General features: G+C 37.7%; 1 protein-coding gene and 2 long non-coding RNA genes across 4 annotated transcripts; 1 reads left to right on the forward strand and 2 right to left on the reverse strand.

Moving 5' to 3' along the window:
* Positions 1 to 16,222: 16,222 nt before the first annotated feature.
* Positions 16,223 to 20,494, forward strand: LOC136257460 (uncharacterized). Its single transcript, XR_010702013.1, has 4 exons — positions 16,223 to 16,395; positions 18,373 to 18,410; positions 19,294 to 19,484; positions 20,337 to 20,494. It is a non-coding gene; the product is annotated as an uncharacterized lncRNA (long non-coding RNA).
* Positions 20,495 to 27,242: 6,748 nt separating this feature from the next.
* LOC136257466 (uncharacterized) lies at positions 27,243 to 42,076 on the reverse strand. Of its 2 annotated transcripts, XM_066050688.1 has the most exons (14): positions 41,927 to 42,076; positions 41,587 to 41,751; positions 41,349 to 41,431; positions 38,730 to 38,777; positions 38,636 to 38,674; positions 38,538 to 38,579; positions 36,403 to 36,447; positions 35,587 to 35,670; positions 34,338 to 34,385; positions 33,503 to 33,589; positions 28,206 to 28,250; positions 27,998 to 28,157; positions 27,829 to 27,944; positions 27,243 to 27,781 (listed from the first exon to the last, which is right to left on the reverse strand). In XM_066050688.1, exons 1-14 carry the CDS (start codon positions 42,051 to 42,053, stop codon positions 27,425 to 27,427), a joined length of 1,446 nt encoding a protein of 481 aa, XP_065906760.1. In that variant the 5' UTR covers positions 42,054 to 42,076; the 3' UTR covers positions 27,243 to 27,424. The 2 variants fall into 2 exon arrangements, with proteins under 2 accessions (XP_065906760.1, XP_065906767.1); XM_066050695.1 differs by lacking the exon at positions 33,503 to 33,589.
* Positions 42,077 to 46,447: 4,371 nt separating this feature from the next.
* Positions 46,448 to 49,331, reverse strand: LOC136257536 (uncharacterized). The gene is made up of 2 exons (XR_010702060.1): positions 46,687 to 49,331; positions 46,448 to 46,618 (listed from the first exon to the last, which is right to left on the reverse strand). It is a non-coding gene; the product is annotated as an uncharacterized lncRNA (long non-coding RNA).
* Between the last annotated feature and the right edge of the window lie 22,758 nt (positions 49,332 to 72,089).

The following is a 72,089-nucleotide window of genomic DNA, read 5'->3' on the forward strand; positions in this document are numbered from 1 at the left end:
ATGCTTAAGTCAACTATAGTAAAGTTTAGATGACCAGCTACATAGTTAAATTTACAATACATTGGTCATTATAACATTTGTGTTACATCCCACAATCAAAAGTGAACATACATGGAGAACATAATTTATATATACAGTTTATAAGATCAGGTATGTTTAAAGTATTAAGATGCAGTATGTAACAATTGTTGTGAAATATATGTCATAGATAGATTAATGTATGTTAAAACTAATGATAATGATGACTGACTCGTTAATTAACGTAAACAAATAACCAAACAAACAAATATTTTGTGACATGAGTTTATTTCAACTCTTACTGTAGTTAAAAGTTGAAGAGATATAGAGCATCTGGGTAATATGACTATATCTTATAAAGTTAAAATAAACAAGTACATCTTTGGGTCGTTACTACCGTAAATTCAGTCGTTTGAATTGCAGATAAAGCAACCCAAAATTTTGGGTCATTTGCACCCATTTCAATTTACAGTGTAAATTCCATTAACTTGCAAATAAATAGAAGTTAAACTAACTGGTCAAATAGTTTAAAACACGATTCCATGCATCCTTTTTGTGAATAGATATTACTTGGGCAGACTAGCAGTATTGTGGTAAAGTGCCACAATTAAATTACTAAGAAATGGCAATGCCACCCATTGATTTTATTACTGCATAGCTATTAGGAGCGATGAAACTCTCACGGAACTGCATAAAATACGATTTTCATGTTTTTATTTCCTGAAAATCTAGAAAAAAGTTTTCATAAGGTAATAGCTACAGTATGTGTATAAACCCAGAATATTTCACTGATATATTTTCACGAAACTATCATTACTCGTGGAATTTGCAAAAGTTTCGTCCTGCCTTTATAAATTCATCACTGATTCTTAACAGACAGCAAAGTTCAAAATAACTACCATGAAACATGTCTTTAAAAGTGATCAGTGCCATGCATGGCACTAGTGTCAGTCATGTGTCATAGTCATAAGTCATCCGTGATAAGATAATACCTTGTTGAAGCATTGCAGTTACTTAACATGGTTCTTTATAGACAAACTCGACCAGCCAAGCCCAATAAAGCTACTGGGAAGAAGACCGCTGACTGCAAGGCAGCTTAAACACATGTACTGATATACGTATGGTATTTGTTGTTTCTTAGCTAGATGTATATCACCAATACTGTTGCTGCAGTGACATGTTGTGAACAGTACGTGCAGGCAGCTCAGAAGCTATATGCAGGCTTCCTGTGAAATCATTTCTCACCCGTACTTCTACTTAGGTATAGTGCTTGTTGAAGTGTTTTGCTAATATAACTATGTTTCCATAAACTCAATTACCGAGCCAGCAAACAACAAGATGAGTAGACCTTGTGGCCTGTGGCACTTCCCCATGAAGTAGCAAAGTAATGACAAGGTGATAGCTACTGTACTTATAATAGTATAATAATACAGTATAGAAGTTGTATCCATGTGAAGAGGAATACATAGTAAATTTATCTTCTGGAATTCCTTTCTTCAGAGGTGTGAAAGAACCTAGAGTAGAATAGGCATTTACATAGAATGTCTCCCACACTAATGTTATAAAATATTGTTTGTTCATGCTCTTAAACAAACAAGCCCAGCCAAAATATGTACCACATTATGTGAATACAATGAAACTCTTCAAAGGCTTCATTCAGGTCACTAAGTGATTTGTGAATATTGTTAACACCATGCAGTGTGGGAGACATTATGTGTAAATACCTACTCCATTCTATGTACTTTTACACCCCTGAATTCTAAACAAAGGAATTCCAGAAGATAATTTGTTATGTACACCTCCCTCTTCACAGGAAATTAAATGTAAGCATAGCCAATTTATTAGTCAACAAAAGAACATACTGCCATTCCATTTCACATTTTACAACATCCTGTAAATACCTACTCTACTATAATTATGTACTTTCACACCTCTGAACAAAGGAATTCCATGCATAAGATAAATTTGCTTTGTATACCTCTTCACACAGATCAACTAAATTAAATGTACACCAGTGTACATTGAGATGTATCCTGGGGAGTGGTTGCACTACAATAGAGCAAGTCACTTTCATCAATGCAAGCACACTTTTGATGTGGATGAGGTATAGTGGTACCACCCCTGTTTGTTTTACGAAGGCTGAGGTTGAAATCGAATATGGGAATTAATACTAATGCTCACGTTACTATACTTTCATCAAAGCAAGCATAGCCGGCCTTGACGTGGATGAGGCATAGTGGTACTTCCCTGCATAGGCGGCGGAAAGGGGGGGGAGGGGGCTAGGTGGCTGAAGCCCCCCTCAGAATGATATCACGCCGAAACTATCCTTCTTGGAGTGGGGCTGAAAACCGTGATAAAGATTGAGATACTCTAATAGAGCAGTCAAAGTATTAGAGCAGTGTGTAGCGAGCTATCTAAGGAGTTGTATATAGTTTATCAGCTATAAATGTGTAGCTGGTGAGGTGGGTAGCTATTGTCAGCTGGCTGTGACCTTATTTTTTGTATCACCTTACCAAACCAGAGCAAGGTCGGCCTTAGCATTTTGGAGGCCCTAGGGAAAGCTAAACTGGGAGCCCCCCCCCCCCCCCCCCCCCCCCAAAAAAAAACAAAGTAGCTACTGCCCATTTATAGGGTTTTCAATACACATTTATATGCTTGTTATGCAAATAGCATGGACTACACGGAGCTACGCTAGCTATACATATGTATGGCTAATGTTTTGCAGCTTAATGCTATTCCTGACACATGGTGCTATAGAACTAATGGGGTGTTGCAACACATCATTTTTGGATGTTATATACAATAGGCAGCACTCATGAGTGTGGCCGTAACCCTGTTTTGCTTTCACAGAGTGCAGTCACAACACCCTATTACTTTTCCAGTCAAACAGGGGTGTTACAGGTACACCTAAATTTTAACAGACCTAGATATTTTAGTTTAGTTACTTATACTACGCGCGCCATAGTCTAAATGAAGTTACATAAGTAATCCAAGAGTCCAAGAATAAATGATACAAGAAGCCATGCAAGTTCTATTTTCATAGTATAAAAGTTCATGCACCTATCATGATCATGCACAGATGCAATGATACTGTTTTGGACAATTGGAGCACTCATAGTGCAGTGCTGTTTGTGTCTACCATTGGAGAATTTTTATCCATTCGGTGTCAATGAAAGTGATTTAACTGTCTCACCAACAACTGGGTTTGCAAGCATTCTTTTATCGGAAGATTTCATATTTTACAATGAAGTTCGCCGACTACTTTATGTACGTACGTACGTATGTTTAGCAATAGCTATAATGAATGTATTATTAGCTATGTAGTAACTCTCTGCCGTGCGTGTGCCGAAAAACGAGGTCGAGAGGCTAATACAGAAGCAAAGTGCTGTAGTTTTCGTATACACAATCATGCATGCATAGCTTTTTCTGCTTAGCTACCACCCCCAGCACCAAAGGCATGTGTGCTGGACACAATTGATATAAAAATAAACGCCAGTGTGCATAATTTATTTAATATTATATATAATACGTAGGCGCTGCTTTAGGTGTTATTATCGTACTTCCTGCATATTGGCGAAACGCTTCGATTTTTGATGATCAGACTAGCTATTGGTAAAATAATGTAAAACCAACTGATAGGATTAATCTGCCTTGTTTTATCGCTTTACAATCAGGGGCGTAGCTACGTATATAGCCACTGGGTCTGGGATTTTTTTCTGCATTCTTCAGAGTTTTAGATACGTTTTCAGACACCCTGTATTTACAGGCTTAGCCTTGCAGGTCCCTAGTGGGATAGTACTTAATACTGTAGCTATATAGCCAGATTTGTAAAATGACCATTAAGGCGAATCATCATGTCGGTACTATAGCTATTCAATTCAATTCAATTATTAGCTTTATCATAGATAATAATATACTACGTAGTATATATTATCTATGGCTTTATAGTGCTGCGGCAATGTTACAGGTGTACATGGTTTGCACAACAATAAAAGTGAGTTCAGACATGTACAATTGCACTAAAGGTAATCCGCCAAGTACCAGACCTCATAACTTAAATTAAGTACTTAGTTATCATTACTTATATAATTACAATTAGCTGCTAAGTATAACAAAGTTGGGTGGCTTGGAATGTTTGGAGCAGATGCTATAGGAACATGTAAAATGGAAACTATGTTAGTTGTCTGGATCGAAGTTTCTCATAATATGTTGCCATAGGATTTTAGTTAGTTGAAATTTAATGGTAACAAAGGGTTGAGTTAAGTCAATTACTGGTAAGCTGGAGAAATCTGTTGAAGTAGAAGTTCTTTGTTGATTAGATGACGAAAAACATGTTCAAGTTTGTTACTGGAAGAATGCCTATGACAGAATTTACCAGATGTCAAAATGATCGGATGGATTTTGAATTGAATTTATGAAGAACAGAATGTTACGCTGGTCATAAATATACATTAATGGTGGTAGGTTGAGTCTGATAAGGCGAGTTTTATAATCAGGAACATAACCATTGAGAATGTATTTGGTAGCTCAGTGCTGTATTCTTTCAAGAGCAGAGATATCTTGGGATGCAACAATGGGGAACAATACAGTAGCTGGGACCTTACTAGTGCTATGTACAGAGTTCTTTTAATTGTAGGGTTAATAGAATAGCTGAATGTATGTCTAAGCAATCCAAGGATTTGGTAAGCTTTGGATGAAATGTGGTGATAGTGGTTTCTCCAGGACAGGTCGATGGATAGGATGATACCAAGGGTGTTGCTAGACATTATCGAGAAATCATCAATGTTGTAAGAAGTAGGTAACTTTGTAGTAAAGGAGAGGTGAATAAATTTCTTAGCATAAAAAGATAAGTTTGAAGATAAAGCATTGGAGTGATGAATGGATAGATACAAATTATTAATGTAATCTAAGAACAAAAAAGGGCCAAGGATGCTCAACTGGGGCACACCTGATAAAACTGGAAGTAGAGTTGAGTAGGAGCCATTGAGTCGTACACATTGGTATTTATTGTAGAGATATGATTTGAACCACCACCACAGGTTGCCTGCAATGCCAATTTACCACAATTTTAAAAGTATTCCATTGGGAGGAACTCAGTTGAAAGCTTTAGAAAAGTCTAAATAGATTGGGTTTTGTGCTCATAAATATCTTTGAGGAAGATAAGAAGTTGTTGCAAATGCTGAGCACCCTTTCATGAATCCAAATTGTGAGGGGGAGATACGACCAGAAATAGAATTTGTAACTTTTTCATAAATATTATGTTCAAGTACCTTGGACACAATGCAGTACTGAATTGAGACAAGAAAGTAGCTGTACTACAGTGTGCGAACTGTAAAGAATTTTGCCTTCTAAGGGAGTCTGCAGTCATAATTTTGAAATTTAGATTCAGATGCATTTTGCATCAAAAATTGCTATTATAATATTGTTATGTTTGCAGTTCTGCTGAAAAAGAGTTGCACTTAACTATGGTAGTATGGTAGATGGTAAGGTGTTCCAATCCTTAATTTATCTGGAGTAAAAACTCAATTGGTGTGAATAGGTGGTAGAATGAAATGATGTGAGTGATATAGTCTGGTGGATCTTGTCATTTAAGGAGGAATTGACAATGAATAATCTTGATGTATAATTTTGAAAAGTGTGTGTAATCTGGATATTTTCTGTCATAGCTAAAGGCTTGGCCAAGAAGGACACTGTATCATACCTCAGTATCATAGCTGTGACTGAGCTGAATCAACTGTATCATCATGGCTAAATAGCTACGTATGATATAACGTTTTGGAGTATTCTCCCACACAGAGTTATTGATCATTTAGATGAGACGTCATGGTGACATAAATGCAAAGTTGATACCCCATTTGAATTTAGTTCAGTGATGGCCAGTCTAACTTGCATTATAATTGTATTTGCATTATTTAACACACTACTTCCTGAGTGTATTTCAGTAGCATGCATGCAAGTGCATTGAACTAATGTCAGTTAAAGCTATTAAACCTTCAGCATCACTTTACTGGCCCACTGCATTAAAAGTGATTGAGATACTCTAATGGAGAACTGAGATAATAACTATTCCAATAGTCAAGAGCAATAAAAGTTGTATAGCTTAGTCATCACCTTTTCCCTACAGTTTTGCACCTATGCCCCACCCCACCCTTGGAAGTCCCCTATATCCTTATAAGAGATTAGACGTCCAACACATTGCCCCGCACTCTTGACTTCAGCAGTTCGTTGAACCAAAATTTATCTTCATTGGTAAATCAAACCCTATCTGTAAGGGTGGAGGAATAGTTGTGGGGACTTGACAAGATTATTTGCTTCATTTAGTAGTGGGGAATTAGACCCCTTCAAGAGTTAGAATATGCTGGCCTATAGTTTGGCAATCTATACTTTAACATAGGACTGTTTGATTTGACTGTATGTGGGTAGATTCAAGCTTGTGTATAGATAGTGGTGCATTGCATTGCAGCGTGATGGTACAAGTAATGAATAATGGTGGTGCTTAAGTTATTATTGTTATTCTTAATGGGCAAAAATTGCTTGGCAGCACAAGCACAAGATTGTCATGCTAGGCCACATCATGGGCCTTTGAAAGTGCCCACATCCTGTTGTTCACTATAAATCATCAAGATTCTTCTTAAATAATGCTACTGTTGGCGCAGACATAACATCTGCTTGAAGAGAATTCCACAAATTCACTACTCTGTTGGTGAAAAAATAATGCCTCACTAGCAGCCAAGATCAAAATTTAAAGAGTTTATGGTGGTGACCACTGGTGGTATCCATATTATTCAAAGTGAAAAATGAGGTAGGGTTGATGTCATAGAAACCATTCAATATCTTATAGGCCTCGATTAGATTTCCCCTTTGACGTCTACAGTACAGAGAACAGAAACCTCTCTGAACGAGTATCATACAGTAAATCAAATAAATTTGGTAATAACTTTTTCTGGCACGTCTCTGTACTTTCTCTAGGAGATCAACATCTTTCACTAAGTAAGGGCTCCAGACCTGGATGCAATGCTCCAAATGAAGTCTGATATACTGTAGCTACATTTCGTACAAAAGGCCACTCCAAGTCATACCTTAGTTTCTGGTCACTCCCAAGCCTACAAATGGATGCGGGCGGGCGGATGATCAGGACTTCAGGACTATAGACTCTACTGTGACAATATATTGTATGGTATTATTATTTGCTCAATTTAGCAAATTCATGTTGATTTTATACTTAACCAACAACATAAGTAGTTGTGCTTCGGCAAAAAATGCACTAGGAAAGTTGTTGATGGATCATGGCTAGCTATACACTGATGTATAGCATTTAAGTATATACTTATTTATTGATTTAGAATATACTATAGGAAATGTTTTGCTCATGTAGCTACTTATGCTTTCCAAGTGAAATAAATGTCTCATTAGCTATGTCAGGAAAGTATTACTATGACTTATAGCTAAGTTGTTCATATGATCATGATACACAATGAAATTTAACTTCTATTTTCACATCAGAAATTCTTCATTCAAATGTAAAGTCTTAGCCCACTAGCTATGTGTTTCCAGCCTTCTATTCAGTAACCTTGAGAAAAGTAACTGTCAAAGTTTTGAGTCATTGAGTGCTCCAGACTACTGTTTTTTAGTGATCATCTGGGAATGTTTAAACTATAAGGGTTTCTACTTGCCAATCTAATTTTAGTTATGGAAAAGTTTAAGCTTAAGCTCACCGAATGTTGCCGGCTTTCCATACCCCTGTAGTGTTCAGTGATAAGGAATTAGACTAATCATTAGAGGACTACATTTGAATTATAAAGTTAAAGCTATGGCCCATCTGCATGGACTAGTAGTTAATGCTACTGAAATTACTTTGGTTACAGAAGCATTAGTAACAGTTATAATCTGAACAGCTATATAATCAAGGACAAAACTAGCTATAGTTAGAAACATTTTATTAGTGTGGCATATATACCTAATATATACCTAATATTAGAGTTAAGAGTAGTGTGACTGCTCTATTGGAATCCCTGAATGCTCTATTAGAGTATATCGATCTTTTGCAGTAAAAAATAAGTGTCTTGCTGGGTCACGTGTACTTAAGCACCTGTAATATTAATAATAGTCCTCATAAACTAGGGTTTCAGGTTTACCATGCGGGCGGGTGACCAGAAACTAAGGTTTGACTTGGTGTGGCCAAAAGTTAACAAGTCAACAGAAAAAAAGTTTGAAAGGACCTTCTTAGTAAAAACCAAGAACTTGCATAGCTTTTGCTGCAGACTTCTGACAATGTAGAGATGGTTTCAAGTCTTTAGTGCACCAAATACCAAGATCTTTTTCTTCTTGCACTTTTGTGATTTCAAGTACACTGTACAAAGATAGTTTAAATCATTAACTTAATCACACAATACTATGAATAAGATGTAGCTGCGTAGGTAGCTGCGTAGGTAGCTGCGTAGGTAGCTACATAAGCAACATAAGTAACCTAATTACGAGCAGGTTAGACTAGCTTGACTTGCTAGGGCTTTATTATAGTCTCGCCCCAGACCGCAAAGTCCTGGTGTCACGCAATACTGTGAATTCCATTTCCGTTGAAAAATCCCATGGTAATGCCAGATAGCGGCTAATCCCGGACGCTTAGATCGTTCTCAAAAATGGTCCGCTGTTACTATCATTAAGTAAATAACAACAACAACAACAATTGTGGAATCCCTGAACCTAGTCTCGCAGATCCATTCTTCGCGCGGCGGTTATCGATTGATAATTATAAGCGCCTAGCCTCTTGAAGCTAGGCGCTTATAATTATCAATTGATAAGCGCCGCGCGGCTGGCCAAGCAAGACTATCCCTGAGCCTAGCTATAATTTGGTATGCTAATTAGTGCATGTACGAATGTCGATTTTACGCTTTGAGGATTTGAGTACAACATTCGAAGCTTTGGTGTAGCTACATTGTATGCAGCTATAGCTAGATAATTTTGATGTATTGTAGCTTAATCATTAAACAATAGTCCTCGTTCTGGTTCCCTTGGAGGTGAATAAATCCGTTCGTTCTGGCTCCCCTTACCCTACCAAGAAGGTCATTACACAGCATATTTCATACACAAAAAGTAAGGCTACTCCAAATAAATTTCCTGTTTCCCGTCCACCGCTAGCATCTGGTTACTTTCAGCTCTAAATATTCCATCTTTCCGTATTCTTCCTTTATTTTCCGGTTATTCTTTCATACTGACAGGCTTAGTAAAAGCCATCTTGAAACAGTGTCAGCTCACGTGTCAGCAGTGCTATCAAGTCGGAAAAAACTTTTTCACGTTTGTGTTATTTTTGCACCTTGAAAAGGAAGGAACATGCTTTTGTGCAGCTTTTTATAGCTGTGCCAGGCAAATAATGACTTGAAAAGCTGCCAATCTCATAATGAAATAATGAAAATGGACCATCTGCCCGCATGCAAATATGCCTGAGGTCAGGACGGGAAACAGGAAATTTATTTGGAGTGGCCTAATTCTGCACTGTTAAAAGTAAAGAGTAAGCACCACTCTGAGAGTTCCCAGTGTAGGGAGGATTTAACACCCCATGCAGAGTAACCAACACTCTGAAGAGAATAACGATTACTCTGAAGAGTAAGCGACACCACCTTTAGAGTATGTGTTACTCCCCAGTTACTCCTTTAGAGTAATGATTACTTTCCAGGGGTGTTAAATCCTCCCTACACTGGGAACTCCTTGAGAGTTGTAGTTACTCTTCATTTTAACAGTGTGACTGTATGTAATTTTATTCCGTGTATGCTTTGGGGGTGGGGTAAAACCGGGATGGGGATCAAGAGGGGATGGAACGGGGACGAAAACAGTGAAAGTGGATGCTAGGGACAGGGAAATGAAGGACTACAGTCAAGACTCATTACTAGCTACATGCAGAATGACAGTGGATGGATGAAACATGGTTTCTGAACAGTAAGTGTTCTGAGTGGTTTCCAGAAACTGGTAAAACAAGTTGAGATCTAAATACCCGAATAGAACAGTCACCGTAATAGAGCAGTCACCCTAACCCTTATGTGCAAAAATGATAATAGCTAATCTAATTTTAATGCATCCCAAGGATCATTCCCTAATAGTCCAAAAATTCTACCTTGGTTCAAACAAAAACAGACCACAGTCCCCAACAGCAGTGAATGACATTAGTCATTTATAGATTTAAGGTTCATTTTGTCTCGTGATAGGGAGTTTCTAAATACTGAATCAAGACGGGGTTATGTAGTACTGTATGGAATACTATTTTTGCTGTGTTAGGTAGCGTAAGCTGCCAATTATCGGCACTGACTTTTCTACATCGGTGTAACTTTTGAAGCGAATATGCTAAGAACTCCACATTTTCACCACTAAATGTCAAATTCACTAACGCAATGGAAAACCAAAGCTCAATAATCAACTAGCTTAGATCACCTCATTACAATCAATAGGCCAAGACCATGTAACTTGCCATTTATCGTCACTGTGTACACATTATCGACATCATCGCGTATATTTTCCGTAGACTAATTATCGGCACCCTCGCCACACTTGCTTCCCTATAGCCCTTGCAAAAACTTTGGCTGATGCAACAAGTTTACAGACACACTGCCTAAGCATCCAAGCAACTATGCCAATTGTTAATTTACCCTGAAGTGGCATGAGCCTTTCGTTAAAAATCATTAACCAAATATAAGAAACAAAGTGTTATACATAAAAAGTTGTCAAGTTATAAAACACAACTTGAACACATTCTGTGGCTGCCATCACTGTGTACAACAGTTTCACTAATACAGTCAACATGCATCCACCTACTACAGCCACAATGGATCCACTCTGCCTGATTTCCCATTGCAATGTCCCCTTCAAAAGTCATGTAGCATTCACAACACACATTGTCATTTTCCCTTGTTCAAATAGCCGCCACTATTGTATCTGTAGAATGAGTCTCGTTCACTACTACATCATTTGAGTTGCCAACAGATGATGACAAACTCACAGTTGTGATCAAGGAATGCGATGGTGTATCCTCTATTGCTCTTAAACTGCAGGTAGTTTCTCTAGCGGACCTCTTTGGCTTCCTTTGTGGCCTTACAGTTTTCTTTGACCTTTCTTCAGCTTTCCTTTTAGCTACTTCATCTTTTTCTTTCTTCTTTTCAAGTCTTTCTTTCTTTTTTTCCTTTTCTTTCTTCTTTTTTTCTTCTTTTATGTAAAATTTCATATCCTTCAGAACTTGTTAGTACCCTTGCCCCAGTTACCCTTGCACTTGTTGCAGCTCTCTTTTCAGGTAACGGTGCAACATACTGCACCAAATATTTTAATAGAGGCAATGTAAAAATTGTTCTAGAGGGTGTAGCACTTGTTGATGGTGGTGTTGATGCATTACTTACTATTGGCATATCATTGTCAGAGCTTTGAAAAGTATCTACTGGTCGTGCAGCAGTTGACATTGGATGGCCCCCAAACAGTAGGAGTCACAGGAGTGGCCTCAGTTACACTTGACTGCTCAGTTGATATTGAGTAATCAACAGAATGGTTAACAACATGAGCTGTCGTCAAATCTGGAGTGATGTCAGTTACAGTTGACTGCACATTGATATTCGGTAATCAACAGAATGGTTAACAACACGAGTTGGGGTTAAACCTGGAGTGACGTCATGATCAATTACAGTTGCTTGGAGATCAGTATTCTCATAGTCAGAGGAAGTTGAGTCTATGGCACTCATATTTATCGGCTCTAGAGATAAAACATCTGAAGAGCATTGACTCAATTCTTGACATGGTTCTGTCAGATGGTTTACTTCAAGCCATGCAGAGTATCTAGGATCAGTTAGATCATATTGTTTCCTACACCTTCTTGCAAAGTGAGACTCTTCCTCATCAGTAAATTCTCTATGACTACTGCTGCTGGCATTGGATGAATCACCATTCGATGTACTTGGCCCACTGGATTGCGAATCGCTGCAATTTGCATCACATGGATCGTGATCTAGTACAGCTTTGGGATTGAAGGGATATACGTACCCTACATGTTTTGAAGTCACTCACTATGTTTGCAGGAACAAGGCTATTTAACGAAGCTTCAGAAAATATTGTATTGAAAGTGTACTTGGTAATGATCCTTCCAGGATTTTTTTGGATGTAGCGATGACAAGTCTCTTGCCACCTGGTTTTAAAAGGTCCAAAAACAGCAGTATCCAATGGCTGCATTTTGTGTGTAGTGTGGGGCACCAGTGAAAAAACTAATGACATCATTGTCTCATGCCATGGTGATGACATACATATTATAGTGTGAGTTATGACCATCTAAAAGCAATAACAATGGTCGTGCTGATCCAGCATGCCTCAAAAAATGATGAAAGAACTATTCTTTAAATAATGTCATGTCTATCCAGCTGTTGTCGCTTAAGCCATATGTAGTACCAGGCACTTCATCTCTGGTCCAGTCTATATTTAAAATTTTTTGCATCAAAAGTGATAAATGGCAGCATACATTGACCAGTGGCCTTTATACAAACAACAACTGTAACTTGTGATCTATTTCCAAATGTGCAGTATCGTACTTTACGTTGTTCTCTTTTAGCTATCACTATGGGTGAACGATGCTCCAAGGGCACACCAGATTCATCAACATTGTAGATGCACTCAGGTTTATCCAATAAATTATCATCAACCAATACCCTTTTCAGGGTGATGAAATAATTATCCAATTCTTACTTTTTTTTCATTGCATCCATACAGAAAAATGCTGTACAGTCACCCTTTCTTAAGGCAAGCTGTGGTTGGCGTTCAATAACGCAACAAAACTACCCTTGACTGATTTTCTTTTTTCTCAGTAATCCTTTCTCTTGAGCAGTTGCTTCAACTGTTCTTTTCGGGTCTTACCATACCCAACAGAGGATGTGACCTCAAGAAATTCTGCTAACTCACTTTCTTCAGCCTTATTCAAGTAAGGCTTAGGTCCTGGCTTTATTCCGTGAATAACTCTTCCACTTATGTGGTCTTGAAATGTGGTTCTCGGTACATAATATTCTCTGGCAGCTTATTTTATCTTGCATCGTCCATCTTTCACTGCCTGGATAGCCGCCTCTATAGACTAATTGCTTCATTTCAAACGTTTTTTTAGTGACTGCATAACTGGAGGTGCAGACAACGATTGCTTCTTTCTGAAAGATACCTTCTTCTTGGATCTCCGACATGGCATCGCACTAAAATGAACACCACACGTTAATACGATTATAATAGTGGTGTAGTTGTGTAAATACATGACTTACAAGGATGGGGTAGTGCGGTGAATGAAGGTCAATGACTCTGTTTACACACTGTGTTGCGATAAAACTAAACACACACTTCTTGCTCAATAGCAAAACAGGATTTCTCTGTTAACTCACGTAAAACTTCAGTGCTGATAATAAGGCATGAAACTGCCAATAATAAGTACATGCCAATAATAGGTCGCTTACGCTATGGGATTCAAACAATAAAGGCAATGTATCCTGGATAAAACTCTCTGCAGTACACATGTAGTATGTTCATACCAAGTTAAATTCTCATCATAATAGAGCCACCCAAGATAGTTAAACTAGGACACACGAGATAGTGGCATGTCATCAATAGTGATATTTAAGTCATGATTTTGAAGTTTTTGATGTAAGCCAACCTTGGATTTCTTGATACTAAGGCTCAAAAGGTTTACGCAAAGCCAACAATATACAATATTAGATCCTCTTATACAGCCTGTAGGTTATGTCTACACAAGAGAGATTATTACTGCTACAATGCATCTCCATATCATCAGCATACAAATTTAGTTCACAGTTCTGTATAACATTTGGCAGGTCATTCATGTAAATGCTGAACATTAATGGGCCCCCTGAGGCACACCAACATGTGCTTTACCCCCGATAGATGATGATCCATGCATACTAACTTTTTGTTAATGACATGATAAGTAACTCGCAAACCAAGTAAGAGAGTGTCCAATACACCACAACATGCAAGCTTAGATTGTAATATATTATGGTTGAGACCATCAAACACTTTGGAAATGTCTAAGAAAGCTACTGCAGTAAACTTACTTTCATCAATAGCTCTTTGCCAAGAATCAGTAACGTGTAGGAGAACATACTGAGTTGAGTAATTTGAATGAAATACTGACTGACGATCTGAAAGTAAATAGTTTTTCAACAAATAATATGTTGCCAATTGACCATAAACCACTCATTTTTTAGATATAACTGGCAGAACAGGAATTGGATGAAAATTTGTCAACTCAGTACTAACTTTAGTATTTTTATTTTGAATTGGAGTAACTACTGCAAGCTTCCACAAAATTAATCAGGAAAGATTCCAGAAGTAATGCTAGAATTAAATTTATAAGTCTGGTAATAAGTTTTCAAATAGAATTAGGTTCAGCCTTGATAAATCTGACAGGAATGCCATCAACACCTGAAGCACTTTTGCTCTCAACATCACTTATAATAGAAATGATGTCAGATTCTGAAACATCAGACAGATGAAATGTAGATGAAGCCACTGAACAATATGATGAAGGAGAAACAGATTATGAGGAAGACTACTAACAAGTTTATCAATAACAGACAAAAAGTAATGATGCAAATCATCAGGAGTAAAATCCAGATTTGCAACATAGCCAGATGGTTGTGACCCTTGGCGTGATATGTAATCAAAATTGGAACAAAGCTTTCTGGTATAGAAGAAGCAATTTGTAACAAATAAGTGTGCTTAGCATTTCTTAACAGTTTATTAATTTTGTTATGCCATATCACAGATCACCAGTACTCAGAGCACAATGGTGAAGTCTATCTCTTACAAAATAACATCAGAGTTGGCAGCCCATGAGTTGTATGTTGTTTAATATGAATCTTATGAAGAGGTAATAGCAAGAAATTGTAACACTGCAGTAAAACGCTCCACAGCATCAGAGACATTGCCAAAACAAAATACATCATTCTGAGCCTCATCACATGTAACAAAGTAGAATCCAATTTATGATATATAAGACCCCACATTTATCAACTTATGTCCAGTGGGCTGATTTATAAGCTGTAGATGAGTAGTACTTTAGTCTCTATACTTTTAAAGAGGATTGGTAACCTGCAGAAGGCGTTATACTTGTTTGTTATTCAAAGTGTCTGAATTAGCTGCATATTGCATTTTACATTCCATTAAATTTCAGCTCATATGTAACTCCTCAGCAGTTGATTGTATTGAAACAAAATTTGCACATGTGCTATAAGATAGTCTCTAATATGAACCCTAGGTTTGTGCTAACTCATTGTGAATGCAGGGTTAGAGCAAGAGTATCCGGAAATACCAACATTTACCTTATACATAGCTACCATGCAGCCATGCAATACTTGATTTATTTATTTTTACTGTATAAAACTTCCATATGGAGTATATAGTACATCATTTACTTACATAACAAGGAGATTCGTTAACTATAATTATTTTATTAATTGTTAAAATAAATTTATAATGGTTGACTCAACAGCACTGCTGGATAATTCATATTCTATAATTTAATTGTGGAGGGGTAATAGTAGAGATATGCCACAATTCTGGAATGTGGCTGAAGGAATCGTAGATAATGTCCCTTGTATGGTTTGTTATTGGAATTAGATAGCTTCCACTTTCCACTTTAACTTGTTTGTGCACAATTTTGTACATTATACAGTACAGTCCAGCTACAACTTGACAAACGCGTGCTGCTGAAACGCATTAGTTGTTGCGTGCGTACCACAAATTTGAGCGGGTAATAAGCTGTATCAACTAGAGGCAGCACGCGTATCAACGACGTGAATACAGCTACTGTACTGTACCATGGTGAAGTGCACACGCGTTTACAACTTCGCAGTGTACACGTATCCAGTAGATGCAACGCGTTTGTACAGTACATCACGTTGTAGCAGTTTGCACGCAGTACTGAGTACAACTTCGTAGTGTACACGTTTCCTGTAGATGCAACGCGTTTGTACAGTACATCACGTTGTAGTAGTTTGCACGCATTACCATGTACTGAGTACGTGTCAACGCGGCTCGCAATACAATAGCCGTAGTGCTCACATCAACACTTACTCAGTAAATTACTACAGTAAAATGTACCTCCTTAGTACGTCCTTGCATAGATAGTAGGGTATATACTATCTATGGTCCTTGCTACTTCCGGCAAACTGTCTCTACCCAAGTTAGCGCAGCTTTGTAATAAGCGCTGCGCTAAGTTCTAGTAACTCGTGACAAACATACTCGTTTCTGATTGATGATCCCCATGGCCGGGCACGTGTTGTAGCCGGAGAATTTAAATATACATGGCAGCAGAGTGATATCACTATCGCTGGAATCAGTCACTGAAGGCGTAACTCCGCTCAAGTAAGTTTTTCGTATGTCTGCACTCACGTCTAGTACGGGCTGATTACTGCCTTTTTAGGCAATGAATACTATGTTGTGTAGGTGGCTTACTGCTCTTCCTTACAAGTCAACATACTAGCGCATGCACTAATTAATTAGAATACACTTACGATGCACGAGTACTAGCAGTGATAATACGTGATAGAGGCAGTTGTTGTAGCTTAGATGTTTTTCCTTTGTTGCTCCAGTACTTAGGACTAGTGTTAGGGCTGTAGTGATGAGCCAGTTTAGTTGAATATCCCCATCACCTCGCCGGGCGGTTCCATCTACAGCTACCCTGCTAAGAATTGTTACTGACTCATCTCTACAACCCTAGCACTAGTGCCAAAACAATAAAGGAAAACATCTATGCTACAACAATAGCCTCTATCACGCTTTATCACTGCCAGTACTCGTATATCGTAAGTGTTTTCTAATTAATTAGTGCATGCGCTAGTTTGTAGACTTGTAAGGAAGAGCAGTATCAGCAGTTGTAGCTCGATAGTGGGGTCTCCAGTGTTGCAAGAGATGGATAATGTCTGGATTGTGTTTAAAAACTGTTTCCAGCTCAGTGCGTGAGTCCAGTCCGCGAAATACATTACGCCTCATGGAGCCAGGAACCACACATATAAAGCCAGATCATAAGTGGTCATTTAGTGCAGCTGTTGGTCTGTTGGAAGGTTAGGCCATCATTATTAAATTACTTGTTTCTCATCACTGCCTGCATCAGTTTTTGTTCCATTGCATGGGTGATAGGAAACAAGCAATATAACAATGATGGCCTTATATAGAAAAGATGCTTATCAGGCTGGGTATATATCTAAGTGTGGTGAAGCATCTGAGTAAGCAATGATATCAAGCTGCACAATAGGTCATGGTTTCGCATTGCGAGGACTTGCTGATGGAATCCAGTAAGTAAATACAGTGCTCACTATGCATGACCCCATCAATTTTACAAAATGTAGACAACTTATTGTACGCCTTGGTAGTTTAGTAAATTATATTGAGTATACTATGCACAATTAAGGTACTGATAGTGCCATGGGTCAGATAATTAAAAATATCACTGACTAATAAATGCCAATTAACACTTGATGTACGAAAACCTTCTTAGCATTCGACTTAGAACAATAATCAACGGTGAAGATCTTTAGACAACTACTAAGCTAATTTTTTGTGTATACTTTATTAATGCACACTTCCTGGGCCAAGAAGTTGGACTAATATCACCAGACGACCTTCACATGATCGATAACTTATGATACACGTGTACTACTAGTGATAAAGCGCTATTGTTGTAGCATAGGTGTTTTCCTTTGTTGCTTTAGAGCAGTACCAGTAGTTGTAGCTTTATAATGGTCTATCCAATGCTGAAATAGCTGGACAATTCCTGGATTATTGTTTAAAAGTATTTTCAGTGTCCAGTCCACAAAATACATTACGTTGTATTTCAATGTCTCTATTATGTATACTAATACTAGCCCTATGGAGTTGCCAACATACCTAGTAGCTTCTGACCATCTACTGTAAATAGACTGGACGTAATATCTTTATGGAGTTCATGAAATTATATGTATCTAACAACTTACTGCTAAAATTGGTAACTACGTTCTCTGCAGTGAGTATGTATGTAACCAGTTGAGCAACAATCTGTCGTTTTGCACATTCAATCCTGTTTATTACTTCCCTGTTAGCAAAGGACTGCACTGCAAAGTTTAGTCTTGCAATGAGCAATGTTCTCTGTGTTAACAATGGAGGAGACACAGAATCACTTGCCTTTTGCTGTACACTCATGAATTATGTGTTACTATCCTTGAACAGGCGAATCCACAAGTTGAGCTTTGTTTAATTTAGTACATAGTGAAGTGATTAAAGCATGCAAATTTTTTTTGTCTAGCATGCATATTTACAGTAAATACTTCTTTGTGTACTTAACATGTGCATGTATTTTTACATCAGGAGAAATTGTTCAAGATCACTGCTGACAAGAAAACAGTGTAAGTTTTGTAGTCCTCTTTGTATAGTACAGAAATTTACAGGCCTGTCACAGTAATGTATCTAGTGTTGCACCGATAATTGGTTGAATAATTGGTAATGGCCGATAGTGTTCATTTTAACGAGTATTGGTATCAGTTAGGAAGCGAACCAAATTAACCAAAGCCCACAATCAATCGTTAATGAACATGTGACAGTAATGAAAGTGGGTAAGTGGTAAAACACTTATTTGCTGTAACCGTTTTATAATTGGTTAAGCTTGTTTGTATCCGAAAAGTATGTTTGTAAGGCTACAGTAATCTGTGTATACACAGTATATATTGGCCACCCACATAGTTGGCCAATCGCCCTTTGCAAAGAGTCTGGAATTCCACTAAAAGCACCATTTTGAGAAATTGGCTTTGCTGTTTTGTAACTATTTGATATCCTTTGCCAAGAAAGTGGTTAGTGGTGAAGCTGTAGCAAACATTATAGATTCGGCTGCCCACATATTATTATTATTATTATTATAAATAATTGCAATGTACACACCAACTTTGGTCTGAAGAGTTGAAGATTATCAGTTAAATATCGGCATATAGGTTACAGAAATGGGCAAATAATCGGTAAACGTCAATATGGATATAGACGCAACACTAAATGTATCTGTAAAAGTTTCTCCCTGTATGTGCAATGGTAAACGCTGTTGCCACTGTCTACTGTATAGTATATTGCTAATACCCTACTTAGCATGTTTTCATGCAATGTGCCTACACACTATACTGGCTTATAAAATATTCCATCTTCCTATTATATGTATATTAAGGATGTATTTGTGATTGAATTTTGTAAAATCAATGTAATATATGGGCGCAATACATAGTGTTATATATTGTGTTACTGTAGTGCTATGACAGACCAGATCAGACAGTTCTCAGGACAGAACTTATCGTGTATGTACCATCTTCACTCAAGGGGATAATGGTACCTGCTGAGGTAGATCATGTGGCCTCCACAAGAGATGTCCTTCACTAGGGGACTTTACCAGAACGTTTGTATCCAGAGTTTGCTCTTTTCAGCTTTATAGTAGCCAAGAGGTGTGTGTATGTATGTAGTGTGTGTAATGTGTGTGTGCGTGCATGCGTGCGTGTGTTGAGGCTGTCCGATTGTGACTAAAATTGTAAGTGATTACTGCCCAATTGCATTTTGTATATTCTGAGCTGAATGTTTTCTTTTAGAGACATTTAACAGTCACGAGCCTTTTACACAACTATTTTGTGACATAAGGCCAGGGGGTGGGGAGGACCATAGGCATCGGTCTCATAAGCATCGGTCTGGTATTCAAAAGGTCCCTGTTTGATTCCTGGTTACACCACCTTGGTGTTGTTGTTGTTGTTGTTTCGTTGAGCAAGAAACTTTGCTCAAATTGCTCCAACCATATAATGGGGATGTGGTGACCTGGTGTCAATAGGTAGTAGCCCACCCAGCTGTAACATCCAATGGGTACTGTACCTAGTATGTACTTTGGTATTTATGGGGGACCCAACTGTCCTTGTCACACTTAACAGAGTTGAGGTCGTTGTGAAACTTCAGGTTCTGTGCCACTCTTCTGAGGTCTGGACTGTCCTCCTGTGTGTTACTATTGATACCCCAGGAGAATTTTCCTGCACAAGACTCAAGTGCCTGGGTTGTGCACAGGCGTCTCACTGGGTGGCAATAGCTGTGTTTTGCATAGCTGCCGGAGGATTTGAGAGGCCACACAACATGTAGTTCATAATGACCCCATCACCACTTAGTGAGACAACAACAGTTTGGCATTTGCTTCACCAGTACAGCTGGGTAGAGAGCAATATGAGTATCTCTCATTCTCTCACACACACACACACACACACACACACACACAGACAAATTTATAGAATCTCTTATCATGTATATGTAAATTTGTCTAGTTGTCATCCTGGAGTACACGATAGCTTATCGTCTAGCAGCTTCCAGAGTATTGTAATACTGTACGTGTAGTGTATTCATTTGCAAAGAATGTGAAGTTATGTTTATGTAAAAGAAATAATATTAAATTCTTTCATCCTGCTATGTTGACCTCAATAAGCACATTATAGTGTGCACAGTACTAAATAATGCTCAGGATTTTATTACAAGACAGTTAGATTTGACCAATTGTCTCTCACAGTGTAATTTTGTTGTATGCTTTAAACACTCTTATTTTAGAGTTTTCTTCATACTCAATGTCAGCTCAATTATGAAAACTGTCGGGTTAGCCTTTATATACATGCTCACCATTGCAAGTTGTTTATTGGCTATTGTCATAATTATGTGTGAATAAATGTTCATGTTATAAATGGTACTTTAGCTACTGTATGTTTGGGACCTATAATATTATGATGTAGTTGATTGGGTTATGTACACCTTAGCTATGTTAGGGACCTACTTGATACGGTCACTATAAAGGTGGTCTTATTGATGAGGTCACGAAGTATATACACCTAAACAGGTGGTCTTGTTAGTGAGATCATGAAGTACAGTACCTATTTACACCACCGACAAAACAAAATGGTAACATTTCTGTGTAGCCAACTGTTTGTATGTGAGAAGCTAGAAGTGAAGCGTCGAGTGATCCAATAGCAATCACTAGCCATTTAAAAGTCACTATACTGAATGAGGGAGCACACCATAACAGTGTTTTGGGATCCTATAATTACATGGACAGGCACCTTAGATGTGTAGATAGAATTAAAATCGTGAATTGAAGTGGCCAGGATAGTTTTTGTGTAATTCTCAATATATAGGTACTGTTTACTGTAATATCAAGAGTTATTAACTCTTGGTAATATCAAATAGAGTTTGTGTAATAGCTACACACTGTACATTCTTGAGAGTTAAAAAAAGTAGTTCTGGTTCATGCAAACACAACTACATACTTTGACCTCATTGCTAAGACCACTTATACTTACAGTGTAGTGACCAGGTTGGGCAAGTCCCAACTTCTTGTATCGGTCAACACTTTGATGCCATTAATTTTATCAAGAGTCCATAATGGACTCTTCATTTTATTTATATCCCAGGTATGTGGCTGGGTCCATGCCTATGTATACTATCATTATCGAGCTGTCATCTGGTAGAAAATAAGGGTAGCTACCGTGTACAGTATCATATTCTTCTCACTCCTTTAACATTGTACACGCGATGTAAAAGTGGTCACTCACAAGACTTCATTCACTGTATAAGTCTGGCAGCACCCACAGAGGTACAGATACTGCCTGATTTGTGTGCATAGAGATAGCATAGCGGGGTTGTAGAAAGTTTATAAAATGTTCATAGATTATTTCAAGTTCACAAACCAGACTAATTGAACTTTTTTCACCACATGACAACACTGTGACTGAGATCTGGCACAACCACCCCTTCGCCAATAGCATAGATTATAGACTACACATGCATCCTATGCTTCTACAGTGTGGAACCCTCAGACAAGGCCACTCTAGAAACTGTACAGTGGCAGGCAGCTGGGAGTCGCTGGTCTCCTTGACAAATTGATGGCGTAAATCTCAAATGCTTGCCTGTATATGAACTACATTGGCCTACCCTTGCATCAAGTTTATGTTAAGTGTGGCAATGATGTGTGACATCATGCACAATAGGTTCTTTGGACTGTAACTGTAGTTCCAACACAATCTACAATAAGCTCTTTTCAAACTTTCTCTTTTTTGTGAATATAGCTAGTAGCTATTCTTGTAAAACACTGTTCCATGGCCAGCTTTTGTTTTTGACCCTGAGTAATCCCAAGTTTCGTCCTGCCCATATTAACATTTGTGCTCATAGTAAGCCTTGGGAAGCACCCTTGTACAGGCTCTGTCTTTTGACAAAATATCAGTTAGATAAATAACAGAAATTGCGACTGAAGGGGCGGCCGCGCTAGACCAATTATATAGTTTCCCTAAGGCAAGGAATTTTTGTGGTATTTATCATTGAAGCAATGGATTTGATTGGATAAAATCTATCAAGCCTCTGATCATCAAGTCAACCTAAGTGAGTAGAAAATCGCTTTAATAGACGTAAAAATGGGGAGGATGAGCGTCGAATTGAGAAAGAGAGTAATAGTGTTACGTTCTCGCGGTTACTCAGTAGGAGACATATTTCGACGATTTAAAGAAGAAAAGATACCTATCACTAGACAATCACTGTACAATCTCATTGAGAAGTTTCGTGTACAACAAACAGTGTCTGATATGCCTAGAAGGAGAAGACAACGAATAATTACCGACGAAATGAGACAATTCATTCAGGATGCCCTGAAAAAGGATGATGAACTCACGGCTACTAAGATTCGTGATCTACTGTTGACATCATGGCCAGATTTATACCTACGGGAAGTGCCGTCAATTTCAACAATAAAGCGTACCAGAAAAGATATGGGGTGGGTGTGTACCAGGCCCTACTACTGTCAAATTATTCGCCAAGTAAGTTGTTTTTACCAGTGTGCTATTCGGTGTTTAGCTACAATACATGGCCACCATCATTAAATTCCTTGCTTCCCGTTACCGACGGCATCAATTTTTAGGTAACCGCACTAAATTTTAATTATTTGATTATAGATCACGTGAATGCACTATTTCAATTCATGATAGAAGGAGGCACGCTGTGACCCAAGTTTAAAGGTAAAAACATTAGCTGTGCATATAAGCATAGAAGAAGGGTGAGAGCCCCTCCACTCTTGTTCAACAGGGTGCATGCATGTATGCAGGGGCAGATCCAGGAGCTGGCAAGGGGAGGGGCACAAGCAGGCTAAGTTGTAGGTGGTTGGGGAGAGTCAGATTCTATAGTTCAGAGGAGCCTGTATTCCGTGGAATAGCAGAATTACGGAATAAGTGAAAATCACATTCTAAATAATTTGCTATTGTTTATAGTCTCTATAACGTTTTAATATACATTCCTCACCTCGTAGAGAACACAATCACGATGGCACCGATCCTCAGGGTGATCTTTAAACAGGATATGTACAAAGATATTCACTCTAGAACAATCTAACTAAGCGTTTAGTGATATTCAATCTAACTAAGCGTTTAGTGATATTCAAGTGATATTCACTCTAGAACAATCCATCGTTTAGTGATATTGAACGAAACCTGTTTGCTCTGCCAACCAGACTGGGAGGTCTGGGGGTTGTCGATCCTGTCAATTACTCATTATTTCAGTATGCTGCTTCCATTAGGGTTACCACTCCTAGTTCACCTTATTATACAGCAGTCTCATGCTTACTCAGTTGAGGTGTTGTCTTCACAGATTGAGGCAAGGAGAACAATTTTGGATACGCATCACCAGTCTATCATCAACTCCCGTGATGCTCTGCTACCTGTGCTATCACCATCATTACATAGATCGATCATGTTATCTTCTGAAAAGGGCTCCTCTAGCTGGGTGGCTGCTCTACCTTTATCTGACCATGGTTTTTGTTTACAGAAAGGTGCTTTTCGTGACGCCTTGTGTCTTCGATATGGCTGGCGACCACCACTGTTGCCTTCCAATTGTGTGTGTGGCAAGCTATTCTCTGTTGAGCATGCCCTTTGTTGTCCCTGTGGTGGTCTCCCTATAGTCCGTCATAACGAGCTACGAGACATTACTGCTGGATTATTAACTGAGCTGTGTCATAGTGTTGAAGTTGAACCATCCTTACAGCCACTCTCAGGAGAATCTTTTCAGTATAGATCAGCTAATGTTGAGGATGGGGCCCGTCTTGATGTTGTGGCCAATGGTTTTTGGGAACGCGGTCAGAAGGCATACTTTGATGTAAAGGTGTTTAATCCTTTTGCTCCCACACACTGTTCAGTGTCTTTACCCCAGTGTTACAGGCGTGCGGAGCTAGAGAAGAAGAGGAAATATGAAGAAAGGATCCGTGAGGTGGAGCATGGGACATTCTCTCCTTTAGTGTTTTCATGTACTGGAGGCATGGGACCCCTGGCCACAGTAGTGTACAAGAGAATAGCCACTCTGCTGTCACAAAAAAATGGACAGTCTTACAGCATGACCCTGCACTGGTTAAGATGTAAACTGAGTTTTTCACTACTTCGTGCAGCCATCACTTGTTTGAGAGGTTCTAGATCTTCCTACCATCGCTTTAGCTTTAAAGAGTCTGCAGCTATTGACCTTGTTTGTGCAGAGGGTAGGATTAGCTCATTTGACTGACTTTATCTTTTGTTAAGTAATATCTATATAATACTAATGAAAGAATTATTGACAATAAAAATTCTTTCTAAAGTGAAAAAAAAAAAAAAAATCTAACTAAGCTAAACTACCATCAAATACACTTCACTACACAATCGCTAGAAAACTAGAAGTTCTTTGTGCTATACGTACTCATACCAGCTGTCACACGCCCAAATTTATTAGAGTTATATACGAAGTGTTAGAGTCGAGGTTGGAGCTCTGATGTTGGGAGCTGAAAGCAGTATTATTCTCCGAATTTATTTGAAACACTTTAGGAAATGGTAACAGTTATAAGAAAGGTCAGATTATTCCATGCATGCAGGGTAGCTACCTAGGGGGTGCCCGGGATTGTTTTGTCCTAAACTATTCGGCCAGTTAGCTAGCTAGCTGCTCGTGTGTGACAGCTGGTATGAGCAAGTACAGCACAAAGAACTTCTAGTTTTCTAGCGATTATGTAGTGAAGTGTATTTAACAGTAGTTTAGCTTAGTTAGATTGTTCTAGAGTGAATATCTTTGTACATATCCTATTTAAAGATCGCCCCGAGGATCGGTGCCATCGTGATTGTGTTCTCTATGAGGTGAGAAATGTGTATTAAAATGTTATAGAGGCTATAAACAATAACAAAATATTTAGAATGTGATTTTCGCTTATTCTGTAATTCTGCTATTCCGTATTCCGCGGAATACAGGCTCCCATAGTTCAGTGCTGCATTTTTGAAGCAACAAATAATCACCTCTTAGTAGTATCTCACAGTTGATTTTAGCCATTTTGGCCTTTTCGGATGGTTGTGAAGTCTTAAAAGCTATTCAAAAGGCTCTGAATATCTTCAACATGATAATTAATTTTAGAAGCACTTAGTACGCATGAAGGTGCTGGGTATCAATTTCACAGCTAGTTTGACTGGTCTGCTTTGGTTTCAGGTGAATTTGTAATAAATGCTAATAAAATGTGCATATTTTCATGAATTAATAAACTGATCTTGGCCTGACACTAAGTTTAGTAGCTAATCAAAAGCATGCGTAGCTGCTCCACAGGGTTGGAGCATTTGCCCCAAATGCTCCATGCTGGATCCGCCATTGGTATGGGTGCATAAATAGTCCTGGCAGCCTTCAAGATCGAGATACTCTAATAGGACCGTCAAACTTAAAGAACGACGAGTCAAGTATATAATTAGTAGTCACCTCCCACCCACATCAGTATGGGTGACGGGAAACAAGCAATATAATAATGATGGCTGTAATAAGCCCATCCCCTCAATAATCCCAAATTGCATACAAGAGTCTAAGTATCTAATGAGTATTTCAAAAGATTTATAAATACAATATTAAAATTTCATCCACTTTTAATTTTAAAGACATTTTACTCTCGTTCTCACCCGTACTTATTAGGAAATGGGACAGTAGACAACAGGGGATCTTTGTATAGGTTGTGAAGTAGATTGATGAAAGATTCAGCATTAAGTACTTTAGCTACAGTGTACCTAGTCATTGTCTGAAAGCCTCGTCTTTGTCAAATTTGTTGTTTTAGTTACTGGTCTCGAATTATGAAGGTCTAAGTATTGACATTAAATCTGAGAAATGAAGTAGCTACAGGCTGTCACATATGAGTGGTCAAGTTCGAATGTAATGCATAGCAGATAATGCCAGATATACCATACAACTGTTTTCCAATCTATTTATGCTATGTTCTTGTAATTTATGCTTTTCATTACAGTAAAACTTGGAAGCCACTAATCACAGCTCAAACTTGAAGTCTATTCAAAATAAACACCTAGTATAAAGGTCCTATTCATTTATAGGCCGGGTCAAAAATTCTGGGAAGGTAATAAAAAGAATCAAAATACGTAGAATGTATTATAACACATCTGAGAATAGTGAAACAAATTCCATTGTGGGATCATGTGAACATAGGTCTAATAATGGGACTTTCATAAAATCAAACTTTGGGCCTATATTTATTGCACTAGATGGAAATTCACGATAATGAAATTTGCTTCACATTTTCAGAACCAATAGTATGTAAGAATGACAACATTCCCAGTAATGAATTTTGTCTGTGTGGACTAAGATAACTGTCATGTTACATGAATGACATAAACGTTATAAAGTTGTTTTTTTTTTAAACTCAACTCTAGATTAACAAGAAAAAGAGAATGCTGTGGTGCCAACAACAGCTGCGACGGAAGGAAGATTTTCATAACGTCATCTTTACAGATGAAAGCAGCATTCAGCTTGAAGCACATGCCAAGTTGTGCTTTCGCCAACGCAAACAACAGAGGAAGCTAAAACCAAGAGCCAAACATCCTATAAAGCTACATGTTTGGGGTGGTATTTCTTGTCGTGGTGCCACAAAAATTATCATGTTCACAGGTATCATGAATGCTGAGAGACTTGGAAAAATTCTTGAAGCAGGCCTATTACCTTTCATTCGAAATAGATTCGCTGATGGGCACCGCCTTTATCATGATAATGACCCAAAACATGCCAGTGGCCACATAGAGGATTTCTTCTCAAGAAACAGAATTACTTGGTGGCCAACACCACCTGAATCCCCAGATCTTAACCCAATAGAGTTGATCTGGGGATCACTAAAGCAGTATTTGCGGCAATCTTACAAACCAAGAAACTTGGCTGAACTGAAGGATGGCATACAAAGGTTTTGGAACACTTTAACACCAGATGTGTGTAGAAGATACATTCAACACCTAAAGAAAGTGGTACCGAAAATTGTGCAAGTTAAAGGGGAAGCAAGTGGTTACTGATATGTACACATTAATTTATTTACACATAAGTTAGTTAATTAATTGCCAAGTTAAAGTTACTCTTTGGCTAAAGCTGCTTTTATTTTCTTTTGCCTTTTAAGCTGACGAGAGCGATCATTAATTGCTTTGACACACCGAGACCACTCATCAGCTCTGTTTCCTTCTGTTTCGTGGTATTGGAAGCACTTTCTTTTAATAAAACCGACCTTCTGCTTATCCAGAGCAGGTTTTTTCACTCCTTCAACTGTTGACCCATTGACGTTTGAATTGATCAGAGTATCCACGTCGAAAATTTTTTGAGCAATATCCCGTGCAAACGAATGTCGGTTTTGACTTTTGATGAAAACCGTCAATAGTTCATCGGAGTCTAAATATTCAACATCGTTGTTACACTCCTCATCTTCAGCTGCATCCTAGAATTGTTGTAATAATAAACTATTAAGTGTATGACATTTCTCACTTGATTATTGCTGGTGGTGGCTTCTATGTTAACTGTTGCAATAGTTGCATCAATGATAACACTGCTATTGGTGGCTGTACTTTCAGTATTATCAACGGTAATACTATTGTCAGCAGCTGCAGTAAATACAAAACTTAAATGCTTAAGCTACCTAGGAAGGGATACTAACATATACACTCCGGCACATCTTCGGTGGAGTTATGTGGAGTATATGTGCCAGATGTGGTATTAGCAGCAACCAGTGGTGTCAGTGCCTTTGCCACACCTGATGCCATGATAGTATGCAGCTGGTCAAAAACCATTTGAAATTGTTCTGCCATCCAAGTTTTCTGCAAAATGATTTGGTAAAATATGTAGCATGAACATTTAACTAGTACCTGCTCTTCAAATTTGGCCACTACGGCAGCTTCCAAGTCTTCTTTCTGTAAGGAAAAAAATTCGTCAACACATGGTAATGGTATTTTTTTGAATGCTTGCTTTAAAAGAGAAGATTACAGTATACTGGCAGTGATGGACAGTATTCATGTAATGACAGTAATTAACAGTACTCATTATCTATAATAACAAATTTTGTAATGCAAACCATAATTGTTACCTAATTTTTAGAAAACCATCAATATCCGCACAATTTTCAAAATGCATTTTATTTGTTCTTTGTTTCCTACAGGGACAGAGGAATGGACTAGCTGAGTTTCAGCTTCACAAGTTAAGCAGTACTGGAAATACAGCACTAGACAGCCGGACGAGCAAATAATTTGATATGTACAGAAGCTATCAAGAAAAGAATCTACAGGCGCTTATATAAACCATCATAACTTACTGATACAATGGCGTAGGGAATTGAATCTTCGCTCATTGTGCTTGCCATGAATTTGTGCATCCACCAAGGTATAGTTGTTGCCCCAGGCGTGCTTCTGTGTTCAAGAAGGAAGGCAAATTCACTGAAAAACGATCATCAGTAAATTCTTTCGTCACCGCAATGTAAACAAACGTCTGTAACTTTTAAAAACCTTTCGTGCGTGGAGATGAAACAAAAGATTTTTGTACTTCCTACCAGACATGGGGCCAAGTACATTTAAAAGTACTTAAGTAAAGTACAAGTACTTTTGAATTTTCCAAGTACAAGTACTCCTGCAGCAATCAAGATAGAGTACAAGTACATGCTGGAAGTACTTGAGTATAAGTACAAGTACATTGGGGAAATTAAGAAAGTATTTAAGTAAAGTACAAGTACTTTCAAATTTGTACTTAAGTATAAGTACTCATGTACTTGGCCCCATGTCTGCTTCCTACGAACAGGTGAACATGATGATGCCCAGGATTTATCCATTGGAGGCTTAATTCGTCCACCAGTGAGACAATAAAAACTTGCGAAAATTTCTTTTCTGGAGCTTGCATTTTTTACCCATAGTTTTTAAATGCGTTTTATTACAACAAAAGTACTGTTGTGCGTATATCGACGGTTTTCCAAAATTCGGTCACAATTATGGTACAGATTAGAGTTGAGCAATTCTACATTACTGTAATCATATTCAAGTACCAATACCATTGCATTTTAGTAGTATATACTGTTAACCCTTTAAGGACTGCTGCCGTAATATTACGTCCAAAGTAGGTATTGCTCGAAAGACCAGCGCCGTAATATTACGTCCAAGATTATTGGCAGTAAACAAAGAGCTATAACTCCGCAACAAATGAAGCTATTAGATCGAAACAGGGGCCATTGTATTCGCCATTCATAGGCGATTCTTTTGATATATAAGGCCAACTTATCACGCAAACCTAAGCCTGAGTAAAATTCTTAACAAAGTACAAACATTTAATATTTACACAACAATAAAACTAACCTTGTAGAAATCGCTCCATAACTTTGGCTATGTTCATCGTATTAACTTCCAATAAAGCTCAGAGTGCTCACTATTTAGAGGCGAATAATTTGATATACAAGATCACGTGACGTGGTTTTAAAAAACTAAAATGGCGGACTGTTTTTATTGATTGTGTCACGAAGAAATCGGTCGCGTGTAGGTGTTTGAAACTCACCTTAGTGCTTTTAAGACATTGGTTCTACACTTTGGTAAGTTAGATAATGTTGTTTATTATTGTCAGGCGAGTCTTTTAGTATAATTTGTTATACAATTGAGCATTTGTAGGGGCTTTGTCAATGCTATAAACTTATTATATTTTTTTAAAACACTAAATGCGCAATAATCATAAAACGTGTGGGCTTTCAGGGTAGACTATGCACACAATTTTTGGTCCTTAAAGGGTTAATACCAAGTTCAAACAGCACTAACACCTTCCTTTGTAATTTCACTCACATAATGCAGCTGTGCATCATACTGTATATTTATTGTACAGCCCCATTACATCTCCTAACAACATAATAGCAAAGCGTTGTTCAAAATGGAAGATGTGACCAGATCTGCAAGAACCCCACATGTTAGCACATTTTTATTCCATTCTATTACATTTTAGATAGCCAAAGGAATAGTTACCCAAGGTTTCAGCTGTAGAAACTAAAAACTTTGAAGTTATACCCCTACAAAGTCGTAACAGCAGAAAAAATTGATTTGTACAGTGACAATACTGAAAATAAACTACGTGTGCTTAAATAAACAGTCAATGCAGTCCTCTACTGAGATGCAACTTACACCATCGGATTCTCCATTAACAGACAAATCAATTGCTGGGTAACTTTTGTCTTCCAGGCCTTGAGAAGGTGAAAATGTGAGGAAAGAAAAAAAAACCACTCGTCCAACATAAGGCAAACAAAAACTGCTCATATCTTCTCTCTCCTTGGGAGTAATGACACAAATTTTTGGAACTTCTCTTGCTTTGAGGAGCATTAATTATACTACTAAGGTTTATGCCTTCATCATTTTCCTTCATTGTGAAACAAGCGCTTAAAAGTTTTATTTCCATTTCGTAAATATTTCACTCATTGTGTTTATTGCATTCTACTGTAAAATGAGGCTTGCAATAACATGGGATTCTTGCAGATCTGGTCACATACATTATACCAGGCCAGTAGGTACACTACATATGGTACCACTTAAACGGGCCTAATGTATTTTGTGGACTGGACTCATGGACTGAGCTGGAAATGGCTTTTGAACAATAACCCAGGTTTTATCGATTTCTTAAAATGCTGAAAACACGTACCAATATCGAGTCACAAATGCTGGTACTGCTCTTCTATACAAATCATAAACGTTGCAAGTGCACTAATTTATTAAAATATTTATGAAAAATATTTATGAAACGTGTACTTGTGCATACTAGTAGTGATAGAGGCTATTGTTGTAGCGTAGATTTATTCTTTGGTTTCTCCAGTATTTATAGCACTAGTGTGTAAGCTTTATGATTGGTCAGTAGGTATTCTTAGTTGGATAGCCACATAGTCTTGGGCTGCCCACCTGGATTAATATTAAATAGTGAGTTTATACTGTAGCTACCAATGTGCAGGTATCAAACAGTACGGTAGTACTGTTTAAGTAGGGTTTGCATCAAAAGTGACGCACGCCGCCAAAAATACCACCTTTAAAAACCAACTTAGAGACTCCTTACATGATGAAAATCACCTTTACGGAATAATATTAGTCCATCTAACATCAAATGTAGCGTTAAAAAACAAGAAAATACTTACTGGCGGCCGGATATAGAATTTTTTTTAAATCGTCAAAACTTGAAATTTTGTCTCACTCACTCACTCACTGACCACAGTTGCAAGCCTAGAGCCCAAACGAAGCAGCGCACAGTCACCATTTTACACCACAACAACAAACTCACCAGTGGGATGTGCCTTTTGGGGTTCCGACGAGTGTGTGCCCTGTGCAACTTGTCTTTTCTTTTATCTTCAATCAGGCTGCTTGTCTTCTTCTTCATCCAACGAAACCATACCAAGGCATTAATTTTCCATATCAACACTTTCTTTAAGCAGCATAATAGACGCCACAAAATTATTTAAGGCACTTAGACTATGCTACTGTACGGCCCCCGACTTTACGGAGGCACCAGTACTCCACAATAGGTAACAAGGTTACACCCATTCTTAATTCTACGTATTATTGATCGAGACCATGATGACCACGCCCCTTTTATGCTAGCTGTATTTGTGACCACACACCCTCAAGTTGGTAGGCTGATTTGAGATACTCTAGTCTAATAATCAATCGAAACCACGATAACCACACCCCTTTTTGGGCAAGCACATCTTTGCAGGCTGACTAGAGATACTCTAATACAGCAGTCACCCTAATAAAACAGTCACACGTTTATAGCTAGCTGTATGCTTTAACAAAAAAAAACAACTAAACAAACTAGTATAATTATTAAAAATTGTGACCAGGTTTGCGAAAAGGGGTCTTCCACACACATCCAATACTGTGAACTTGGGAGACCATAACTATGTGTTCAAGTAACACATTAACCTGAATTTTTCAACATCCTTTCAGCTAAGGTGGGTCTCACTTTCACCAAAGTTTTAAGTCGATTGCTCTTTCCGATCTAAAGTTATGGATTGTCAAAGGTGGTAAATTGGATGTGTGTGAAAGACCCCTTTTCGCAAGTCCGGTCACAATTATAAATTTAAAAATGAAGTAGGGTTCAAGCTATAAAAAGTAGTGAAACAAAAGATGAACAATGGTAGCTATTATAGACAGCATAGCTCAGTGTTAAATCCCTACTTTGGCATGGTATAACAATTATTTTGTGTTCAATGCCAAAGTAGGGATTTCCCACTGAGCTATGCTGTAATAGCTACCATTGTTCATCTCTTGTTTCACTACTTTTTATAGCTTGAACCCTACTCCATTTTTAAATTTATAATTTTTAATATACTAGTGCATTCACTATAAATTATGTTTTAACCGCATAGGAATAACCATGCCACTATACAAAAGTATAACTCAACTACTGTCATACTTTTTGTAATATTCTAATAAATTAGTGCTCTTGCAACCTTCATTACTCATATGGAAGAGCAGTACCAACATTTGTGGCTTGAAATTGGTATCTTCAGCATTACAAGAGATACATATTGCCTGGATTATTATTCAGAAGCGCTGGATGTTTCCAGTTCAGCCAGTGAGTCCAGTCCACAAAACACATTGTGTCTTGAGTACAAATAATTTAAAACTTGTTAATCAAAGGGCGTGACAACTACTTCACTTGTGAGTCTTCAATCCTAGAGTTGAGAGAAGACTCACCAATGAAATGGTTACCATGCCCCTCAATTAATGAGTTACGGTACGGTTTTAGAATTGTTAGTAATGCTGGGTTACCAATTTAATATTACCAGTACATGTACGCTATTTATCGTGTATTTATTTTATTAAGAAGCCAAATGGGAATATGAAATACTTGGTGGCTGGGAACAGTTATGGTATGGCTTCAACATGAAATTTGCAATGCCTAAAACCAGTAAGTTATCAGCCTAAAGTACTTTGTATTTTGTTCTCCATATTTTGCAATAAACAGGAATTCTCAGGGATGTGTGTAGCATGAGTTCCAAGTTTAGTGCCACAGAGTAAATGCTTGGTACAGTGGCACTGGATTGCTGTTAGACACTGTTTACTAGTGTTGCCTCTATTACACAACCCACATAATGACAATTATACAACAGAACCTGTCACCTCAGCATGACAGCAATTATTTTATAGCAATTACACACCTCAAATTCTTCAATCTTATGAACAACTTTTGCATTACGATTGGGTGGCTGATCATCTATAGTCAAGTTAATGGATTTTCTAGCAACCTAAAATTGTAAATTTTTATTACAGTGAAGCCTGTGTTAATGGTCACCTTCATTGTCATGATGTCCAAAATACTTTACCATACACAGTGTAAATGTATGCATTGTGGTCTGCATCAAGTGATCACTTATAGGGGTGTACCGAAACATATTGTATTAGTGGCTGATATGGAGACTTTTGATATTGGTATCGTTACCAAAACTGGTATAAAAGTGGAGCTATCTTAAGATACTGTACAACAAATTATGTTCCCTGGTGTACAACAAGGAGGTCAGATTCAGTACATGTATATTGGATTAGTTCAAAATTTCTGTATCGGTACACCTCTAGTCACCTACGCACGTCTAATGTGAACAACGACCAGTCAAAGTTCACCTATGGTATGAATCACCATGTACCTAACTTCAAATCTTAGACTAGATCTAATAGTGGTCGCTGCTTCAAAACAAGCAGTCAGTGGTTTGTTCAGCTATCAACTAGGCACTACAATCCAACTACTATATTTGGCACCCTTTCACAATTCCTGCCTTTGAATTAATATTTATGACTTCATTGCTTAAAAATATTCAATGCTGTATGGTTACAGAAAAAATGGTGGACACAAGCCTCTTTAATATTAGTAATTACTTTTAGCCACTAAAATAGTGCTCGATGTGAATATAACTACTGTATACAATAGCCACTTTCTAGTCCAAAGGTAACCATTACACACAGGTTCGTACATGTACATACGGATTATGGAAATTGTACCTCTTCAATGTCATCTTCAATAATGCTAAGCTCCTCATCACTGCGTTCCTGCAAGAGTAACGCTGTTAATAAAAAAAATTATGCTATATATTATGCATGCTAAAAGACACGAAACATTATTGATAAAAGTCTAAGTATATAAAATATCATATTATTCGCCTGCTCATGGAGAGTTCTTGTTCTCTTTCTGTGGCCCTAAAGGTACAGTCTGCATGTCACATGTGTTTGTTTATCGTAGGCGTACCTAGCACCTCATGGTTGGGGGGGGGGGGGGGGGGGGGGCTAGGCAATGGTAAGGATAAAATGATGGTTGAGTATGCAAAGCATGTGAGAAAGCCTGCCAAACTAGGGGCCTGGGGGCATGAAAAAAATTAAAAACTATTGCTCTGAAATTGAATTTCAGTGTATTGTTAGCAGTAAAAATCATGCCAGTAGTGTATACTTATTTGTGTAGGTTACCTTTATGTCCAATCCAAACAATACTACTGAACACGAAAATTGATTTTAGTGGTGCTTATAACGATTGTCACTCTAAAGTGTTGCTGAGGAGTTGAGTCTGCAGGTAGATAGTTTCATAACTAATTTATGGATTGCTGATTGGTTAGAAAGGTGATTATGTAGTAATCTGAATTGTTGGTGGTAGGTAGATTGTTGAGTACTTAAGAAATAACTTGAAATGGCTAGCCAAATTATTGGGGGGCTATAACGCTTCCTACACCTATGTTTATGATACGATAGACATAAAGATGGTAGACGGTAACTCCATATGTAAATACACAAGTGACTACAGCACTAAAAGCACATCAAATTTTCCCATTACTGGTGAACCAAATCCCTAAACTTATGGCTGTGATTGTAAGTACCTGTAGTTTGTTTTCAGTACAGTTGCTGTACAACTACTACTGTCTAGCACTATAATTCCAAACTACTTACCAGATATTGGTTCCTTGCATGGACAATGTTGATAATCCTGTAATTAAATCAGGTTGTGCACACAATGTGGGTTTTTGGTGAGACAGTCACAATTACGAATGGTGACCCTATATGTAGCCACTTATCACATCAATAAACTAAATGGCATTTTACAATTGTCATATACACAATGAATGATTTGAATACACACACCCAGTGAGGTAGCCATCACACTTTGTTATCAGCTATACTCAATATATCAAATTATTCATTGCAAACTTCTAGTCTTAATGAGGAAGTTTTCAATTAAAACCACAACAATTAATAGCAATCTTACATATGGAGATGTTATTTCATTGGGTGATCTTCCAGTTGATTTTGCTGATGGTGGTGAATTTCCAATAATAATTTCAAAATCACTCTGCAACAATAAGACATGTACCTTCAATGAGCTACAGAATATTGAACAAAAAAATGGCCAGTTTATGAGACTTCATCACACTCAGTGTCTGTAATATATTACATATACCACTGTAGCGTGGGGATTTAAAGGTGCCACTTGGGGTTTAACTCGCATATGCCTCAAAAATACCATGCTATTGCCTGGACAATATCATGGAAAAGCAGTATCATGGGTATGACAGCAATACAGCCACACACTAAAAACAAAATTTGTATACTTTGCTGTGTTGGATTCCTCACAAAGTTCAGCATAAATATTACTAATACATGCATTGCCAGTGGATACTAGTAGGTTGTTGAAGCCATTCACGGCCAGCCAAATAAACCATATGCAGCTAATTGGCAATATTAGCATACTGGAAGTATCCTGTTAGTCAGCCATACCAAAGGTTAGAGTAAATCCATTCTGTCCACATTCCAGTAAAGGTTCTACACATTGTTCGTAATGATCACATGATCTCAGATCAGCACAAGATGATGACACTGGGACTACACAGCCATGTTTTGCAACAAGCAAACAACTAAGAGAAACAGTCTGTTTAGTTTGAAACAAGGAAGAAAACAATAATCTGGGTTATAGAACTTTACGTGGGCGAGATCAAAGGAAAAAGTGTACTTTAAATTTCATAAAGAGAAAAAGAAGATTTACAGTAACAAGTTCACTACATTATGTTTTATCTTGTACACCCACCTTAGTAGCTGCTTTTCCAGTCTTATGCTGGTCTTGCTTTTTTATCTATAGAAAACAAGTAGAGGTTGTGAGGTGAAGAAAAGAACTACACTGCAACAAAAATAGCAGACACTATGCAAACACTCATCCCCAGACCTAACATAAATGGATAAAAGTCTTGAAATGTATGCACATCAAATGAAAATTTTAACTGGGTTAAGTAGCTCTTATGCGAGCAATTATCACGAATCTGCAGATGGTATGACTGAGTAATATGTAGCATACAGGTGGATAGATAACTTGTCCTCATGACTTTTATACAATACTTGATCAAAAGGGCACAATTCAAATGGTGCTAGTAGTAGGCAGAATATCACAGCTTCTTAATTTAAATACCAATGTAATCCATCGATACAGAGGTAGTCAGCAACGTCTTATAAGTTACTTTTAACGGTTAATTATTTTGTCAAGAATTTCACATAAGTTTCAATAGCCACTATACAAACTAGTAAATGATAGGGGGAGAGGGTAATAGGGAGTTGTTAAATATTTGGATAAGCTTTGTGTACGCATTAAGGTGATGTACTTGGTAAAAACACTTTATGTGAAATCTATTAAATAAAGAAGAAAAGCTGATTGTCTGTCCATAGCGAGCTAACTCACCAACACTTGCACCGATTGACCTGAAACTTGCTGCATACTAGCCTGGCATCTTAAGGTTTATGTTTAGAAGTTTCATTTTTTGCACAGAGCTGAAATCTTGCCATTGCAGTTTGGAAAACTGGCCTTCTTGAGCACAGTAATGTCACACATGGTGGAATGTCTGTTAAAGTCACACGTTGTTGATCTACATTAAAAGATATACCAATTGGTGATAGTTACTGGGCAATTACTTCCTCTATGGTGTTGCTTTTGAACAAAACTCTTAGAACGTTAACACTACTCGCCATTGTTCTTCGCTTCATATCATCTTATTCACCTACTCAAGAGGAGTTTGTTTCATTGCAGTAGAGTAAAGGATACATTGTTATGGATGTTTGTTTACATCACGATTGTACGCAATCAATCTTTCTTCACTGATTTTGTCTCTGTATGAAGTGAAGAACAGTGATAGTAGGAAAATGTTACTCAGTAATGAACTCCCCTATTCATGGTGAATACAACGGTGGTACAAGTTGCAACTCTGCACTACATGTTGTAATTTACAGCCACTTTTATAAGCGCCTGTTATTTGTTTTCCCAATATTTGCTGTACAAATCTATCTTACTGTTGTTGCTACTTTGTAGGCTGTAACTCCAAAAGTTACTGGCACACAAGGCTAAAATCTAGCCACAGCATACACTCGGCTAAGTAGATTATAAATATTCAATAATAAAGAATTTGAAAAATGTACCATTACATTGGGTTTTTGCAGATCTGGTCAGAAGTGATAGAGCTATCCCACCATGTATCCTTGTATTGTGTAAATATTCCACAAAATGTTGTATGGCATTAAGAGTTAAACTCTCAATTGATAGGGAAATAATAAGCTGTTACGAAGAAGCCAATCACTGCTCTAATCAAGGCTCTACATTCCTGAAAATCCAAGCTACAGTACACCTCAAACTTTACAATAAAGAAACACAGTCTGTTAGTGCATAAACGAATGTTCTGAAACTCAAAGGTTTGTTTGTCATAGAGCATGCAAATGTTTGTTTACCGACTGGTATATACTTTAAGTAACTAATGTAAAATCATAACATTTTTCAGTGCCCATGCAATGTACAATTATGTAAACATGCAACTGAAAAATGCCACAAGAACACACAGGCCAGTTGTTACTGGGATGAAACTTTAACTTGTGGTGTCTACAGTCAAGTGCACAGTGAAGCCAGAAGTGCTACACAAGCCAGGTGTAATGTGCATTGTTTACAGTGATTAAACTTGTACTTTGCTATTGTATATACATACTATACACTAGCTTTACTGTGTAAGCAGGAGTACTTCAACAAAACTCATAGAACTTTCATAACAATTAAGTGTTACATGCAATAAACTAAACTTTTAATTGTGTGTTTAATAGGTTAGAATCTTTTTTGCAGTTTTCATTCAAATATTTGGATTCTCAATTCTAACATTCACTAATCGCTATACTGCACAATGCCAGATAACATACCCTTTTAGGGTCTTTCTCTTTACTACCACCACTTCTTTTTCTCTACAAGGAAGCAAACTCAAACTTAACTGAACTAGTAAAAATTAGTGATTTTATACTTTTTTAATATTTTCCTTGGCTGCACCGTCTCCAGCATCCTGTAAAAGATATAGAATGACACACATTTCATATGTAATACACTGATCAACTCACCCTTTCAGTAGTTCCTTTCTTTTTCCCTTTCCTTGTTTCTGTAGCATTCTGTAACAAAGAGTAAGCAATTTAGTTGTGGTGGCTAGTGTACATTAGATTACACGATCTAGTACAACTGCTTATAGTCTACGAAAATACTAATAATAATAACTCTACTACTGCTCTATATGATAGTATGGCTAACAAATTTTCAATACAGAGCCTCTACAAATGATTCGGTGTGATTCAAAGGGATTCTCTCAGACGTGTTAACAAGTGCACACTGCCAGAAAAAAGAAATGTGATGATTGCACATGGGAAGAACAAAGAAATGTGATGATTAAAGCAACCTTCACATATAGAATATACTAGAAACCACAGAATTTTACAGAGGAATCCCACGCTGAATCATTTGTAGAGGCTTTGTATTGTGTTGGACACTCTCCTCTCTATTATTAACTCTTGGTATAAGTGCATGTGGTAGCTACACTGCTACAAGATCAGTAGCCTGAGACGGTCACAAATTATGGCAAGGATAATAGGCTACAAATTACAAAGCAGAACCGTCCATTGTAGAGATGTACCAAATCTCTCCTTTTGATTTTACCAATCATGATATCAGATCTTTACTAACAGTCACTGTAACTTATACCAGATGTAGAGTTCTACATGTTGCACTTTTGCAAAAGGGTAATACTATGTAGTAACATACACCACCACAAGGCTGCTAATCAGACAAGGAGCTAGACTCCAACCACCACTGTTCAGGTAAGGTAATTTTACTGCAAATCATCAACAAATTTCTAACCAAATGCAAGAGTCAGTGTTGTTGGTGGGTCAGTACTGCTGACGAATAGTAATCTGGATGGGACCTGAATCTCACCTGAATGTGACCCAAAATAGAGCAGGATGAAATAGAGTTTTCTGCCCACACTATAAACTCTCTTATCTGTTATACTGTGGTTATGCACCTATCAATGTAATGCCCAACTACCGCAGGTACGGGCTGAAAGTGGGAGGTGGGAGTAGATGGGGAATGGACCGTTAAGTTTACCCTAAGTGGTGGGGATTTGTCATTGTCTAAGAAACACACCAATGTAGCATTTCATGGATGCTGACTTACTATCTGTCATCACTAAAACCTGCTTGAAGCATTGTAACTTACAACTTGAATAGCTACACCGTGACAGATCATGTATACACGATGGGCAATTGTGCAAAACCCAACTAACCCTGGGTTTTGCTACTGGGAAATTTGTCGGGGTACGTGGGGGTTTATATCACCAGTACTTCCCAGTAGGTGGAGAATTGTAATTTTCCTTCTCCCACCCCAGCCCGTACCTGTGATAGTGGAGCTTTACATTGATAGGTGCATTATATACAGTTAACACTGTATTTGTCATTTTTAAAAAAAATTGGTATCATCATTAAAATAGAGGCATGCCTCAAGAAAAATCCACAAGTCCCAAGCTCCCACTGGTTAGACTTGCATTTTTCACACTATACAAAGGATTGTTTACAAGAAGTGGGTAGTTATGTATTATCAACAATTCATAAGTGGGTGTGGTTCCATGTAAGTCTATATGCAGCTACAGCAATCTACAAATCCCAGAAGTTAGTTACTGTACTTACATTTCAAGTAGCAACACTAATCCTGAAAGTGAGTGTGATACTACCATGCATGCCCAGAGAGCAGCTGATAGAATTCCGATAAGTGGGCATGGCTCTATATCCCATACAGGCAACAAAGCATAATCCTGAATGGTTGCCATAGCTCCACATAAGTTTCTTGAGTATGTACAACCATCAATATAGTCATCTCACTCAAATATTTAGTGAAGTACAGTGTAGATAAGGCCCACTTGACCTGCACCCCAAATCATCCGGATAGTCCAGATGACCTGCCCACTTATAACACTGGCCAGGGTATTTGATAGCAGCCCTCCAGCATCTGAACAGGCTACAGACTACAACAGATTCTAATTATGGTATATAAACTTCTAAGGATATACCGTAAATCAGGAAAGTTTTGGTGTAGAAAATTTTTGTCTATTATAATTTTGATGCAACATATTTTCGTCATTAGCATAATTGACAAAAGAATTTTGATATGATAATTATATGTTAATAGCAATTTGTATGCGCAGATTATAACTAAAAATAATTAGTCGTTTTAATTTTCGCCGATACAGCCAGCGACAATTTTTGAGAACCAATTTTTCCTGATCTTCGGTAGTTGTTACTACCCCTGTATGTAATGATTGCTTCAGAGTAATCCAGCCGCCTATACCTATATGCAAGCATTACAGTACTAGGTTCAATATTTTACAGTAAGCCTATTTAGCAAGCTTGAAAATATCTACTAAGTACATTCTTAAAGCCAAATGACCTCTCCTACAGTTTAGGGGCATGTTATTCAATAAGGCAATTTACATTTTCTTAGGTGCAATTAGAATTCTATAAACACCTTCATATACTGTAGGAAGGACTTGTGAGCTCTCAAGTTAAGAAGCCAATATCATGAAAGTGCATATGATTCCAGATTCCTAAATTATTGCTAAAGAAGGTACATACACTCTAGTATAACTGGCAATGATGATATCTGTTCGAACAAACCCAACACAGACAAATTAAACTCACACTACTACACTCTTCCTCTTCTTGTTCATCATCACTGTCCTTGAGAGCAACTTTCTCCCTTTTTTCCATCACTGCTTTATTTCCTATCATACAATACAATTTTTATTCTTCAATTGGCAGTGAATAACTGGTAATGAGTCAAATACATCTATACCTGGGACCAGTTAATCAAATTTTCATCAAAACTTGCACGTATAATGCACTGTATGTGTTAGGTTTTTTAGCACAAACTTCTTACCGAGAGCCAAAACAACAACTTCAAGTTCTTCTTTACTAAACTTTACTTTGTAAATTCCTCCTGTACAAATTTCCTTGGATTCATCCTTTAACACTTTAGAGATGGGGACAACAGAAATGCCCTGATCTGTCAAAAACTTGACCAGTGCATAACTTGGTGCATCATCTAAGGAAAGAAGAAGCTAGATTGATAACAAGTATAAAGCATACAAAAGAACAAACTACGCAGTCCCTACACTGGCTAAACAACTATAGCTAGCTAAAAGTAGTAAAACCTACAGTAGGATCAATTCAGAACACTTATTCGGCCGAAACACTATACTAATGTTGAGCTGGCTTACCCTGAGATGAACCCGCTTGTGAAGAAAATTTAGGGGTACGCGACGTCCTCCTTACTCTATCCATCTCGTAAAACCTGTCTCTCCGTCCTGTCTCACTGTCGATCAGGGCAACCACGTGTAATCGCATGAATCGGACTATACAACTCGGATATTTTGGTTTTCTGCGAAAGTGGGAAGTGAGTGCACGCTGTTGCGAGGTTTCGCATCCCCTAGCTCTAACAAAGTGACATCACAAAAAATTTTCAATACCAGTACGTAGCTAGCTACTGTTGATTGTTATCAATTCCGCCCCGACTTGGGGCTAGAGTGTATGTTCTTTCAGTGTGATCAAGCTACATAGCTAGCTACAGCAGGGTGTCAAACAATTGATGCCAAAACTAATTCAGTCACAGTATTATTATTATTTATCTAATTTGTCAAAATGACAGGGTGGCACCAAAAGGCATAGCCTGTACAAGGGAGCTAGCATCAACGGAACTGTTCATCTGGACATGATTTATTTATTATCTAATTCATCCAAATTGGATTAATGGTTCTGCCATTCATGACTGATTCTTGTCAGTGAGACATAGAAAATGCTATCAGTGATGTGGCTAATGCCGCCCCTAGTAATCATTCTACGGCTGCTAGCAAGCTTATTGGAATATTGTTGATAATGTTTGCATTATATATAGATACAGTGTATACTGTAATTAATTCATAGTTGATACTCGATCACTATCATAATACAGCATACAACTACTGGTAATGGTCAAGAAGTACTATTGCTACACATAGTACACAACTACATAATGTGTGTAATGAGTAGATCATGTCAACCAGTCAATAAGAGTTGAGTCAACCAGCAAACCAATTTCCAAATACTATAATAGTATCAGTTGGATAATAGTATTTGGAAACTGGTTTGCTGGTTGACTCAAATCTTATTGACTGGTTGACATGATTTACTCCACTATCATAACATGACTAGTGAACTCTTATTGACTGGTTGACATGACCTACTCCACTATCATAACATGACTAGTGAACTCTTATTGACTGGTTGACATGATCTACTTCACTATCACAACATGACTAGTGAACTCTTATTGACTGGTTGACATGACCTACTCCACTATCACAACATGACTAGTGAACTCTTATTGACTGGTTGACATGACCTACTCCACTATCACAACATGACTAGTGAACTCTTATTGACTGGTTGACATGACCTACTCCACTATCACAACATGACTAGTGAACTCTTATTGACTGGTTGACATGACCTACTCCACTATCACAACATGACTAGTGAACTCTTATTGACTGGTTGACATGACCTACTCCACTATCACAACATGACTAGTGAACTCTTATTGACTGGTTGACATGACCTACTCCACTATCACAACATGACTAGTGAACTCTTATTGACTGGTTGACATGACCTACTCCACTATCACAACATGACTAGTGAACTCTTATTGACTGGTTGACATGACCTACTCCACTATCACAACATGACTAGTGAACTCTTATTGACTGGTTGACATGACCTACTCCACTATCACAACATGACTAGTGAACTCTTATTGACTGGTTGACATGACCTACTCCACTATCACAACATGACTAGTGAACTCTTATTGACTGGTTGACATGACCTACTCCACTATCACAACATGACTAGTGAACTCTTATTGACTGGTTGACATGACCTACTCCACTATCACAACATGACTAGTGAACTCTTATTGACTGGTTGACATGACCTACTCCACTATCACAACATGACTAGTGAACTCTTATTGACTGGTTGACATGACCTACTCCACTATCACAACATGACTAGTGAACTCTTATTGACTGGTTGACATGACCTAGCTAACTCACTATCACAACATGACTAGTGAACTCTTATTGACTGGTTGACATGACCTACTCCACTATCACAACATGACTAGTGAACTCTTATTGACTGGTTGACATGATCTACTTCACTATCACAACATGACTAGTGAACTCTTATTGACTGGTTGACATGACCTAGCTAACTCACTATCACAACATGACTAGTGAACTCTTATTGACTGGTTGACATGACCTACTCCACTATCATAACATGACTAGTGAACTCTTATTGACTGGTTGACATGACCTACTTCACTATCACAACATGACTAGTGAACTCTTATTGACTGGTTGACATGACCTACTTCACTATCACAACATGACTAGTGAACTCTTATTGACTGGTTGACATAATCTACTCCACTATCACAACATGACTAGTGAACTCTTATTGACTGGTTGACATGACCTACTCCACTATCACAACATGACTAGTGAACTCTTATTGACTGGTTGACATGACCTACTCCACTATCACAACATGACTAGTGAACTCTTATTGACTGGTTGACATGACCTACTCCACTATCACAACATGACTAGTGAACTCTTATTGACTGGTTGACATGACCTACTCCACTATCACAACATGACTAGTGAACTCTTATTGACTGGTTGACATGACCTACTCCACTATCATAACATGACTAGTGAACTCTTATTTACTGGTTGACATGACCTAGCTAACTCACTATCACAACATGACTAGTGAACTCTTATTGACTGGTTGACATGACCTACTCCACTATCACAACATGACTAGTGAACTCTTATTGACTGGTTGACATGACCTAGCTAACTCACTATCACAACATGACTAGTGAACTCTTATTGACTGGTTGACATGACCTAGCTAACTCACCATCACAACATGACTAGTGAACTCTTATTGACTGGTTGACATGACCTACTCCACCATCACAACATGACTAGTGAACTCTTATTGACTGGTTGACATGACCTACTCCACCATCACAACATGACTAGTGAACTCTTATTGACTGGTTGACATGACCTAGCTAACTCACTATCACAACATGACTAGTGAACTCTTATTGACTGGTTGACATGACCTAGCTAACTCACTATCACAACATGACTAGTGAACTCTTATTGACTGGTTGACATGACCTAGCTAACTCACTATCACAACATGACTAGTGAACTCTTATTGACTGGTTGACATGACCTAGCTAACTCACTATCACAACATGACTAGTGAACTCTTATTGACTGGTTGACAGGGAATTGTTATTTCAACAGGTTTAATTTGGTAGGTTTACCCAGTTTCAAAGACCATTGGAAAAGGAAAAGTCTATTTTAGTCAACCTGGTATAGTAAAGGGTATGTCTATGAACTCCTTTGAGCAACTGAATGGCCGGCTTCATTTTAATGACAACAGTTCAGCACCAACACATGGGGTGACATGGCACCTCAGATTACAATAGGCTGTATTAAATAAGGCCAGTTCTTGATTCAATATGTGAAAAAAGCAAGCAGCTGTATAGTTCTGGAAAAACGTTGTCTGTCGATGAAGCTTTGGGCAAATTTAAAGGTCGTTCCTCTTTCAAGCAATACCAACCTTTAAAACCTACCAAACGAGGGTTTAAAATGGGTGACAGCCAAAATGGATAAATCAGCAATTCTGATCTGCTGTGTATACAGGAAAAGTAGATGGTGCTGTGCAAAACTTACGTAATTATAAATTGAAGTTGTGATGGAAGGATGCAAGGACATCTTGTGTAAAGGCCATGAGGTGTATTTTGATAATTACTTTTCCAGTGTTGATTTAGCTGTTGGTTCAGAGAACTGTGTCAGCGTACTAGAAGAGTGGCTTACTCCACTACTTTGGATAACAAAGATCACTGTTTTGTTTAGCTGGATGCAAAACCAGTGTTTTTTATTGACATTCTCAATGGGTGTGGTCTATTCAGTAGAGTGTATAGAAGTCTAGGTGATGGCAAAAGAATTGTCTGCAGGCATACAATGATGCTATGGGTGGTGTTGACCTTGCTGACCAGATACATAGATTTTATACATGTTCCCACAAATCTTCATGCCAGTGGTACCTGCGCTTATTTTGGTTCCTTGTAGATGTTACTGTAGACAATGTGTTCGTTTTGGAAACATTTAGGCCTGATAGTACTGTGGCACCACCGAATAGGTAAATCAAAGACTTTAGAGAGGAGTTAGCAGAAGAGCTGCTAAGTAAACACAGTTCAAGGCAATGAGCTGGTTGTCAATCACAAGATGTTCCTGCTCAGCTTTCCCAGTGACACCTCATTGATATGTATTGACCTGTTTTTAAGCACTGTGACAAGAAATGTAAACATGCAACATACGGCTGTGTAGAATGTGGGAATGTGCACCTATGTATAGGTTCCTCTTTTCTGGTTTACCACCCTATATCAGACATAAAAAAGTGTATGTTATTTAGTTGTTTTTTTTCTGTAGGTACGAAAGATCTATATTGTCTGAACAGTTTTTTTTTGTGCATGCCCGTGTGAAAGAGCTGTGTGTGATTCAGTTTTTTTCCCAGTAGAGGTTTTTTTGTGTGAAATTGTTTGGACCGACAATTTCAGAATGAGGCAAAACAGTTTTGTGATGGTCCCAGCTTTTTCACTGTACTATATTTATTTTTTGTATTAATTTCAATTAATTTCAATTAAAATACAGTATATTCAAAATATTATTACTGTGAATTGTGTACTCCGTGTTAACTGGTCATTCAAGCTATATCATCTCTCTTCAAGCCAATTCCAGTTGGTACTGTGGTCTGTAGTTTTTCAAGAGCCATATCTATAAAAAAATTAAACTCTGTTTATGTAACAGTACTAAACTGATGCCATTGGGCTACTAACACTTACTTCATTTACTCATCAATCTTTCTGGTGGTTAATCTTGTGGCGTGTGTGGTTGAATGGCAGGCATCTGTTCAATTTAGGGCATGTTTCCTGTGAACAAATAGAAAACTAATAAGGAAGAGTGAAGTAATGTACATGTGATCATATCAGTAGGGAATAGTGCATGCCTGAGTAGGGTAAAGAGATGGTAAACACTGTTTAGCATTAACTGAGAGATGGCTTTCACATGTTTCACAAATAGGTCACACAAACTGCTTTAGTTTTGTCTCTTGTGGTTGTTGTGGTTTTATAAAAATAATTCAGGTAACAAAGTTAGTTAATTAAAATTCCTAATTTTTCTTCCACTTGTTTGTTTACTTTTTTGTAACATTATTGTGGCTGGTGAACCCACAAATACCATATTAAAAGGACTGACATACATCTGGGCATGCACCCTAATTGTTACAAAAGGTGAAGTGCCATTATGCTTCATTTTCAGCTACGCATGTTCAGCCTGTTTTACTACAGGACAGTACGAAAAACATATTTCAGTTACTACAGATAACAAAGATGATTTTCGTAGTAACGTGATAGTCAGCAGAGTAGAAGCCATTACACGCTACCGTGAGTTGACACCAAAGAAAGTGATGGGACACAAAGTTAAGTTCATGATACACCTGTACGTGAATTGTACATACAAAAAGGCACATCCTGGGACAAAGTGGCATCGAATAGTGAAGAAATCAAGCCCGTAGTCTTATTCATTGTTAAGCTATGTTTGGCTGGAGGTATCAGTTGGTTAAAATAAAATTCTGTTAAATAGAAAATTTTTGGAAGGTTTTGGGGTCCTGGACTGTATTTTCAATATAATAGTCAATATCAATGGGTATTAAAATCTCCTATTGAGGTAAATTATAGGACCACAATAATATTGTCTAGACAATTTTAATTGCCAATGTCATCTGGCTAGTGGTAGCATTTAGATACCTACAAGAAATAGTACCCCACAGCAATTCCATTACGGGCAAATTCCAGTTGTTGTCTGGCAACATTTCTTATTATATGATATAATACTATGCAACAATGCATTATGAAATGGTTGTAACACAGGAATGAGGACTTTGCCTGATATGTATGCCCGACTGCCTGAGGGCATACATACCAGGCAAAGCCCGAATGCCCCGTGTTACAGCTAATACGAAATATTTATTAGGCTGATAGCCTGTGCAGGGCTATCAATCACCCAAACCAATACAAGTGCAAACACTGGATGTGTTATATATGCATACCTAAAATTTTTGATTATGGGTCAGCAGCTAGTACATTCTGGTTACATTCGGTTACAATGAATGGAGAGATATCATGGAGAATTTTGGTTACGTGAGTTTAATGTTTTAATCAGTGTGCTATTGAATCGTTTATGATATAATTACAGAGTTGACTAAAGACCTAGATAGGTAAGGTTGCCTGTAGAGTGGTTACTTCGTGCAGAGTGGCAGCTTTGTGATGGGGGCATGTCCGTAATCAAAAATGTGCAGAAATGATCGGTGAATAAGCTCTAGCACTAGTTCTCATCTTAGCCCAATGTTTTTCAACTCATAGGATGGCGAGGATAACAAAATGCTCTCCGTCTGAGTGGCTTTAATGGCAAAATCCAAGTCATGCATCCAAATCACGTGAGTATTAATCGATCCCAACAATCAATTCTGGGAAAAGCCAACTTCTGCATGATTCCTAATAATACAGTACTACTGTACTGTATGATACACTGCACGGACCCAGGTGGTCTGCAACATTGTCTCTCTAATGTAAGGGACTCTGGCAGTTGGCAGTACATCTGTTATGCTAATGATATATGTGACTGGATTTGCGAAAAGGTACCTTTTTCACACATAAAATTTGACCCATTTTTTCAACTTCCAAATGTTGTAACTTTTGTATCATTGCAAGCATGTGTCTGCAATTTTCTATGAATATGCCTACATTAGTTGGTTACAGTTTGATACAAACAGAAAGTCAATCAGTGCAAGGAGTCAACAGTTATGACATTTTGTTTGCTGGTATGTCAAATGTGTGGAAAAGGTACCTTTTTGCAAATCCAGTCACATATATTATTCACATGCTGAGGAACTACTGAAGTGTTTTTATGAATTTTCAGTACACCCAATGGTACATGTACCATTTGTGGTCACCCCTTTGGGTGGCAGCTATTAGTACTAGTAATAGCATGGGTAGCAGTGACTCGCCGAGTGAAATTAACCATTTCCAATACAACAAGAGTGGTATTTATCCCAAATTTCACTGCTACCCATGCTATTCCCAGTTAATACCATACTCGCTGCATATACAAGCAATTTGTCACTATGTACTAAATGCACAATACTAATTGGCGCTACACTGTTAACATAAATTCTAGCCAATTAAAACTTTTTCACTGCTGTCAGTGAAATATGGGATGAATTAATTTTACTGCTACTATTGAGACTTTTGCATGGGCAGTGAAACAGGTATGGTATTATCAGTAAAATAAACAGGCAACCAAATATGAGTAGGTAAAAACAATGGACCCCAGGATCAACCTATACTTTTCTTGGAATTTTATATACTCTGCTATCAGACCACGCATTTTCTATCACTTTGCATAGTATGATCCCTAATCTCCACCTACAAATTACTTTGAAAAGGGAGTACTGCTTGGCATGGGCCACTCATTCTTCATATCTCAATCAACTGGGGTTGCCATAACATAACAAGTCTTCATCACATGATGCATAAACCTAGTTGTCAAGTGGGATCCAATAAAACCCGGGATACAAAATAATGGAACAGCGGAATAACAGAATAAGTATTCACAATATTTTATGATTATACAATACTCACCTCGTAGCAACTCCGACAAGAATGCAACCGTGATGGCAGACAGCACTAAGGTGATCTTCAGGGTAAATAATCGCTATAAAACTATAACTTCTTTCTGCTACACTTGCTTATACCAGCTATTACACACTAGTAACTTCTTGAGTCAAAATGATGGACATCACTTAATCCTTTGAATATATTTTAAACTTGTTAGGCAACAAAGGTTAGCTAAAGTAGATTATCTCAGGGTAGATTTCTGGGAATGGAGTTCTTAGTCACTAGTAAATTTGGTCAGTTACTTGTATGTAATAGCTGGTATAAGCAAGTGTAGCAGAAAGAACTTATAGTTTGTAGCGATTATGTAGCAAAGTGTATTAGTAAGTTAGGTAGCTCTACAGTGGTTAGTTTTGTGCGCATCCTATTAAATGATCGCCATGAGGATGCCTTATTGCTGTCTGCCATTGCAATTGTACTCTCGGGTGAATTGCTAGGATGTGAGTATTGTACAAATGCTATAGAAAGTATAAATAAAACATCGTGCTGGAGATTGGCCATGCAAGACTATGCACTTTGGCTTGCAGAGGTATCTAGTACAAGTATAGAAACATGATGATTATATAAAGTACTGTATATAAAATCCAATGAAGAGTTGGGTCCCTGGATCCCGGGTTCTTAGTTCCAGGGTACACTGCTTTTACATACCCTTCTTTGATAGGACATTATGTCCTGCTAAATACAATCATTGGCTAATTTGTCCAGAATGTTGTATGGCTGTTATCAGGAGTACCGCACAGTGTGTGTGTGCGCGTATTGTGTGTGTGTGTGCATGTGTAACATACAATACAATAAAGTTGCCATTTATTCACAAAGGATACTGTAGTTGTCCAGCCTTTTCTATCTCATTCTTTTGGGAGATCTGTGTAGAAGTAAGTGTTAACAGCCACTGACATACAATAGTCGTCTTATTCGTGCATTACTGCTACATTAGTATGTACATACATACATACATGAAGGTACAGTGTATGTGAGCGTGTGCATTGCAAGCCGAATACAATTACTGTCTTGCCCCATTTATTTGCATAGATAGTTGTCCAACTTTTCTCTCTCATTCTTATTTGGGCATTTGTGAAAGTGCTAATAATCAGTAACCAAATCTGTAAGAGCCCCACATGTTCGCGCATTTTTGTAAAATCAGGCTTGAATGAATGTGAGGAATACCTATAGATCTGGTCACATTTCAACCAGTGTTAGGTGATGGTGAAACAAACTGTGCTATATATTCATGCATCCCTAGTAGTGCACATACATGGTGTATACACGCACGCGCATGTATGTGTAGTGTGCACCAAGTGTAAACTGGAGAAGCAAATGCTAATTGTCCATGTATCGCAAAGCAGGTGAAGACTTTGGGTGCCCACACCTTCACCTGTAACACATGGTACAGCTTCCCGTGGGTTACTAGTCTTGCCAAAGCAGGATTTGCTGGTGCTGACTTAAAGCACCTGGGCAGCACACAGATGTCCCAGTACTGTTTCACTGGGTAGGAGCAACCGCTTGCGGTAGCAGAAGGCTGTGCTTTGCTTGCTTGTTGTGTAGTGTGTATGTGTAGTGTGGTGTACCAGTGTGTAATGTGTAGTACAATGCATTTGATTATCCTCACTTACCAGTTCTTTAATAAATGCTATATCCTTGACTTTACATTCTTTACGTTGTTGATGGGTAGGGTTTGCTGAAGGATAATATGTAGGTGTGATGCACACACAATACATATGGACACACAGATACACAAACACACACACACAGATACACAAACACACACACACAGACACACAAACACACACAAACTATATATAATATATGTATGTTAGAGTTAAAGGACCGCCGCGCGTGTGTACGGAAAATACAGTACGAGGGTATGTGTCAAGAGGCTAATACAGCACGAGGCGAAGCCGAGTGCTGCATTTGTCTTGAGACACCCCCAGAGTGCTGTATTTTTCGTACACACAAGCAAGGCGGTGCTTTAAGTGTTATATTGTACTTCCTGGTCGTCAGGCTCGGAGCGATTTCCTCTAGTGCTCAAACCGCTGCAATTTTCGGTGATCGGGATATCAGTAAGTGCTTAACTAATCTATTTTTAGTCATAGAACAAACTAATAGGATTAGTTCGGCTAGTTTTAGCGATTTACAATGTCACGCACGTGATCAATCGTGGTGTCTTAGTGGAGTCGTGTTTGAAAAAGCTTCGTGATCAGATGATCAGTAAGTGTTTATACAATCTATTCCTAGCTGTAGAACAAACTCATAGGATTAGTTTGGCTGGTTTTAGCAATTTAGTGTGTTGTTTACATAACATTCCTTAAATAAATTCTCCGCATAGCTGAACTGTATTCGCCCAAGTGTGCTGTATTTGCCCAATTAAGCACATAACTGTACTGTATTTGCCCAATTAGCTGCATAACTGTACTGTATGACTCATACAGTACAGTTGATTAGTACTGTATGGACAATACGATACGCGGCATCGCTTTGATCCTCCCACGCAAAGTACAATATATTCACATACAACAATTGGACCACTTTCTGATTATAATGTTTTTCTGATCCCTTGGAGTGGACGAAAGACTATGTGTTGCACTGTGTGATTGATGAATTACAAAATAATTAGTAAACTACAAAATACTTGATTAGCGTAAGTGACCTATTATCGAACGGTACGTATTATCGAACATAAAATCACGTAACGTATTCGGAAGTTTACAATTTTATTCCGCATACTCGTAAGATGTTTACATGGAGAATTCCAATAGTGTAGCCTATTCTTAATGAGCTTTCCATCCTTTAGAGTTTATGTGTGGACATCACAGCAGTCTTGATACTCATCACCACTGACGAAGAAATGAAGAAAAGGAACACAGGAATCGCCATGAAAGAAGTACAACTCGAGCGTGACTTTAGCGGCGGAATTGGGTTGACTGTTTGTCATTTACCTGAGTAAAAGATGTATCCACGAAGACTGTACAGAAGGGGTTGTTGTAAACAAGGATAATAACACTGTGTTATTGGTTGTAATGTGCTGATTTTTCACTGTACGCATTTTACACTAAACGATTCGCTGTTGTAACTCATAAGTGCATGCTTGTATCAAAACTATACTTCAGTTACAGTATCATGGTACTTCAGATAACACGTTGGTATAATAATTAAGAGTGTGTAGGGTGCACTGAAGTCACCACAGTAGAAAAGGTGCAAAACGTTCGATAATTGATTAACGCAAATTAATGGGCGTTCGATAATAGGTATCGGTATTCGATAATTCATATTTTACGGAATGCAGAAATCCACTCATAACACGGACACTAATCGGATACTATTACTCAAACTTACGTGAGGTATTCTACAAGAAAGGCGCTACCTCCTGGTGAAAAGTCGAGGTTGATAATACTTTCCTGGAGATATTTATGAAGTAAAGTATAAACTTTGTTCGATAATCGGTCACTTACGCAAACTACTACGTAATTTGTGTGTTATTACAAAACAAAGCCTTAAGCAGCTCGCTGTGTGTACTGAAAGGATAGTGTGCATTCTTGGTGCCTGGTTTTTAGAACAGACCAAGGTGTATCAGTAGTAACCAATGTTATAAAATTATATTTGTATATCGCCTATCATGAGTATTGCAAACATTTTTATCATGATAAAATAAACTATCATGATACATAAATCAACACAAAGTCATGGTAATAAATTGTAAACGTAATACTTCACACGCACGCACACACACACAACAACAACACTGTACATCAGAGACAAATACTCTGTATAACATGAAGGAGAAGGTATGACATTTCAGAATGTACACAGTTACGATCAACAAGTACACAACAAGTACACAACAAGTATACAATTAAGATCTACAAGTATACAATTAAGATCTACAAGTAAACAAAAAAAAATTGATTGGAATTTTCAACTAGAGTATTGGAACCATAGCACATCGATAAAGAAGTACTGAAATAAGCTGGAGTAGTGCACGATATTAAATCACAGTAAAACAATAAGAAGCGTTATATCCCTACTGTGCTCAAGATACCATAACGGAAATGCACATTAGGGATATAACACTTCTTGCATCACCAAACCAAATATCACAACCACAAATCCTTCCAGCATTGCATAACAGTGTATACAAAAGACATGTACAATATCATACAGTTCAATGTTCAATAAAATACAATACATTTACTCACCAATTTTCTTGACTCCATCACAATTTATCTATGAAGTTGCCACTTCTCTATACCACCTGTAAGGACACAGTAACATGTATCACCAGATAAAATACAATATATGATAACCACAAATCATTCCAACATTGTGTAGCAGTTTTTACGAAAGGCACACGTACAATGCCATACGAGGCCACGGTAAATAAAGTCAATTGCGCTCCATTGAAATCCAGTGTTGGCAGTAGCTTGAACAGAGCCATATTGTTGAGAGACAACCCATCACTACCTTCAATGTGGCAGAATTAGTGTTTCTGGTTAAAGGCAGCTGGTTATCATGGCTGAACAAGGCATGAAACATTAACAGCAACCAACCAACCAACAATTGCTTTGTTAGCTGGTACAATTAATTAAGTTTGCATGATCAGATTCCACTAGTCACTATTATCAGTACAAGAGTCATTGAGGAATATAAATGGTTAATATAATTCACTTGGGTCCTCAGCGTACATACTGTTTCAGCTAGTTACAGATATACAAGTAGCTACCATAGTAATGTGGTTATTAAATAGTCAAAATGCAAAATTTTAATTCACATGTACTCATATCAGAAGAATCATAAGGGTGTGCACAACAGTTTTAGTATCAACAATACTAGCATTGTTTTTTTTTTTTTTTTTATTATACAGCACTTTTAACAGTTCACTGGACAATCGTGTTGATGTTGAAGTGAAAGTACAACCTACTACAGTGGTACCAATCACCTAAAATGTTTTCCAATACTCTCATTCGTATTAGCATACCATATATGACGGTATAGAAGCCCGGGCGTTTATTTCCTATAAATCATTTTTGACCCGGCATTAATTTGGACCCGGGCGTTTATTTCTTACTAGCCACTCGTTGAGAATGACAGATGCCAGTACAAGTACCTACGAAATACGAAATCCATAGCCCATCACGTACATAAACCCATTTGGACTCCTCTGCTGGATGAAACATTAGAAGTCGGGCGGAAAGATGACAATGACCACGATAAATACGCTATGGCCATCACCAGAAGGAAGGCATAGTCGAACAAGACAAGACATTATAAGACTGGTGACCAGACATCACTGTATAGTTAACAGCTGACACGAGTTTAGAACTCCTTTCAGTGCATATCATTAGCATCCCGGCGTTTAAATGAGCCCCGGCGTTTATTATGACAGTCCCCTAGCTGTACCCGGCATATATTTGAGCCCCTGTGTGTATTTGAGCCCGGCTTTAATACGGTCATATACGGTACACAAGAAATTAGGATGCCTCTCTACTATGGATACTTTTTCATGGTCTCATTTGTATTCTGTTTGATCTCAAGGTGTTCATACGATCACACCTATGTAAGTATACAGTGTTTCATATGAAAAGAATTGTGGGCAACAATATCCAAGTATTTCCACTGTATAGTACAACATTGCTAGATACATTTCAGACTAAAATGTGTGCTATATAACTAGGAAATACCACACTTTACAAATCTGCTACAAGTATATAATGTTGGTCATATATACACCTGTAATGCAAACCCCCTGATTATCAACAGCAAATCAAAGAATATAATACCAGCGATACAAATATATGTAATTATTTAGAAATACATGCTCATGTGCACCAAATAATGTGTTGAGTTGCATCTTACTACTTAAATGTATTGTCAGCTATATTTGCAGCACTATAAACAGGTCCTTTATAATCAAATTAATTTCTAGTAAAATTTGCAGGAAGATACTGTTTTAGTACCATATCAGATTGGCTATGTTTATCGGCTTGAAAATATTATTCAATATCGGTTATCAGAATATCGGCAAAATCTCAAATCTGTACAACACTGCTATACTGTTTGCTGTGGCAGCTGTTTCACCTTTAATGTTGTCTCTTTCTCAGAAATTCAGTTTACAGCACAACTCAGTAGAGTCAGTATCTGTCTTATCAGGAGCTCTGGACTTCATGAGCTCCTGGTCTCCGTCCCTCTCCTTAGTAAGATCAGATGGATTGAATCTATCTGCCAGATTGAAACTTCACAAAAAGTAGTATCTACAGTCTGTATATTCCACTTCTTGTTCCTGCTCACAACGATTGTCATGAATAACAATTTGTGACCAGATCTGCAAAAACCTGACACAATAGTGCATTTTTCGAATTCCTGTTTATCAAATATTTATAATCTACTTAGCCAAGTGTATTCTCTAGCAAAGTTTCAGCCTCATATGCCAATAACTTTTGGAGTTACAGCCCTACAAAGTAGCAACAACAGAAAAATTGATTTGTACAGCAAGTATTGGGAAAATAAATTACAGGCACTTACTAAAACGGCTGTAACTTACGAAAGGATGGACGTACTGGGCTGAAATTTCCACCATCGTGTTCGCTATGGATAGGGAAATCATTTACTGGGTAGGTTTGTCTTTTTATTGCCTTTCTTCACTGGATACAAAGACAAAGACAAAATACATGAAGAAAAATCAATCACGTATGATCACTTCGACATGACGTAGAACAGACGCTCATACCCTGCATATCCTTGGGTCTACTGCAACCAAACAGAGATTTTCTAACTCCTTTTGAGTAGGTGAATAAGATGATGTCCAGGTTTATATTGTTAGTCCCTTCCTCCACGAAGAAAGGTGTTCAAAAAATTAACGGAATTTTTTCAGTAATACACAAATATTTCACCAATTGTTTTCAATGCTTTACACTGGAAATTTAGGCTTGCACTATTGTATCAGGTTTTCGCAGATCCAGTCACATTATGCTCATAACAAACCAATGGACAGTGGAAATTTGACTGAAATTACACTTGCTAGAAACATGGCAGGGCTTTCCATCATTGTACATTTCATTAGAAGCATCTGTGGTTTCCTTTTCCTACTTATTTTCTTTATGCACAAAAGAAAAACGAAACAGCTATTCTGCAAAGACTGAATACTCTGGAGAATACGCCATGCACATGGCATGCAGTAGCCTCATTCAAAAGTGACCCGAAAAGTGGGTGTGGTTTTGGAACGAGTCTATACAGTATTTCAAATCAAGGGCTTACCCATTTTAGTAGTAAAAGCCAACTTCTTGGTTGTCAAAGCGTAGACAAAATATAATACTATCGTAGCACATAACTAGAGAGATTCCATTCTCACAATCACGCGATAGGCATTAAACACAAGCGATGGGTATTAAATAGAAAACAACAAAAAGAATTCTATCACAGGTACGTACCCTTGTTTGAATGGTAGATTGTACATTACATTAAACAATTGTTATAAATGCCGATCTGAAGTTGCTTTCACATGGTAAGGCTTAAGCACTGTCTTTCACTTGTAGACACTTAATAAATTAGCTAGCTCAGTACCGTAGTTGCTAAGACAAAATACCAATAAAGTGTCCTAGGCTCAAATCAGTCAGTAGTTGTTTCGATAAATATTTACTCTATTTAATGCTTACCGGAGAGAGTGCCCATGCTATATCAAAATAATTTACTAGCTTGAAATCCTCTTCTCTTCCGAGTTCTCGAGTGGGGAGGGGGGGAAGGGGGAATCTTCGAAAGGGCTTATCTTCCTGTCCACGTGCCTTAAACTTACATCCCGTGAAAATGTTAGAATTACCTAATTATGACAAACCGAAACGCGTGAGCACGCCTACAACCACAGTGTGAATGGTTGCAGTTAAACGCGAATGCACGCCAAGTCAGTATTGTAAGTGTGAATGGTTGCAGTTAAACGCGAATGCACGCCAAGTCAGTATTGTAAGTGTGAACGGTTGCAGTTAAACGCGAATACACGCCAAGTCAGTATTGTACTGTAGTTTGCACGCAAGGATAGAAGCGTTCTGGATAAGGTGATGGCGTGTCCACTGCGTTGCACCGGCGTACTCATACAGTGCAGCTGTGTAGAAAAACGCGTGTGGTCTGCGTGAGCACAGTAGCTCATGCTACTTTGAGTACGCGTGTGGCTGGTAGTGAAACTGCGTGCCGATGTCAAGTTGTAGCTGGACTGTACTGTAACTAGTTTCAGGTTTACATCGCTCTTTGCAAAGCTCATTTGAACAGGGCCGGCGGAAGTAGTCCGGTTGCTCCGGTTTTGGCCGGACCAATTTTTGAGAACTGAATAAAAAATTTTGAGAATAAAAAAAATTCATACGACTAATTAGGTTTTAGGTATGTAACGGTAGCATGGCGATGTCAAAGTTGAAGCTCGCTGCCGCATTGGCTGACGTTCCAGTAAAACCAGCACATCCGCCACCAATCTTTGTGTTTCCTAAGCGGGATTTCGGTAAGAAAAAGGTTGTGCAATGATCTTGCCGAGCTAATTGGTTAGTAAATGTGACCAAATTGTACCCAGATTGCATTACATGAAGGTTAAAATTCTAAATTTTCCTGGGGGGCATGCACCCAGACCCCCCTAGATTAGGCGTGCTTCGCACGCAATGGATACTCTACTATAAGTGCTTCACTTGGCCGACCAAATCTAATTTGCTTCCTCCTGCCCTGTTGAATGAACTTGTCTAAAAACAAGTATATAATCTGCATAATATAATCATATTTGAGAATCCACAACAGCTGGTAGATCATTGATGAAATAACTAAATAGTAAGGGACCCGCTACTGTGCCTGGTGGTACATAAGCAATGACCTTTCACTACTCGCCAGATATACCATTCAGTATCACTTGTTGGCTATGTCCTAAGAAATATTTTATCTAGTCAACAAGTTGTGAGCAAATTCTGTAATGTTAAAGTTTTTTAAAAATAAGTCTTATATATAATTATGTGGAGCTTCATCAAAAGAAATTACTAAAATCTAAAAACAATGCATCTACTTCCCCACCATTGTTGAGTATCATAGCAAATTCATGAATGGTGTGAATAAACTGTGTTTCACAAGATCTCTTTATTTACACAATGGCTACACAATTTCTGAACAACATGAAATAAACAATGATGATCAACTGTACCATTCAATGTAATAATTTAATGTGAGAAAGAGCAGGAGATATCCTTCCCAGAATAGATGGACTGTCCTTGCCTACCACCCCAACACTGACTGTTGAGTATGAGAAAGTGTAGGAGAAAAATTTGGTCAGTTGTCAGCAAAATTTCCTCATTAAAGTTCGTGTATCTGGTTTGGTTTAACATGGTGCTTTTACACTTTTTGAAAGTAAAAATATTGTGAAAGAACCAGACAACCATACTGAAGGAGATACTTACTATCATAGGCGGTGGAAGGGGGGGGGGGGGGGGGGGGTGCTAGGGGGCTAAAGCCCCCCTCAGAATGATATCACATCGAAATTATCCTTCTTGGAGTGGGGCTGAAAACCGTGATAAAAATCGAGATACTCTAATAGAGCAGTCGCTCTAATAAAGCAATGAGTACGTATGTATCGAGCTATGTACGGATTTTAATGTAGTTTATCAGCTATAAATGCGTAGCTGGTGAGGTGGAAAGCTATTGTGAGTTGGTTGTGACCTTTTTTTTTTTTTTTTTTTTTTTTTGGTCTCACCTTACCAAACCAGAGATAAGTCTGGGCCAGCCCAGCCCAGGGGCGGATCCAGAGTATGGAAAGAGGGGGGGCACCTTGCTGAAAAAAAGTTGAAGAGCAAAAAAAAAAAAAAGGTCACAACAACAATAGCTAGTCATCCTTTACCAAATATATTATATCACGTATGTTATGTAAAATAAAATCCTATTTATAGCTTCATAAGTAAGCTGCACTGCCTCATGAACATTGTGACTGCTTTATTAGAGTAATTGGCTGCTCTATTAGAGTATCTCGATCTTGTATGCAATTTCTTGAGGGGGGGGGCATTTGCCCCAAATGCCCCATCCTGGATCCGCCATTGCAGCCCCCCCCCTCCCTCATATCAACTACTTCCTCCGCCGCTGATTCATGCGCATATACCTATGTAGTATACACACATGCACATGTACGCATAATGTGCCCACACACTACCCTAAATCATGAACAGGATTTGTTTCTTCATGCTGGTCTCAAGGTATACTGTTAGAATATCAAGGATATTTACCATATCCAACCAATATGAGTCTCGATTAGGGACCTGTCGATTATGCTCATTATTTTACCTATTATGCCATGCTGCACTGCTCAAAATTTTGCCTGTTAATATATGCTTAAATTAATGCTCAATATTTACCTATTATGCTCAAATTATGCTCAATATTTATACCCCAGTTCCCATGTTTTTCTAGTAAATTTTCACTTTATGGGAAAACAGTAAGTTGCTGAAGCACAGACTCTGAATCCTTGCTTGTCAAAATGCATGTCACAGAAAAGATCGATATACTCTAATAGAACAGTCAGCTGTCTCTGACTGTTCTATTAGAATATATCTATCTTTTCTGTGATATGTATTTGGTAAGCATGGTAATGCACCAGTGTTCTGCCTATTATGCTAGCATTATGCTCAATGCTTTCAGGCACCTATAACAATGGCGGATCCAGCATGGGGCATTTGGGGCAAATGCCCCCCCCCCCTTGTGGAGGAGCCAGCCATGCTTCTGATTAAAATTTATTATAGCTAGCTACTAAACTTTGTGTCAGGCCAAGATTAGTTTATCAACACATGAAAATATGCACATTTACTAATATTTAATACAGATTCACCTGAAACTAAAAGAAACCAAAGTCAAACTAGCAGTGAAATTGCCACCCAGCACCTTCGTGCGTACTAAGCGCCTCTAAAAATAATTATCGTGTTGTTGGTTTAAAGACATTCAGAGCCTTTTTATTATTATTATTATTATTGGGGGTACAGGTAAGGAGGCAAAGCCTGTAAAAACCTGATCTATACAATCAAACTACTACAAAAATAACTATACAATATCATACTGGTAATCATAATAAAATCTATCTAGGTGTGTCTTAAACAAATTGGTTGAATGAACATTAACTGAGTCATATGGGAGTCCATTCCAATCATTTATAATTCTTACTGAATTTTTTTAAATAACTTTTATGACTTCACAACCATCTAAAAAGCAAAAATCAACTGTGAGACACTACTAAGAGGTGATTATTTGCTGCTTCATATATGCATCACTGAACTAGAGAATCTGGCTTTCTTCAACCATCTACAACTTAGCCTGTTTGTGCCCCTCCCCTTGTTAGCTCCTGGATCCGCCCCTGTATAATACCCATTATTATGCCGGCATAATCGGCGGGTCCCTAGTCTCGATACCGTCATCTTCTATTCCATTAGGGGTTTATGAAGATATTCAGCGGTGAATAGCAAAAGGGCAAATTGGCACAGCTTTCCCAAAGGTGTGAATTAGGAAGAAGAGCAGCCAAATGCAGAAAAACGTTTAAGTGGGTAGTTCAGTATGTGATTTCCAGAATTTGATTGAAAAATCCATGCGGTAAGTAAGCAAGCTAGACTGAGGACAGAAGACCTGACTTGACTGACTGACCATGCAACTGATTAGTTGATTGAGCTGGATCATATTATGATACTGTATAGTAAGGATCATGAAGGTTTAGACTTCCCTTGCAAAAATTAGCACCCCAAAACTATGATCTTTATTGTGCCTTGGCAGTATTGGTGAGGCCCAAAAGTGTCTGAAGAGTGGCCAAATATGCTTTCTCCAATAAGTTGCTATGCCAAACATATGTTTTAAATTGATTAAATAACAGAATTTTCTTCTGACTCCTGCAAGCTTAATTCCTTCAGACAAACAAAACTCAACCTATAGGCCTAGTTTTTCACTGTTGAATGTCACTTCAGTCTGACTAGTGCCTTTTGGCATACTTCAGTATATACAATACATGCTTAATAGACTTACCTGTGTCCTCCTTTGTATCCAGTTTACCTTTACTGACAGCAGAAAGTGTCAATTCGTGGTAGTGCAGAATGATGGCTTCCCTACATAATGGGAATTGTCCAAGTTTTTCCGTTGTGACTCATGAGTGGATTTATTGCAGAGGTCCTTCGCATAATGTTTTTGTTTGTAAGAAAGAAAAGTGTAATGATACTTTGTTTTTCAGTATAATAATTGATAGTTGGTTTAGATGCAAAAATTAATTTAATGGCATAAGTGGCATCATTCTTCCTTTTGATTCAGTATGCACAGGTTCATTAGTCATAAAAGTAAAAAAGAAACAAATTGAAAGAAAAATTTGGAATTTTAACGTAATCAGGGGTCATAGCCATAAAAGCAGTAAAATAAGTACACCTGCAGATATACTAGTGGACAGTAAATTCAATTGGGTCACCTCCATTGGTAAACTTAAACTACAGAAATTTCATTACAATTATCATCTAAAGGTGGTTGTAACCGGGGTAGGCATTTCAACTAAATCAGTCAAAATAACTAGTGAAGTCAATATAACTGTTAACTTAGGATGTTGGATTAACCATTTCAGTGTGTATTGTCAAGTCTAGTATGGTATAGATTAGATGATCAGCTACATGGTTAAATTTACATTGGCACACTGGTCATTATGTATACTGTTACATCCTACAATCAAAAATTAACATGGAGAACATAGGTTTTATATATGTACAAGTTGAAAACTCCATAAGATCAGTTGTGTTTAAAATATTAAGATGCATTATGCAACAGTTATCATGTATATGTGTCATACATAGATTAATTTATGTTATTAGATGACTGACTCATAAATTAATCTAAGCAAACAAACAAACAAATATTTTGTGATGTGGGTTAATTTTACAACAGATGGTTAAAATAAACATGATGTAAGGTTATTTCAAACACTTAGCTACATAGAGGTTGAAGAGACTACGGGACATCTGACTATAATATCTTGCAAAATTGAAATAAACAAGTACGTCCTTGGGTCATTGCTACCAAAAAATCGATCGCTTAAAATGCAGGTTAAGCAACCCAAAAATTTGGGTTATTTGTACACATTTGAATTTGCAGTGTGGACATTTGATCCCTACATTAGTCTATATCCACTAGCATATTTGTAGGTGTAGATGACCTCCCTTGTACTTAGAGATAATAAGTCACTCTCTAGGGTTCCTATGGATACAAATACATGAAAATAGTAAGAAGAAAATATTCTGACCGCCTGGCAGACTCCTGTAAACATTTGAGCATTAATCGGATGGCTGCAGGTTCGAGGCTGCCCAGGTCTAGTCATGGATTTTTTCTTCTTTCTCCTACTTTTCAAACATACTTAGTGCAGTTAATATAAACATCTTAGGCCTTCAGGTATACAGGCTCTGCCTTTACCAGGTACTTTAATCATAATTACTTTTATGGCTATGATCTAATCTTTTATCTACTTGAAGCTGGGTTGGATGGTTGACACACATATATAGTCATTTAGGATTTCCCTTTGTTGGTGCTAACTATTTATACTTGTTTATGTAGTAAGAAAATTGCCAAATTCAAAGTTTTCACAAATGCAACTTACAGTTTTGTAGCGCTGAATGCTATGTAACTTGTCATCTCACTGTTATGCAATCTCATTGCAATTTTGATATAATGTTTTTTGTATAAAAGTATTAATTTGATCATGGTCTGCCAATGAAAATTGTGAAAATCACATTATGCAAATTAAAGTTGTCAAGATTACAAAAAATCACCTAACTTCTTACCATCTGTGACAAGTGTCACAAAATGTGTTAAAACACCTTGAGTGTAAACGTGCATTAGAATAACTCAGTAGCTAAAAAACTATTTTTTTACAACTAGCCCTAACCTGACACGGGGGTCCAAATAGTTATAGTGATAAGAGGGCCTGTGTTGAGTAGTGGGAGATCGAAATGATTTCTGACTAACTATATTTGGTCTGGGGACATACTCCCCCAGGAAAATTTTGCAGTGACATGATTGAATCTAGAAGCAATTTGAGAGAAATGACTGCACCTGGAAGTAAATTAAGGAAATAGCAAGCTGAAGGGACAAAATTAAAAGCAATAAGTTGGATTGTAAGACAATAATTATTTAATCAAAAGTTGACCACAAAATCGAAAATTTTGGAAAATGACTATCTCAGTGTTGAATTTTGAAGTACTTTTGGTCAAATCCCTGTAGTAAAAGAAATGTAAGATGCATAACAAATATTTGTAAGATGCATAACAAATATTTGTTACTTAGTCTTTCTAGTTTTGTAAGCTATTTTAGCCTGACTTTTACAACTAGACCAATCACCATTTGCAACTAGCCAAAAGCCATTTAAAATTAGCTTTTCAGCCACAATTAGCCCCTTTTTAGCCTCTGGAATAACCAGTAAAACCAGCAATTGAAAGAGTTGATATATCTAGAGTGACCAGGAATGAACAAATGCAAATAATGAGGATCAGAATTTTATCATTCCTTCACATTTTAGATGCTAATTGTGTTTAATAGGGAATACATAAAGCAGATTAATCAAATGCAGAACTCAAGTCGGTGATTTTTAATATTTTCAATTATAGTAGGTTGATGATACATACGTACTTGGTCACACCAGATAGCAAATCTTTTAGTCACCTGCTATACTTTTACTTTTCAACATACCCATTTTGATCTTTCAACATCAAAAGCATTTAATTGATATGTAACATGAATAGTACAGTATACATACTGTACCCTTTCATTTTTGTAATGAATTACAATATTACTAATCTTTTCAGGTCAGTGCCAATGGAATTATCAGCTTTAATGATCCATTCACTTCAAATATTCCTTCACCATTTCCTTTAAGCAGTGATGTTGAGCTGATTGCACCATACTGGGCTCATGCAGATATTCTCTCAGCTGGAACAGTTTTCTACCGTGAAACTAATGATTCAGATATACTTTTCGGTGCTAGTAATATTGTGAGATTCTTTCTTCCAGAATTTTCAAGTTTTTCAGCCACCACTGCATTTATTGTAACCTGGGAAGAAATAGGTTATGCTTTTGGAGGAGTTTACAGAGTAAGATTTTGTGTGCTTATGACAACTGACGTATATAGAAATGTGTTCTCAGTTGTGTATTGATATTTAATAGTTATACCATGGCCACGAGGGATTTAGCTGATATATATGCTCACCTAATAGGTGAAGGAAGACAAACCTGCATTCACCACATTACTTTTATACAGAGATTTGCAAACATCAATTGTGGGTTTAAATTGTGGGCACAAAACAGAAATGATTGTGGGTTTCATTGGTTGTAGTGATACCATATTAAACCAAATAACCACTTTATGGATGAATAAAGTAACCTAAAAAGTGCTAAAATAAACACTAAGACATATAGGTTGTGAATGTTTGAGGCATATTTTCATGTAGTTGAAATGTACTATGTAGAAAAACAATCCCCACATTGTAAAAACGATTATTTAGTGATGCTTAGTAACTGAACTATGCAATGCTGACTCACTCAATTCTTTTTACTTCATAACAATACCCCTAACTAAACCAACATGTTTAACTAAAACCCACAATGCAAAACTTTAAGCATCTCTATATAAATAATCAAAGGGAACTGATGCTTTGTTAATGTCTCAGCATCAAAGTGGTCAGGGCTATATCAAGGCCGGAGGAGACGGTCCGGTTGGTCAGGCCTGAGCCAGACCAATAATCTGGAGTTGAACCAACTAGCTGACCAGCTTGAACTACATTACTCTCGTGCAACCTTTGGACAATCACATCTACATGTAGCTAAGTACATTTTACAGATGTTATTGAAAATGCATGACACGAGTAGTTACCTAGTTTCTCAGCCTAACTAAAGCACAGAACTACAAGTATAGTACTTCCAATTACCTTACAGTACAGCATAGCATTCGTATCGCTCTGTATAGAAATGATTGTGGGTTCTACGTACATTATCACATGTGCTGACAGTTGGCATTTATCACGTGTAAGGCAGGTGCCTTCTTTGATTCTAAACCAGCACACTTATATCACAATTCAATCTTCATAAAATAATCATTAGCATTCCTTGGCTTGTCTCTCTTGGCTTCTTTTACTGGGCGAAGAGCTAGCAGTGACAAACCAGATGACTCATTCCGCGGCAAGAAGCTGTACACCCATACATTACATGGTGGCCATCTGGATGAGATGTTGAGTAGAAATCTCTCCTCTTCAACTACCCACTCGTCCTGTCGAGATACTGAGCAAACTCTCAGTCTCACCCACATCCACCATTTTCGAATACTGATTGGTCTCGTGACTGTCCACCAGTATATTTACATGATGATCCGTTCACTTCATACAAACCAGTATAGTAATATACTGTGTTTTTGTAGCTGTGTAGCTTTTTATTGTAGCTGTGTGAATTCACTGTATAGTAATTATATCCAAGCTAAAGGGGGCCATGCTGCATGGGTTCCCTGTGAAATTTTTGGGGGAAAGTTGCAAGTTTCTAGCTAGTTTTACTTTAAAATTTAGCATCAATTTTAAATTTTAAGGCATTTTCAAGCCTTTAAATTGCAAAAATTCTGCAGCTCCTGGGGGTTGCACCCCCAGACCCCCCTTGAACTTCTAATTTCTAGCTATAGCTAAATGAACCATACAGCAAGTTTCATGTAGTGTTCCCTGTATGTCAGGTCTACAATTATACATAGTATAGAAAGTCTGAAGAACAACAGATAGGCTTGAGCATATTTATATAGCTAGCTAGCAGTGAAATATCACTAAAATTGTATATCTGAGTGTCTAAGTTTCAAAATTTTCCTATGGGTGCATGCCCCCAGACCCCCCTAGAATGCTCGTGCTTCGCACTTCGCACACTGTGCAACAGCTCCTCTCTCATTGACATGTAGTAGCAATTTCAACATTATAGTCAATGGCCTGACCAACTCAATTTTCCCTTCTCCGGCCCTGTATATGTGATATATAACCCTGTGATTTCCTTTGATCTGAGGTGTCAAAGTAGTATATTATATGTATGCATATACTGTAAACGTGTACACAACATGTACATATAGTACACATGATAACTATACATTTTGCATACGTACAGTTTAAGCATAAATGTGACCTGGTCTGGCAAATTGGTCTTATTACTGAAAGATCAAAGTTTCAGTGTGAATAACAAGGTTTTGGATATATTAAGATTGATATATTTACACAAAAAATATATCCTTTCCACATTATCTTTGCATTGTTTGGTACTCTGGAAGCAAGTTATGATGCCTTGCACCCCTGTACGTAGCTTCTTGCTGCTCATCATACACGGAGCTTAACAAATGATCCCCTATGTAATGACCACAGCCTTTTTCAGCAGGCATTTTTCTAAACATGCACAATGTCGAGTACTGCATGACTTCTCACAGTCAACAGGGTGAATTAAAGTATCATTCTGATGGTTGTAATGGAAGCACCATTGAGACGCTTTTAAATGAATGCCCTAGCAATGACAAAAGTAATGATGAAGCAACCGCACGAATGAAGGTAACCATGCAAAGAATTACTATGTTACATCATGAAGTTATTTCAGAGCAGCAAGATTCAACAGCATGCTACGATCATGTTATTAAAGGTACATATACTGTGTATTAGCAGAACAATAACAAAAATTTAAAACAATATATATAGATGTTACTCTACTCTTTCTTGGCAATGTAGATAATTCATTTGTCAGATCCCTTTGACATCAACGTTGCCCTCACCCAGTACTACTTTGCCTGATGTTGCATACAAGAAGCAGGTGCCTGCTGCTACCTCATCTAGAACAACACAAGCAGTCATCTCCAAAGCATTTGTTGCTAGACAAAAAAGGAAATGTGAACAAGCATCAGAAGTCAGAAAAGTGTTTAACTAACATAATACAAGGCATGTACCATTCATTGAATTATGCGTTGAGATACAGACATAAGGTAGACTTCAATTTTGCTACAATAAAGTGTAGTGAAGATGTGTCTTGTATACCCAAGTGTATGACATAAATTCAGGAGTTATGACTTATAAAATGCTGACTGTGCTATAAAAGCTCATGTTCAGTATTGCATCATCTACATTTTAAATAACGTTGCAATGTAAAGAAATATATAAAAATACAAATGATATAATCCCTTATAACACTGACAAATCTGTTAGTAGCTACTTTCATATTTTCATGAATGCTCTTTTAGCTAGAGCATGTACTTGATTGCTCTATTAGAGTATCTCAATTTATAAAACTTTTTATATGAAGTTGCTATTTATATGAAGTTGCTATTGTTCTGGTAGCTGGCAATATTTTGCCAGGGATATTCTTCCAACAGTCCACTAGATTTCTCTCACTATCACAACTGCACAAGCTAGGGGTTGACACGCATATAGTAGTATGCCCCGAGTATTCGACTTTAGGGTATGCAATTAGTAGCTTGCCTTGGATCTTGTGCTTTATTACCATGGTGTTGGTTTGTATTAACATGACAGGATGTCACACTGCTGGTGTCATAGCTGCAGGAAAGGGAAGGATCATGATCCAGAGAACATCCAGATTGCAGATCCAGGTAAGGATCAGCATCTACATCCAGAGGGTAATACTGTATATAAAAGGCTGTTGCTATTGTTTCGGCAGTCATGTGAATAAAATAAAAATTAAATCTGGTATTGCAATATTATCGTTTTGCAAGAATTTTTGATGATACTGGTATCGTTTCATCAGAATAATTTATCATGGTTTGCAATATTACTGAGATATTGCCCACCCCTATTTAAACATCACAATTCTTCATTTCAGAAAAAAAATTTCCCATTAAAATATTTATTTCATGCTTAATTACACTGCATACCTTTGTTTTATCTAGAAAGTATCGGTTGTTTTATCTAGAAAGTATCGGATATCTCCATTGCCTGCAACGGTACCAGAAGAGTCACCAATGTTATGCTGCCGGTATCCTACAGAACATTTTGTAGATAGCACAAACATAAAGTGAAGGTGCCCTACTGTAAGAGGAGACTGACTATAATGTAAAGCAAGAGCATCCTAGAAAGCTGCCTTATGCAGGGAAAACCATGCTCCTGCAGAGGAAGGGAAGTTGACCAACTAGAGGTTCCCTTAGCTGAACCAAAACAAACAGTAATTTGCAATGCAGGGTAAAAATTCACACATAAAGATGAAGCCAGAGATGCCTTAGACTTGCAAATGAAAGATGCTTTGCTCAGTTAACAGGTAGAAGGAAAGATATCAATATTAGAGATAAATTACAGAGGGCCTCACATATGTTGCATGAAGCAGCAAACTCGCTATCGCAGATAGGTCAGACTACCTCAACACGAAAGGACAGCTTATGTATTGAGTCAGAAGGAAGCAAACGGCCAGTGATAAAGAAAGTAAAAATCTGGCAAATGACATTGTCAAGTGGCTGAAAATAGGAAGAAATGCCAGGAACAAAATGAAAAATGAACAGCCACTGGCTAGAAAGCCCATGAGTGAGTGAAAAATAGGCAGCATGAGGTTGAGCTTTAGACAAGTGCTTAATAATTATTTACTTCTTCAGACCAGACTTGAACCTTGTTAGAGACAGAACTCTGGATGTAGTACTTATTGTAGCATCAAGGCAAGGAATCCATCACTAGTCACATTTACCCCTGAGCCAGCAAACTGTTGCTCAGCACAAAGCAGTAGTTTCTCCCTAGTAACTGAAACCTTCCTCGAGTGATAAATGCAAGTTTATAAACTAGCATTGGTACATACCCCTACATGGAGAACCATGTCCACATTAACTAAAAGTCAAAGTAAAAATCAACGAATAAAAGGACGAATCCCCCTCCCTGCCTATGCCCTGGGTATGGATGCATGCTATCAAAAAACTTTTAAAATAACTTAAACTTGGATGGTTTGTGCGAACCCCCCTTTTCAGTTGCAAACAAAATTTAATTAGAAATTGTATTAAATTCTTAATCTTGGAACTGTCCAGTAGGTATATGCACACTGTCATGGCCCCCTGAGAATCAAATCGTACTAAAGCTGAATCATTAACAATGACATGGAGCAGTTTTATAGAGTTATCACATGAGCAATTGTGCACATGATACCCGGCAAAAATGGCGGAGATCTAAATTTTGAAAATGGTGGAGATTAGTTGAAGGAGATAGTAGCTGCAGTTATTGTGATATACATGAGTATAAAGTATTAAATATGATATGTGACCGGATTGTGAAAAGGGGTCTTCCACACACATCCAATTTGCTAACTTTGCCAATTCATAACTTCAGATTGGAAAAAGATAATTGGCTTACAATTTGGTTGGTGGTGAGCATAAACATAGCTTAAGGGATGGACAAATTTTCAAAGCTTTATGTCTTTTGATCATGGAGTTATGGTTTTCCAAGTTTATAGAATTGAATGTGTGTGGAATACCCCTTTTCGCAAATCCGGTCACATATATTAACACTGTGAATGTCTGTTCAGTGCAATGTTTAGTGCCATGCGGCAAGCACGTGATGTCACGAATGTATTGGAGTACAAGCCATTCTAGTGATGAATTGAGAGAAGAGCCAAGAATAATATTAAAGTTTGTACTCAGAATAACAACAAAAGAAGCTCAGGAGTGGACGGAGAAGGGCAGTGTACTAGAATTATAAAGTAGGGAATCAGTATATATGCTATCCGGAAGTGAAAACAGCTCAGTAATAATACAGTAGGATTATAGTCTTCATAACCTGTTTAAACAGCAATGTAGGTCTCAGCTAGATAGATGCACAGATAGCTAATTTTAATGTTACTGCCTAAGGGCAGATTTTGTGTATGCATAAATTTTGTCTAGAAACGGAATACCCTGGAGATATTCCACTTCCAAATTTGAACCCCCTTCCAATATTTCTTAGCTATGCCCCTAATACCAAGAGTACATAACAATAAAAATATTGTGTACTCTTGTTTATACATATCTACCTAAATACGTACATGCATATACATACATACACACATCCATACGTATGTACATACAGACATCATTATAGACATACATGCACACACATGCATACAATATAATAATATATTATAATCTAATGGTTGAATGCGTGCTTATGTAATAGTGACATTAGAAATTATTGCACTTATTATGCACTCTAGACAAACACATTTCAAGCTCTCCTTATAACTAATGGATTACACTCATTTGTTGGATTCTTATATGCTGATGGATTAATACAATGGACCACTGGTGATACTGCTGGAGGTGTTAATGGGACTGGTGGATTAGAAGCACAAGCAGGAATTAATGCTGGTGATGGTATAACCTCTGTCACGATTCCAGGATCTGGGACTCCAGATATCATCAACATTGATCAAACAAGCAATGTGAACTTTCCAGGTGTTTGGCTATTTCAAGTAGATTCCTCTGATGACTTTGATCTGAATAATTCAGGTTTGTATAAAAGAAATTCTATAGATCCCTACTGCAGTTATGTGCATAATATTTGTAGCATATGTACATACATTGAGCACTAGAACTACTGGATCAAGGACAAGTACATAATTATATCATGTGGCTCTGGGGCTCATGCACATTGTATATCAACAAGGAACTTATATCCATGGTATTATATTCACTAGTTGGGAATCATGGAGGTTTGGGTTATTCTGGCCAAAAATATCACCCAAAATCCAGCTTCACAGTACCATCCTGGTGCCTTGGCAGTATTGGTTAGGTATAACCTAAAGTTCCTTCAATATGACCCTAAATACTTCCATTATAATTATTGCTATCACATTTTGATTTTTTATTCAATGAATTTTCCACTGACTCATTTCCTACCTGCATGCATGCAATTCCTAGCCTGCCTGCCTGCCTTCATGCAAGTATAACTCAATAACGGCTAAGATTATGGGCTTGATTCTTTCACTGTTCAATGTCGCTTTATCCTGAGAAGTGCTTTTTGGCATACCACTGTATGTACAATACATGAATCATGGACTCACCTTTGTCCTCTTTGTGTCCAATGTCTTTTTGCTGACAGCCCAATATGTCAATTGATGGTAGTGCGATGCATGGCTTCCCTATGTTTGCCAAACAGGAATCATCTATATTTTCCATGGTGACTGGATTGATTGCAGAGGCAATCAATCCAGTACTGACTAACTTCCTGCCTGCCTTCATGCAAGCATAACTCAATAACGGCTAAGACTATGGGCTTGATTTTTTCACTGTTCAATGTCACTTCATCTTGAGACGTGCTTTTTGGCATACCACCGTATACTATTGTTCTTCATTTGTGACTGTGTGTAACAGGCATTTGTGACTCTGCATAATGGGTTGAACATAGCTGAAAGCAAAGCATAATGATCAACTCACTTTCATGTCGTTTAGGTATGTGAATTGCCTGTATCTGTTGTGGTTACTGAATTGATTGCAGGGATGCTTCTCCTACTGTTCTTCATTTGTAGTACTGTGTAATAGGCTGAACATAGCTGAAAGTGAA

Source organism: Dysidea avara, chromosome 1 (genome assembly GCF_963678975.1).
Source record: "Dysidea avara chromosome 1, odDysAvar1.4, whole genome shotgun sequence".
NCBI classification, from domain to species: Eukaryota; Metazoa; Porifera; class Demospongiae; order Dictyoceratida; family Dysideidae; genus Dysidea; species Dysidea avara.

Excerpts from the sequence above, each read along its gene's own strand:
- LOC136257466 (XM_066050688.1), bottom strand. The coding sequence starts at position 42,053 with ATGCGATTACACGTGGTTGCCCTGATCGACAGTGAGACAGGACGGAGA. Across the intron at positions 41,432-41,586 it reads AGTTGTTGTTTTGGCTCTCG|GAAATAAAGCAGTGATGGAA; the intron begins GTAAGAAGTTTG and ends ATTGTATGATAG. Across the intron at positions 27,782-27,828 it reads CCACCACCAGCAATAATCAA|GATGCAGCTGAAGATGAGGA; the intron begins GTGAGAAATGTC and ends CAACAATTCTAG.